Source organism: Triturus cristatus, chromosome 12, assembly GCF_964204655.1.
Source record: "Triturus cristatus chromosome 12, aTriCri1.1, whole genome shotgun sequence".
Lineage (NCBI taxonomy): Eukaryota > Metazoa > Chordata > Amphibia > Caudata > Salamandridae > Triturus > Triturus cristatus.
Genome location: NC_140595.1, coordinates 523,919,001 through 523,991,089, shown reverse-complemented (window position 1 = coordinate 523,991,089; position 72,089 = coordinate 523,919,001). Strand labels below are relative to the sequence as shown.

At 45.1% G+C, this 72,089-nt stretch overlaps 3 long non-coding RNA genes across 3 annotated transcripts; all 3 read left to right on the top strand.

The window, feature by feature from the left end:
• The first annotated feature begins 19,885 nt into the window (after positions 1–19,885).
• LOC146776186 (uncharacterized) lies at positions 19,886–30,508 on the top strand. The gene is made up of 7 exons (XR_014971978.1): positions 19,886–20,165; positions 22,697–23,024; positions 25,714–25,769; positions 26,231–26,298; positions 26,833–27,522; positions 28,416–28,504; positions 30,389–30,508. It is a non-coding gene; the product is annotated as an uncharacterized LOC146776186 (long non-coding RNA).
• A 16-nt stretch (positions 30,509–30,524) lies between these two features.
• LOC146776185 (uncharacterized) lies at positions 30,525–39,158 on the top strand. The gene is made up of 4 exons (XR_014971977.1): positions 30,525–30,595; positions 35,679–35,778; positions 35,912–35,990; positions 38,536–39,158. It is a non-coding gene; the product is annotated as an uncharacterized LOC146776185 (long non-coding RNA).
• Positions 39,159–41,461: 2,303 nt separating this feature from the next.
• LOC146776184 (uncharacterized) lies at positions 41,462–53,558 on the top strand. Its single transcript, XR_014971976.1, has 8 exons — positions 41,462–41,683; positions 42,319–42,407; positions 43,775–43,967; positions 44,812–44,942; positions 45,079–45,145; positions 45,737–45,880; positions 47,286–47,344; positions 52,819–53,558. It is a non-coding gene; the product is annotated as an uncharacterized LOC146776184 (long non-coding RNA).
• The last annotated feature ends 18,531 nt before the right edge of the window (positions 53,559–72,089 follow it).

The window sequence follows — 72,089 nt, the reverse complement described above, 5'->3', positions numbered from 1 at the left end:
GTGGAGGCCATTCCTAAAACAGTCAAAGGTGAAGTAAATGGCTAAACTCTGACTAACTAGTCATTAGAAGCCACTTTAGACAGCAGGGGGTTGTCTGGTCGCATTGAGATGGCACAATTTCCCCATAAATAGCTCCATGCCTTTGAAAGGTTAATGGAGCTGGGACGGAGCCAGTGATCAGCACAGTTTTAACTTCCTGCAGTGTCTTATTGGCTAATGTATCACACAATGCCCATGTGCTTCTAGCCCCACTCAATGTGTCCACATGCCTCCACCTGCCTATGTATAGCCTCAGCTTCTGACAAGGGGCATTAGTGGCCATTGCCTCATGCTGTATTTCTACTCAACGCAAGCCGCTCACACTGTCTAACCATGCAGCTGTGGCTGTGTCTAGGTCCTCAAATTGTCTGTCCATTTACCCTCCATCTGCAGCTCTTTACAATTTCTCCATGTATTTTTGGATCCCCCAACACTATCATTCAAGAGGATATGGCGTATTTACACGTGGAGCTCTCGATTCTTCTAGTCGCAAATACACACAGCATTTATTGTACTGGTTTTTCTTCTATGTTGTGTTACCTATCTTGATTTTGTCATTAAAAATGTAGGACTATTTGTCTCAGCATTGAAATGCACAAATAAGGGCTGAATGAACCACTACTCCCTCTGAAAAGAAAAACCCGCGCATTCTGGCTGTTGCTTGCTTAACCCAGAAGAAATGTGTTTAAACTCAGGATATCTTGCTGCCCGGTGTTGGGTGGCCATCGTCTTTCCCAGCCTTGCTAGTTTCTTTTGACTTCGGGCTATGCAGTGTTGGTGTGAAAATGAAAACTACAAGTCCCAGAAAGCAAAGGAAACAAAACCAGAAGTGGTAACCAAACATTGACAATGTGAGAACTCTTCTGATCCTGGCTTCCCCCCCTTTACCACCTTGTGCCATCCTGCATAAAACACTTTTGTTTTGCATCCTTTCCCACAATTATGCTTACACTGTTGGCACTTGTAAGTTTACAGACACTGTAAACGCAAATATTGTACAACAGAACATTTACATCAAGCCAAACCTTATACCCCACTCAGCGCCCTGGGAAGCGGCAGGGCCGGACTGGGAAGAAACCCAAAGCAGCCCTGGCAAATGTTGTCGTGCCAGCCCCTGTATGGTGTAGAGCGAGCGAGGCTGACCACTGGGAAAGAAGGGGAGGGGAGGGAGTGACAGAGCTGCTGGTAATGCTCGGTGCTTCAGGCGGGAGAAGCACAGGTGATGTTAATATTCACGAGGCGCAGGACTACGCACAGGTGTAACGCCGTCACGGCGAGGTCAAGGGGTGACGTACACCCCGGGGTTCCAGGTGCAGGGAGTTGGTGCTGAGACGGTATTTAAGCTCGGGAGATCGCCACGCGCTCCTCTTTAGCGGATCCTGGCAGGGGCTGAAGCGCTGCTCGTCGCTGTCAGTACGCCAGCGCCCAGGGCCCGTGCTCTCTCTTAAAGTGTTTAGAGAGATGGATTATTGGCGTAAATCCAGGGCCCGTGCTCTCTCTTAAGGTGTTTAGAGAGATGGATTATTGGCGTAAACCCAGGGCCCGTGCTCTCTCTTAAGGTGTTTAGAGAGATGGGGTTATTGGCGTAAATCCAGGGCCCGTGCTCTCTCTTAAGGCGTTTAGAGAGATGGATTATTGTCGTAAACCCAGGGCCCGTGCTCTCTCTTAAAGTGTTTAGAGAGATGGATTATTGGCGTAAACCCAGGGCCCGTGCTCTCTCTTAAGGTGTTTAGAGAGATGGGGTTAGAGGCGTAAATCCAGGGCCCGTGCTCTCTCTTAAGGTGTTTAGAGAGATGGATTATTGTCGTAAACCCAGGGCCCGTGCTCTCTCTTAAGGTGTTTAGAGAGATGGATTATTGGCGTAAATCCAGGGCCCGTGCTCTCTCTTAAGGTGTTTAGAGAGATGGGGTTATTGGCGTAAATCCAGGGCCCGTGCTCTCTCTTAAGGTGTTTAGAGAGATGGATTATTGTCGTAAACCCAGGGCCCGTGCTCTCTCTTAAGGTGTTTAGAGAGATGGATTATTGTCGTAAACCCAGGGCCCGTGCTCTCTCTTAAGGTGTTTAGAGAGATGGGGTTATTGGCGTAAATCCAGGGCCCGTGCTCTCTTAAGGTGTTTAGAGAGATGGATTATTGTCGTAAACCCAGGGCCCGTGCTCTCTCTTAAGGTGTTTAGAGAGATGGATTATTGGCGTAAACCCAGGACCCGTGCTCTCTCTTAAGGTGTTTAGAGAGATGGATTATTGGCGTAAACCCAGGACCCGTGCTCTCTCTTAAGGTGTTTAGAGAGATGGATTATTGGCGTAAGTGTGGACTTCTGCTATTATTTTTGCTTGTGAGGCGCACGTGTTGTCTTTAAATGCTATCGTTGGGTTGATTGTGGAAATGTCACTGTGAGATCCTTGCTCAAAGTAAACACCCGTGTTTGTCCGTCTCGTTGTCCGGCTTGTGCAGTACTTTACCCTGTCCACGCGCCCTCAATTATTCCGTGCAAGTGCTTCGCTTTTCTTGGGCTTTTTTTTTCCCGCTACAGGGACGCCACGTTTTAGGGCAGTGCGTACATGGTCACATTTCGTATATGCTAGTAAAAGGCTGCGTGTTTATATTTTCCCCACGCATTTCGAAGATGGTCTATAACGGAGGTTTCTGATGTGCAAGCGCCTTGCAGGCCATCAGAGAGCTGGGCTAGTTTGGGCGCAGGGTGCAGCACAACAGTTTCTGTTCTCGTGAGAGGTTACTCCATGCTTACAAATGGTTATTTTAGGGAGATAATGGGTTGGGAGGTGGTTCATAGCGTCCTGGACGCAATCCCCCTGGGGTGGGGTTTAGTTGTGCTGGGCAGTGGGGATTTCAGAATTTACCCGCTTTAAAGGAGCCGGTTAACCCAGTGAGCGCTCGGCTGGGAGCATCTGGACTTGAAAATAATTGTCTGCTTTTTAACTAAGTACGGAGTAGTTTCACGCAAAGACAACATTTTTATTTGATAACAGACCACCACAGGACGTGGGAAGGTTGATTTAGTTTAAAGCTCAACAAAGATGATTGTGTAAACCTTTTCCCATGCAGTATCAAATGACTTGTTTAAGGGACCCCTTTCATTTGGAGAAAGTAAAATCGGACGTAGTAGATGGTATACACGTGTCTTATAGCTCTTCTCTTCCCTTGCAGGGGCCCAGGGCGCATGCTCGTTGGCAACCGTTCAATTCGATTCAGCTTCTATATAATGAAAATGGCTCGTAGCCGTCCATGCACCCAGATCCTGGGCACTTCGAGTGTTGGTGCAGGTTGGAGCTGGTCGTGTCTATTGGTAAGTTGAGACTTCCGTGTCAATAGTCACATTCGTGCATTAAATGGGCAGGGACAGCCTTTGTTTTTCAGAGTTCCTTCGCTCCTCAGCAGGGTTCAGTACTTCTAGCATGAGTACCACTGCTTCTGAATCAGTTACTGTGAGCAGGTGTGCAGCACTTACATATTTGAAGCATTGCTTCCTGTAAAAATAATGGGCACTCAAACGTTTTCGCTTGGCAGGGCACAAGTACTAGAAAAAGTGGGTGGGGGGGCTCCCCTAGTTAATAAGTATGCAAGTAGCATCGCGGCGCGTGGAATCAGATCTTAAGCCCTCACATGTTTAGCAGGTGTATCATGAGTACATTTGAGCACATTTCGAGTATACTCGCAAACCCTCATTATTTAGATAGATGTTTTACCCTTTTGTACGCTACACATAAAACAATGTAACCTTTAGTCAGCATTAAGCTTTCTCTAGCCATAGTGCTTTAAAAGAAATAGGGATATTTAAACTATTACAACGCCTCCTCAGGGGTAGTAAGCACTATATAAATGCTATTTATTTTGTTCTAATACTGGGAAAGATCAACACATCTGAGGGTCTTGCAGTGAATGCATATCTCCAAACTGAGCCTGAACAAAGTGAAAAGCTGCCTCTCTAGTATGTGTGAAGTGCGAACAAGCTGTGAGCCTTTGTATCCCCTCTTCTGTATTTGCATCAGGTGTGAGGCTCCTGACTGCTGCCAGCCAGGAGACTCCAACAAAAGGAGGCCTGATGACCCCTGAGATTCGGCCTTTATGGGCATAAAGTGTTACAGCAAACAAATAGACGGAATGCTGACAATGCAAACATTATCCCCCAGTCAAAAGATCTGGGTTAAATCCATCATTGTTTTGCCCACTATGCCACCCCAGTTTAGCCCCAGCCATCTGCAAATCAGTCTTGACCCTGTGCCTCATGAACAGTCCAGCCCGAACTGCTTAGCCAGATCCTCCCATGAGGCACAGGGTCAAGACTGATTTGCATATGGCTGGGGCTAAACTGAGGTGGCATAGTGGGCTACCCTGGCTGAAGAAGGGTGATATACACTGAAACCGTTCCCAGGATGCTTGTTTCTGGTCCAGGGAGGGCCTGGCAGTAAGGTCTGGACTGTTCCCGTGGGGCACAGGGTCAAGACTGATTTGCATGTGGCTGGGACCAAACTGGGGTCGCGTAGTGGGCAAAAGGATGGTTTTAACCCAGATCTTTGACTGGGGGAGAAAGTTTGCATTGTCAGCATTCCGTCCATTTGTTGGCTGTAACACATTTGTTATGGGCCCAGCAGGAGTCAGAAATAAGAGATCCCATCCCCGCCTGCATGTTGTAGCTAGATCGAAAGCAGAAAACGTGCAGGCGCTGCTGAAAGTGTCCCGGTGTTTGGAAATTACACGGGGACGAATTCAGCATCTTTTTCAGTGAGGCTCAACTGCTTGGCAGGGTGAATGGCGTCCACCCTGTGAAAAAAAGTGGGGTGATGCCGTCCACCCGCGTGTCCCCCCGACTTGTTCCCTGTTGCCGGGGCCATAACGTTTTCTGATTTGACCGAAGGCTCCACTGATGCCAGTGGGGAGGCGGTCAGGAGAGGCAGTGCTAGTAAGGTTGGGTATACTGAAAGCGAAGCATTTCTGCTGACTTTCACAATGTGAAACCAGAAAACCTCGATTGAATCCCACCTTCCCCACTTTACCAAATTGTGTGATCCTACGCAATTGTTTCACTTTCCCTCCTTTTTCTATATCACATATAAAAAGGTATTGAAATACATTACTTCAGGATGGGCAATGTGAAAAATGTTCTCCCGTTTGATTTAACGGTTTAGTGTATAATAGGAACCCAGCTCAAAGAGTGCACTATCTGACTTAAACCTTAGTTCACTATCGATCTTGTTGTGAGATTGGGGAGGAATGAAAGTAAGTGCAGGTTCGAAAATTACCACCTTTAAAAAAAACTTCTCAAGGCTCTGATATGAGATGTACTAAGGTGAAATGGTTCTGTATGTTAATGAAATACACTTTACATTCTGAAAAGATGAAATCATATTTTTACATTTTTGCTGCAAGATGCATTTAAAACTGTTTCTAAAGTTAAACATTGCAGGATAAGCTAGTTGCATCTTTCTTTAACATTTATTAACCTTTACATAAAGGCTTGTCTGATTAACTTATTTGTCAATGTTAGTGCTGAGTCGAAGACAGCAGCCCAGGTGCTGCTTTTGATCATGGGGCTGCCTGCGGCCCCGGGCCGTACTTTGAGTATCACTGCTCCCCAAAAATATTTCAGTATTCCTTAGGTTGCAAGGCAATATTCTGTCTTGGGTAAATTAAAGTTTGTGCTCTGACATGGGTTATAACGGACTCAATCCAGGAATTCCCTTCAATGCAGGACCCTCATATCCATGCCTGACAAGGCTAAGATGATGAACCCTGCACCCGTCCAGGTGCTGCTCGGATCTCTGAAGTCTTCATATCTGGTGGCGCACACAGTGCACTGCATACCAGTGTTCCTCGTGCCACGGGGGTCCCACTGTCTACTTTCCATCTAAAGTGGAGGATGGCAGAATGCCTTCGGCGCCTTCTCCTCTGGCCATGGTAAGGCCCCCCCTTTAAATCACCGATGCCTCCCCTTCGCCTCAGCCTGCCGCTAGTGAGTATGGAGGGATTCAAAACTCTAGCCAGAATAGGGGGGCGCCGCTCCTTGGCCTGTGCTCCCGCGATGCCCTCTGTGGGATCCTTGGGTCTCTCGTCACACCCACTTGTCCTCGGTGATACGGAGGGTGATCCCCGCCTTACCCCATCTAGGTACGGGGGGGGCGGGCTGCGCAGGCCAGCTAGTCACCCTGACCCCTGGTGACATTAGCAGGAATATTAAATTATGCATCGATGGATTAACCAAGCGGCTCATGAGTTTGATATGACAAGATCTACATCAAAGAACGTTCATGAGTCATATCGCCGCTTGCTTGATTCTCGGCTCTGGCCAGTCCAGCCAGAGCAGTGTGGATATGGTCTGGGACTACCGAATTTCCCCCTGCGCATAACCACATTTCTAATCGACATGAGAAGGGTACTTCTTTTGGAGGCGGGGGTCGTACAACCCCCGGCCGTATTTATTAAAATATGAAAACAAAATTAAATTTTTTGAAATAAACAATATTTACACAATTATACGCAGAAACATAACACGACATTTGATTACAATTCATATGCACAGATATCAGATGGCTAACCTTAACATATCTCTAATGCATAGTTTTCCTATCCGAATCGAACATAAGGATCATAATCATACATTAACTACTTTCTGCGTATCCTATTTGGGCCTACGGCAAGGTCGCTAACTGGTGTCAAATCCTTATCAATTAGCCACGCCCTCCCGTAGGAGTTGCGCATGCGCAGAGGGCCCGCTTACCGAGAGGGTACCCCCCCCCGGTTACCCCCCCCCAGTTACACCATACGTTCCCTGAACTCCATTCAAATTTGGGGGGTCTTGCACTCTGTGCCATTTAGTGACGTCCATGCCAGTGCGGGGTGGCCAACCAGCCTAAAGAAAGCGTGACTCCCCCCTTTCCCTGCACCCATCCAGCCAACCGTATGTACTGCCCCTGGAGTTATAGGAGAGACCCCTTGTCCCTCCCCCTGGGCGATCATATCCGAGAATGGCGCCGCCCCCTAAGGACCTTAAATTTACTGCTCACCAGTCATGACCTTACGGCCACAGGCCAGCATAGTTGCCAGACTATCTGCCCCCCCCCCCCATCCTGTCACTCAGAAAGGTCATGCCCCCACCCTTAAATTCCCTAGCCAAGCTATGAAATTCTGTAACATCAGTTCATTACCTAACCTAGTCAAGTGGACCCCATCGTTTAAGCTCGGTTCTCCACTGACGCACCCATGTGCAATGTTCTGTAATTTAGGAGATCTGAACAGTTTCCCTATTTTATTGTTGACCCTCTTTACCGAGTGGTTCAACGCTCTCATAGAGTTCCCCCCCCCCTCCATTTAAATCTGGGTATCATTTGCGACCAAACTATGTTGCAGCCCTGGCACGCCTTGGCTAACCAGCCGACCTCCGAGATTGTCCTCAATCAAGACACTTCTGCCTAACGTCAACAAGTAGTTTTGGATTCAGACCTGCTTTGCTGATCGCCATTGCCAATACCTTTTTAAACTGGAACATGGTAAGTGGGGTACCGTCCGCGTGCAGTAACAATGTCCCGCCTAACGCTCTGCTCCTCTGTCTGAGGTACGTTTCTAGGTGCATTACTGGGCAACAAGGGTTGTTTTGTGCCCTATGAAGGACCACCCCCTCTCCCCGAGCATCCTGATCGGTTTTTGATTTTTTTGATGGTTAATAAGTGTCACCCTGTATCTTCATGTGCTCCAGTAGGAGCCCACCCTGCCCATCTAACTTGTTACGTGCCACCAATTCACCTACCCTGAATGCCCCATAGAAAGCCAATGCAAAGGCAGCTCTGAATAATGTCTCCCCCTTTGAACTGCAGATGACACCCAAGGCCGTCAGCAACGCACTCAGCCGCTTGAACCCTATCGGCTGCCTGGTGTCAGGAGCCGCTCCCTGGATGCGTCGCCACCCCTTCAATGCCTTCCGTACAATGAAACTGTTTGTGGGATCTTTTGTGTCTCTGATCTGTGCAAAGAAAGAAACTGCCGCTACATGTCGCCTGGCCGCCGCGGCGGAGCGTCCCTCCCTATGCAAGTTGTCTAAAAACAAGAGGAATGCACCCGACGTATGCAATCTATCCACCCAGTCTTGCCCCAAAAAAGTACAGTAAGACCAAAATGCCCCTTCATAAGCTTTCCTGGTCCTGGGTGCTAGGCTAGCAGCCACGAGGTTCTGTAGTTGGGGGCACCAATCTGCCAAAGTACTTCAGGAAAGTGTGCTGATGCTGCCTCTACGGATGGTAAATGTTCCCTGAAAACCTGCATCTCAGCTGCATTATTCCGCAGTCCCGGGACATGTTTAGCCTTAAACTGTATGTTCAGCTTCATACATAGCAGCACTATCTCTTTCAACAGGCGTAGAATCATTTTACACCTTGCCACCTGTTGATTGATGGATTCGACCACTGTCATGTTATCCGACCAGAAAATTACCGACTGATTATGCAGATGGTGGGGCCAAACCGTCAAAGCCACCCAAATGGGGAATAGTTCCAAAAAACCTATGTTGGCTGTTAAACCACTCGCGACCCACCAAGCCGGGTACTGTTGGGCCACCCACTTGTTCCCCAGTATGGCACCAAATCCCACACTGCCCGCTGCGTCAGTCCATAAACCCAACTCAACAGAAGTAGTGGGGGGACTGGGCCACACTACCCTGCCATTGAAACCCTCCAGAAATGCGATCCAAATCCGCATGTCCTGGCGAACCTCAGATGACAGTCTTGTGTGATGGTGTTTTTCGTGCAGGCCTGTCATGGCCTGCGAGATGGAACGTGAGAATGGTCGTGCCATAGGTATTAACCGTAGCGCAAAGTTCAACTGTCCTACTGCCTGCTGCAGCTGATGCAAGGTCACTTTATCCTTTGACAGACACTGTTGCAAAGCTGCATGAAATTTCATTATTTTTTGTTCAGGCAACCTAAAACACCCTTATACTGAATCCAATTCAATGCCTAAAAATTCAATTCTGGTTGCTGGCCCTACTGCCAAGGGGACCCCAAGTGCAAGCATGAGCGCACAAAATTCCTCCAATGCCCCTGCACATTGCCGGGAGCCCGCCGACCCCAGAAAAAGAAAGTCCTCAAGATAATGCATGACAAATTGGTGTCCCATCACCTGCCTAAAAACCCATTCCAAAAATGAACTACATTTTTCAAAGTAAGCACAAGGAATGGAACAACCCATGGGCATGCACCTATCCATGTAGAATTTCCCCTGAAATGAAAAACCTAGCAGGTGATGATCTAAAGGATGAACCGGCGGCAGCCGAAATGCAGATTCAACATCCGATTTAGCCAGCAAGGCCCCTGGTCCCAAAACCCTTAACATCTCCACCGCCTGATCAAATGAAGCATATTTCACGCTGCAAAGTTCCTCATTGATGGCGTCATTCAATGAATTTCCTCTAGGGGCTGACAGATTATGAATCAACCTGAATTCCCCTTCTTCCTTCTTTGGGACCACCCCTAGGGGGGAGCAGACAAAGTTTGGCACAGGAACGCAGTTAAATGGACCCGCTATTCTCCCTAACGGCAATTCCTTGTTAATTTTTTGCGCTGCCACCCCTGGGTTTGATCTTACTGACAACTGATTTTTGCGTTCTGATGACCCTGTGTAATTCCCCACTGGTATCCTGAAACCATACAAAAACCCCTCCTGCAACATCCTAGCTGTGGCATGGTCTGGATACCTATTTAACCATGGGGTCATAGCACATACGTCAATGGGTGAATGCGTTACCTTTTCTCCTTTTCCTTTATTCTTGCTTCTTCCTCCCTATATTTCCTGAAAAGGCATTCCCTTTTTTAAGGTATTTTGACTCTGGGTGAGAGGGGTGGTTACATATGGAGCATGCGTGCCTGAATTTACAAGTGCCTTGGCCTCTGGTACATGACTTTCTATTAAAATCCCAGCATACTCCTTTTCGCCCTGCCCCATTCCCTGTACCCGGGGCCGTTCCCCCCAGTTTGCGTTGGCCGAAAGGACTGAGATGGCTGAGAAGTATGACCCTTGCCCCAATTCTGGCCTGCATTGCCCGGCTGTCCTGGGCCAAACTGGTCAAACCATGAGATAGAATCGACCCGGTCCCATGTGAGTGACGGGTCAAATTCTTTCGCTTTCCTGAAATTCATATCGTATTCTTTCCAACCCACACCACCATATTTATCATGTGTCAACGTTACTCTGCTCTGATAACATGCCATTTCTGCTTGCAGGTTGGGAGAACGTTCAGCAATTATGGCCATAAACACTGAAAACGCCCTTATCCAGTTGGTCAATGTCTCTTCTACCCTGAATCTTGACATTTCTACCCGCCAATCACTGGTAAGCATCCAATCTTTTTGCCTCCTAGCATACTCCATTTCCCTGTTGTCAACCAGTAAAGAAAACAGGTTTACATACGCACCAGACCAAATCAATTCCTTCACGTCGCGTGCTACATGCCGTGCTAAATATTCCTTCCTGGAAGGTAATACCCCTGCGCCCAATAATGGCAAAGCCAGCTCCTTACCAATTGCCCCAAATCCCGCTGGCTCCGCCGTCTTGTCTTTGCCACTGTCTCTCTCCTGCAGCGCTGGTTGGGGTTGACCAGCCTTATCCACGCCCGTGCTTGGCTCCCCGCTCGAGGCCGCCATAATCCTTGCCACCATTCGTTGTGCCTCTGTCATTGGGTCCTCCCCTACCTCTTTGGCGCCGACGGACAGTGGTAACATCCCCCCTTACCTAACCAAGGAAGGACTGCAGCTATCTGAGAAGCTAATTCCAGCGGCATCTGCCCACCCCCTGCTGGCGCTAACACTGGGACCGGGGCAACGGGGTTCATGACCGGGACACTTGGGCATGGTGTGGGCAACACTGGTACGACACTTGGTACCACCGGTTCGGCTGTTGGAGGCACTGGTGCAGGTGCAGGAATTGGTGCAGGTACTGGCACAGGTGTCCCTGGAACATTGGGCGCTAAATCAGAAATTCCTTGAGGGGTCTCTGGCGCTACAGGAAGCCTGGAGGGACCGCCCCCATCAGGTGTCTCTAAAGGTTGCCCTGTTTTTGGGCCCTGGTTCTTCCCCTTGTTTCTAACCCGCTTGGGGAGTGCTTCCAATTCACCCCTGGGCCCTGGAGGCACTATTGTCCGCTTGGGCCTGCCTGACGGCCCGCCCTGATCCTCCACTTGCTGCTTAAGCTCTGCTAAGCTGTGCCCCATTTGTTCCACTTTACCCCATCTCCTATCCATTGTTGCCATCCTGCGCATCATGGCCTCCAGCATATGCTCCATGCGGGAACGCTTGGCTCCCAGTTTACCTGACATGCCTAAATATTAGATACCCCACACACCGATCACAAAATGTCTTGCGAATACAATATTACTTGCTCCTTTACTGGGCCCCAACGGGCCCTTACCTGACGTTGGGAGTACACAAGCTGGCCACAAGCACCATGCAACAGGGACCGCACCACACCAGCTAACCTGGGCGGTAAGGCGAGCGAACTTAGCCCCGCGGCCCACAGAAGCAGTGAAGTGCAGGCCTGCCTGTGCACCCTCGCAGCGACACCGTCGATCACACCCCTTCTTCTAGCGTGATGCACACTTAGCAAGTTAGCATAGCATTGTTTAGATATTAAACTGCACAGAATCACTGAATAGTGAAATTTTTAACCGTAGCGTTGCTTTCAGAAGAGTCTCAGACCTTAACCCCCATCCACAATGCCTCGCTATTATTTTTATATGTAAAAGAGATCACACTGAACCATCATCAATACTTGAACCTGTAATCTTGTCAATAAGAGTCTCTCAAATTAAACCTAATGTTACAATGACTCTTTTATGTACACAAATCTTCCCAAGAAAATGATCTCCTGAACAGTATCCAGGACCATTGCACTGGTAAGCTTGAAAATCAGGGCCTCAGACCTTTACCATTAAGCTACAATGTGTCCCTGTTGGCTCCCTATTGACCCAGAATCAATGCAAACTGAAATGGTAACCTTGGAATTAGTCCCCAGACCCTCAGCGTTAAGAGTGCACCACTGCCTGACTCAGTACCTGCCCCGGGCCTCTCCTCCTAAACGAGACCACTGAGCGGGACTCGAACCTGAGACGAACACAGGCCCCTAAGATGCGACGCGATCAATTACCTTATCAGCGCGTGCCCTGAACCAAAACCCCCGTGGCTCCCTGGCAGCCGATCTGCTCAATTGTTCCTCCACGCCGCTCGCCTCATATACGGTCCTCTGTACGCCGTCACTGCCAGGAAAAACGCCTCCCCAGCCGTCCTGCCCTGTCTTCGTCCGACTCTGGTGTGTCCACGACACAGCCCACGAATCTTCCTCTTCTTGGAACCGCCGACCACGTGAAGACACGAAAACCTGAAAAATAAACTAACAAAAGTTAACAGCGTCCCAGAGGCTGCGTGCCGGATGCCTGAGAGCGCGGGACAGAGTCCGAGTCCCGCGCTCCCCGGCCTTTTATTCTCCGTACTGGGGGCAGGCCAGTTCTAACTGGCCTGCCCCCCCTTGACCCGGAAGCGCCTTAATCGCTTCCGGGCCAAGGGTTCGCTGCCACCAGCCAATCCCCGCCGCGCCCACTGTCATATTGACGCGCGGGGGGGAAGGGGGACGGTGCCCTGCCATATCTGCCCCGATACCGGCCCCGCTTTTCTCTCACTGGGGTCATGGGTCCTAAGCGCAGGAGGTTTGCACCCTCGGATTTCTGATCGTCCTTGTCTTTGTCCCACCGATGGCTCGGATGGCAGCGGATGGGGGAGGAAACTGTGGGCACATGGCAGTGCATTCTGAGGGCGCCCCCACCCTGCTGCTGGAGGTGGGCAGAGGTGCAGGGGGTGGTACTCACTGGAACACACTGTGGTGGTATTATATGCCGAGCTCCTGTGGTCTCTGCAATCAATCACTGAATTTGTAAAGTGCACTACTCACCCGTGAGGGTCTCAAGGTGCTTGGGGGGGGGGGGGGGAGGGCCTCCGGTAACTGCTCGAAGAGCCAGGTCTTGAGGAGCTTCCGGAAGGTGAGCAGGTCCTGGGTCTGCCGCAGGTGGGTGGGGAGGGTGTTCCAGGTCTTGGCAGCAAGGAAGGAGAAGGATCTGCCTCCTGAGGTGCTACGCTGGATTCGTGGGACGTCGGCGAGGCTGGCGGAGCAGAGCTGGCGGGCGGGGGTGTAGAAGTTGAGTCTGTTCAGGTAGGCTGGTCCGGTGTTGTGGAGTGCTTTGTGAGCGTGGGTGAGGAGCTTGAAGGTGATCCTCTTGATGCGGAGCCAGTGAAGGTCTCTGAGGTGGGGGGTGATGTGGCTGCGTCGGGGGAGGTTGAGGATCAGGCAGGCCGAGGCGTTCTGGATGCGTTGTAGTCGCTGTAGGTGTTTGGTCGGGATTCCTGCGTAGAGTGCGTTGCCGTAGTCCAGCCTGCTGCTGATGAGGGCTTGGGTCACCGTTCTTCTGGTTTCGATTGGGATCCACTTCTAGATCCTGCGAAGCATGCGGAGGGTGTTGTAGCAGGAGGAGGAGACGGCGCTGACCTGTTTGGACATGGAGAGGGAGGAGTCGATTAATCCCAAGTTGCGTGCGTGGTCCGCTGGCGTCGGTGCTGTTCCTAGTGTTGTCGGCCACCAGGAGTCGTCCCAGGCAGATGGGGTAGGGCCGAGGATGAGGACTTCTGTCTTGTCCGAGTTCAGCTTCAGGCGGCTGCTCCTCATCCACTCGGCAACTGCCTTCATACCCTCGTGGAGGTTGGCTTTGGCGGTATGCGGGTCCTTGGTAAGGGAGAGGATGAGCTGGGTGTCGTCGGTGTAGATGTTCAGGTCGTGTTGGCAGGCCACTTGTGCGAGGGGGGCCATGTAGATGTTGAACAGCGTCTGGCTGAGGGATGAGCCCTGGGGTACGCCACAGATGAGGTTGGTAGCTTTGGATCAGTAGGGTGGGAGGCGGACACTCTGGGTTCTGTCGGAGAGGAAGGAAGTAGTCCAGGGCTTTCTCCCAGATACCGGCTTCTTCGAGACGTGTTAGTGTGTGGTGGCAGACCGTGTCGAAGGCGGCCGACAGGTCCAGGAGGATGAGGGCTGAGGTTTCGCCATTGTCTAGTTGGCATCGGATGTCGTCTGTGGCGGCAATGAAGGCTGTATTGGTGCTGTGGTTCTGTATGAAACCGGATTGCGACGGGTCTAGGATGTTGTTGTCCTCGGTGGTGGGTCAGCTGTATGTTGCCGATTTTCTCAATGATCTTCGCTGGGAAGGGGAGCAGGGAGTTGGGGCGGAAGTTCTTGAGGTCCTTGGGGTCCGCCTTGGGCTTTTTGAGGAGGGTGTTAATTTCGGCGTGCTTCCAGCTTTCCGGGAATGTCGCTGAGTCGAAGGAGATGTTGATGACCTTTTGTAGTTGGGGTGCGATGGTGGCGTCTGCTTTGTTGAACACGTGGTGTGGGCAGGGGTCTGCTGGCGATCCCGAGTGGATGGAGTTCATGATCTTTCGTGTCTAGTAGTCGTTGATGGTCCAGGAGGGTCAGCTGGTTGGTGTAAGTGGTGTTCGGGGTGGGGTCTGTCGTGGTCGGGGCTGGTGGTGCGTTGAAACTGTCGTGGATGTCGATCTTGCGGTGGAAGAAGGTGGCCAGTGAGTCGCACAGTCCTTGTGAGGGCGGGATGTCGTTGGTGTTGGCGCTGGGGTTGGAAAGTTCCTTGACTATGCTGAAGAGCTCTTTGCAATTGTGTGCGTTGTTGTTCAGGTGAGCTTTGAAGGAGGATCTCTTGGTGGTTCTGATGAGTTGGTGGTGTCTGCAAATGGCGTCCTTGAGGGCAGCGTAGTTGTCTGACGTGCTGTCTTGGAGCCATTTTTTCTCTATCATCCGGCATGTGTTTGGAGGTCTGGAGTTCTTTGGTGAACCAGGCGGCTTTCTTGCTGGAGTGGTTGATGGAGGGCTTCATTAGCGGGGCGAGGGTGTTGGCGCAGTCTTTGAGCCACTGTCTGAGGTTTCGGGCGGCAGTGTCTGATCGGTGGGGTCGGTTGGTGGGTCCAGGACAAGGGCGGATGTCAGTTGGTTCTCGGTGATTTTTCCCCAGCTGCGGCGAGGTAGCGGAGTGTGGTGGTGCGTGGTTGCTTTCTTGAATGTGGATGCAGTGGTGGTCGGTCCAGTGGAGTTCAGTGGTGTGGTTGAAGGTGACGTGGGTGCTTGTGGAGAAGATGGGGTTGAGCGTGTGGCCGGTGGTGTGGGTGGGTTCGGTGACGAGTTGTCGGAGGCCGAGGTTGGGGAGGTTGTCGATCAGGGTGGCGGAGTTGGTGTCGTTGTTGTTTTTGAGGTGGTAGTTCAGGTTCCTGAGGAGGATGTAGTCCGTGGAGGCGTGGGTGCTGGTGAAGTCGGTGATGGAGTCGCTGAACAGGGCTCGGGGTCCGGGAGGTCTGTAGATGAGTGTTCCTCTGAGAGTGGTGTTGGGGTCAGTGTGGATCCGGAAGTGAAGGTGTTCGGCGGAGTTGAGAGAGTCGTCTGCGAGGGTGTAGACCTGGAGTGTGGACTTGTGGACGATGGCTATTCCTCCTCCGATTCCGTTGGCGCGATCCCTGCGGGTGATCTTGTAGCCGTCTGGGATGGCAATGGCGATGTCTGGTGCTGAGGATTCGTTCCACCAGGTCTCGGTCAGGAATGCTACACCTGGGGCCGTTGTGTCGAGTAGGTCCCAGAGCTTGATGGCGTGTTTGCGTGCGGAGCGGGTGTTGAGGAATATGCAGTGGATGTGGTTGGGTCCGGTCCTTGGAGGTTTGGTGGTTCTGTCACAAGAGAAGCTGCAGGTGCGGCAGGAGAAGGGTCTGTGGGTGCGTTTCGGGGTGGCTTGGAAGCAGCGGCGGTCCTGGCCGGTGTTGAGAGCGAGGAGGGCGTTGGCGTTGTATCGGATTCTGGCATTGCGGGGGTGCAGGGTCCAGTGGTTCTGGCGCTGGGCGCGGGCCAGGCGCGGACGGGTGCAGACGGGCTTGCCTTTGGTGCGCCTTCGGCGTGTCCGCTGCGCTTCCGGGCGGCGTCCTCCATAAAAGGCGAAGTGGGAGGGAGGAGCAGCTGGGAGGCGGGAGCGGGGTGGCCAATGGGCGTTGGGGGATGGGACGGGACACAAAAGGCAAAGGGGGCGGGGCCGCAGGGGTGGAGCGGCAGGAAACGGGGAGTGGGGGGGAACAGAGGGCAAGGGGCGCTTAAGGGCCCAGAACCGACTACAATATAAAATAGAGTACAGAATTAAGAACAAAACGGTCACCAGACCACAATCACAGGAGCACACCAACAGCGAACTCGCGGCAGCAGTGGGGCAGGAGTCACGGGCGCACAGGAGGAGCCGTATGGCGTGGGGAGCGACCTGACCTGCAAGCAGGGTCAAGGGTCACCTCCAGGCTTAACACCTGGGAGCTGCACTCTATACAGAAGACTGTTCTCTGCATGGATTGCTAAAGTAATGTTCTTGCTCCTTACAATAGTCAGTGTGGAGAGGGTGTGGCCTCATGACCAGAGCTACCGACTTTGGAGCTAGGGGACCAGGTTCGAACCTCTGTGTTGGCTCACCATCCTGTGATTCTGGGCAAATCACTTAATCTCCCTGTGCCTACCCAAAAAAAATGAATCTCCTAGTGTAATGTAACTACAGCTCATAAAAAGCACTCCAATACCTTCGGGTCGAGTTCACTCTATATAAATCTGCAAAAAAATCTTCAGTCTTTCAGAAGTCACTTAGCTACCTGGGCAGTATCTTGATTGCTCTTTCAGAGCCTGTTCTGCCAGCCATTGCTTTGAACTTTACTTGGGATCTCCAGGTTTGGCTGAGCTACTCGAGTCTCTCACCAGCAGCAATACAGTAACTCTGCCTCTGACATCTGCGCCCCTGCTCCTGTCGCAAGACTGTTTCATGAGTGCAGAATGAGGTAGCCAGAGCTCCTGGACCACACCAACCAGGGTGGCCACCTCAGCTGCCGCACGATTGAAGCATCTACACTGTACTATCTTGTTTCACAAAGGTTGGCACAGATGAAGCGGAATACCGAGAGGGGTGCTGCTCGAGTCCAGCTGCTAATTTACACCCTCTATCTTGGTTTTGGTCATAGACCACGCTTAATGTTCCACTGCGTCTTCTATTTTGTGAAGTAGTCCCTGCAGTCTCTTCAGGGCTTGGATTTATTTTTTTTATATAGTTTGCGATCTGCCTCCGCGTGTAGTCTTGAATCCTACCAGTAAGACTTGGTTTGTAGTATTGGTTAGAGGTAAAGTGGGAGTTCTTGTGCAGGGATTGTCACAAGAGGAACACTGATTCCACCTGGTGCTTTATTAAAAGAATAAGAACCGGGGTCCAAAATTCTGCTCGGAAGCACAGCCTAAAACCAAGGGTGTGTAGTCTGGATCCTACCTCAGACCACCTCAACAATCGGACCCTCCCTGCCCCTTTATCTCACACAGGATCTTCTGTAATTTAACACAGGGTTTCTTTCTCTTCCTCCTTTCTGAAATGTTTTCTCTTGTTTTCTCTTGCCATGGGTCAGTCTGGTAAAAGTGCCAAGCTCCAAACAGGAGTGCCCGGGGACCCGTCCTGCAAACACTAGCTCAAATTAAACCAAATTCCACCATACTTCACATGATTGCGGCCACTGTTCCCCTGCCCCTCTTGAAGGGCATTGCATCTAAGGGAAGATGCTCCCATTTATTAATGGTGTGTCCCTATACTACATAAGCATCTAGGGCCGGCCTTGGGTATGGGTGGCCATTGGATGGGTGGCCTTGGCCCACGAGCACAGCAGGGAGCTGCCTGACTTGGTGTCTTGCAAACATCAGCTCGTCCATCCCACTTGGTGTCAATTGGGTCCTGTTACTGCCTTTGTAATCAGCACTCAATGTACATCAGCATAATTGTTAGCACCTCATCAACCCCCTGCCCTCAATCTTCCCCACACCTCCTGCCCTCAGACAGCAGCGCCCCCTCACTCACCCCCACACAATTCTTTCTGCCCAGTATGCTGCCCTGGTCAATCCTATTTAGGGCCAGCCCCCAGCCCTGTAAGCACAATCTTTTGTGGAACAGATGAGTTGTTCTCCATGCAGTTACCCATAGCTATTTATCACTAAAGCACTATTTGTAGGCTGTCCCAGTCTAAATTGCTAAACACCAGCTTCCACCAATCAATACTTCTCTGTTCACTAGGTGGGTAACTGACCATCTGTAAATACTGAAACTACATATGCACCTCTCAGACCTCTGGATTCCAGGAGGAATTGAACTCTCCAATACTTCTGTGCTCCTCCTACATTCCCTTTTTGGTGGTTCAGCTGATTATATTGGATGTTATATGTGCCCCAGATTATCTTAATTGTACCCACCATTTACTTTGTATGTTTTGATCATGTAGTTTGTGTCCAACATTAGAACATACTCCATACTCATTGCCACAATCGGATTCCTCCACATTTCCAGTGGCAGCTCAGTGCATGATCCCAGTGAACAATTACTGGCAATGAGTTCCACATAGTGAGAGCCATTACTGAAAAGCTCCTTCCAACCCCACCGATCTACCTGGTTATCGACGGATGTTCTGTCCGAGACCAGGCATTGACAGGGCAGCCAAAGACCGTCCTTCAGGTGAGGAGAGCTTCTACAGAACTGCTGGTAACTGAGCAGTAAGAGTAGCCTTTCAGTGACTCCTCATGGCTGCATCCCACTGCATCCAAGAGGTCACTAGATAAATGAAATTAAATTCATGTCCAATTCTCTGAAATGGATTGACATGATAAACATGCATTTCAAATTGAAAACGGTTCAATGCTAAAATTGATTAACAGCATAAATACATTTAATTTACAAAGGAAAAGTGCATGCTTTTATTTAACTTGTGTTGTCGGTGGGATGGTTAATGCTGTCGGTTGTAAACTGCTTTTAATAGCACAAAACGTTGAAATAGGTGACTCGTGTTAAATCCTACTGGTGACTACTCTAAATGACCAACCGAAGTCTAATACACCGGCAATGCTCCTTCTTGAGTAGAACATTTGCAAATAATTTAACCCTGCTTCTTGATCTCGTGTGGCTCTGTTAGAGGGTGACATGGCAAAAATCCTTTGCATGGCTTGATTTCAGGCTAACTCCAACAATCCCAATGTTTCTTTTAAGTAGCCTTCTCCACAGCGGCAGGAAAACACTGCACTTCATGCTTCACTTTAAAAGACGTGTTTTTCTTTGAACAACCCAAGCAGTATCTAGGTTCATTGACTTGAACTCATCAGGTGTTGTCTTAAAGCAGTCACTTGTGTTCATCTTGAGCCCTCTGCTCTGGGGGTTGTGCATGAGTATCCTTGCGCACGTGTTAAAGAATCTTTCTTGTAGTATATTATGACTAGTGATAATGTGTTTATAGGGTTCTGATGAATGTAGTGAAGCCACTTGGGCTGTGTTGGGCACCTGTCGGTTAAATCTGCTCATGCCAAGGGTCCTGAGAGTTTACAATAAAGCCCAGTGAGCATTAACCTTGTTTGTACCGTTAACATAACAAACCTCAGGGAGCGAACGTCTATCCTTGCATCATTCTGCAAAGTACCAAAATGCAGTCCCTTGTTGAGAATTATGCAACCTGCACAGATCAACATCTGAGCAAATGTTAAATGCCAAAAAGCCAAAAAAGGCCTCGCAAATCCGAGGCAATGTATGTTGATGTATTTTGGCAATCCTCTTTAGTCACCCCAGAAGTGTCAACATTGTGTTCATTCCTCAGAAATAAAACTGTTTAATCCTTAGGTTTCAGAATCTTAAAGCTTTGTTTGATCGTACTTTTAGTTTTGGATTATTGATTTATTTTCTTAATTTTGTGCTTCAATGCAGGTTTTCACAAGGAGTAGCTGAAATTGACGGATTGGCTGTGGATTCCTTAGACTTTTTTTCCCATGCGGGGAAAATGTGGACACTGTTGGGATTTCTTCCCATCCAACAGCTCCCCAGCTCTGACCTCAACTGTAGTTATTTACTTGTTGAGATGGTGTCCTTGATTTCCTTTTTCACACCTGTTCTGCTGGAGCAGTTTTTCTAAATTCCTACTACTCTGGGATTCATTGGTGGATGTTTTGATTGGACATTTCCTGGATCCTAAATGGCTGGATTGTTTTAATCACAACAGTAAGTACTCTAAATTGTTCTGCAGATTTAAACATAAAATATGACGCAACTTACACTAAATCTCCAACTGGTTAACTTAGCATCAGATTTTGTTTACTGATTTTGCTTGACTCAATTTCTAGTAACTTTGCTTTTATAGTGTAAATTGTGAGGATATTTCTTCTTCTATTGCTTGTGGAAACCAAGTTTAACATCTTTATACTCGGAACCGTTGCTCGTCGAAGGTGATACCTTTGGTGTATGCTTGCCTCAGTGCTGTTTCGACCTCCTGCAAACAAGTGCAACAGGTTCCTGCCGTGGTTCAAGTCTATTTTTGTAAATACAAGTAACTGTCAAACTTGAGCAATTTAATGCCAGTGGTAGAAAATGCATATATGCAATTGCTTCAGTTATCTAGTCACAGGGGTATATTTCAGTATTGGATTTTAAGACGTGGTCTTTTGAAAAACACACTGCTTGCCCTAGCAGTAAAGAGGAGCCATTCAGTTACTCCTTTTTGCATCCTGCTGCATCCAAAGTATGGAGTAAAGTGGTCACTGCATAAATGAGACTCTAAATAAATGACTAATACTTCAATTAAATTAATCTACTTTGATAACTGGATTACAATGACAGTTAAATGCTAAAATGGCTTTACACATTAAAATATTTGCTTGTGCATTGCACAAAGGTTTGGACACTCAAAACTGTTTAAAAGGACTGTATCTATGGTTGGCACACAGCAGGCTTAATGTTTACGTGATGTGTACACCCAAACTCACATGTTTTTTTAGGCAGTCTTCCTCAATACTAAGCACTTCGTTTTGCTTTTCTTTTTACAACTTGCATCTTTTTATTGCTTGCTATCTTAAAGCAGTCTTGCACTATATTCCTAAAACCCTGCATGGGGAAAATGAACATCATTTCAGTTGATTCCTTTCAGCTTGATTCCTCCTTTCTTCAGTGACCTTTACCTTACCCTGCATGCCTTGAATTTGAGTATAGTCTCTCATGCCTGTCTTAATCTTTAATTGTATTTCTGCAAAAGGGTGTGATCTCCTTTCATAGATCCCATCCAGTCCTGCTTTAAAACCTATCCCTGCAATCTAGCATTAGCTAATAGGCAACCCATCTCACCAACCATTCACCTGAAACCACAGAACTCCCACTAATCGCACCGAACTGGTATCCATATAATCAATCCTACAGTAACTGGAGTAAATACATGAAATATTTCTGGAGAGCATGACGAATCGCAACCACTACATGAACCCCAAAGGTTGTGCTCAGGAGTGGCGTGCTACACTCCTGAAAGCATTGGTCTCCTCAGGGGTATTAAGTGCTATATCAACACAATCCCTTCACAAAGTGAAAGTGTATTTACTTGATAGTAGTTTGCCATCCATAGATTGAAACATCCGATCTAATTTAAGTCCTCAAATTTAAAACCCCTCAAGCATAAAGTTCTTTACAGTGCATGTCTGCTTCTCCTGAACGCACATTTACAAGCAGTCTAGCAAATACTTTAAATCTAGAAACATAATATCTGGCAGATGTCACGTCTTACTATTTTAATCAAATCAAGCTTTATTCAATTAAAAGAAGAATCTTAAAAGCACATTAAAATAGAACATAAAGGGATAAAAACTCATGTTACTAGTAGATAAAGAGCCACAGGATTATAAGATTAATTTTACAGTACAAGTTCTTACATGAGAATTGTCTTTCTGCAATTAAAAAACACTAAAAAAAAACAATGACAGATAAGGTTATAAGTTATCCCCCCCCCAAAAAGATTGCATAGCTAAAAAAGCAGGCCGCCATTGTTTAAGACCTAGTGTTCTAAGCACCGGAAGTATCCACCTTTTCCTCTGGACTGTGTAAAATTTGCAATCTTAGTCTACATAAAGCCCCCGTTAACACATTGTATAATCAAAATACAAACGCAGTGGATGTTAAATGTTGGAAGTCGGATAGGTCTGATGCTAAAAGCCGCAGTTCACAGAAGTTTTAATTGTACAACTGTTGCTTAAGCTATATAGACAATGCAGCAAACTGCCTATTTGCATATGCAGATGAAAGTTAAGATGCCCTCTTTCCTATAGCAGATGCAAATCCTTAATGACGAGTAAACCGACACTTGCAAATTAAACATGCCTCTAGCTACTCTGGCCCTCATTAAGTATATTCTTCTTGAGCTCATTAGGCGCTGTCCTAATTTGGGAAACCAAAACATCGCATCATTTACTATTCTACAAAGTAAAGACATTTTCATTGAAAACCTGCTCGGCCACCTTGCATAGCAGCATTCAAGCAAAAGTTTAAATGCCACAAACCTCCCACAGACTATCAAAACAAAGGCCTCACAGAAAGCACAAGGCAACACGTGTTGCTGTAATCTGACCCATTTACTCCCCTCAAATGGATCACTAGTACTGTATTCTGAATAGAACACGTTTGAAGCTTTTAGGTTCCTAATTTTTAGAGCTTAATTTCTGATGTTTTCGTTTAGCTTAATCAATTTATGGGCTTTATCTTGTGTTTCAATGCAGATTTCCATATGGAGTGGCTGTTTGGATTTTGAGAGCAATTGCTTTGGACTTGGTGGATTCCCTGGATTGGTTTTTCGACGGAGGAAATGCGGATAGTGTCTTTTTATCCTGTCAAACAGTTCCCTGCGCACTCTGACTTTTAATGTTGATTGCTGCTTTTCGTACTGATTTCTCAATTTCATGGGCTTTTCGTGCTGCTTTATTCCATTGGAGCGTTTTTTGTATTACGCTTTTTCGGCTTTTTATGGTTTACTTCTCTGGGATTACTTGGATGTTTGGATTGGACCGTTCCTGGATCGACAATGGATTGCTCATTTTCATCACAAATGTGAGTAGCTTAAATTGAAACGAAGTTCTTAATTTGCACACTGTCTGAAACTGCTTAACTTGTGGAGTCAGATTGTGTTGTCTAAACTGGTGTTGCCTGACTCGTTCTGCTAAATTTGCTTTTGTAGATCATTCTAGAAATGTGTAAATTGTGGTAGCTTTTTTTTTTTTTTGCTTGCTTTAAATCTTCATTCGCAAAATTGTTGTGCATCCAAGGTGAGAACATTGCCTCCAGCCCCGTTTGGGAGCCCTACAAATGCGGGTTAGAGCCATGGTGGAAGTCTTTTTTGTACAAAAATAGTCAAAGTAATGTTTTTTTAGACCACAGGTCTTTAAACATAAACATAGCATTTTACATACACTAATCTAATTTCATCAAGTTACCACTAAAACAAGTATCCATATATATGAAGAATAGGAAGATCGATTTTCCCATCAGCTTCATGGCATTTTATAGATCACCAACATAATAGAACTATCAAATGAGATCAACACTTTCGAGTCGCAGAAATGCCATAACTTCCATTGTCCAGTGATTAGAGTACACTTCAATATTGGCTGTTGTGAGAAATTGAACTAGATGGGGGAGTAAACACACCTTTAATTTATAGATTTGTATAGCGCACACTACCAGAGGGCGTCTGGGCATCTAGGGTGAACCAAGAGCTGCTAAATCAGCCTGTGCTTAATCCTCTGGTGGTTTAGCACGAAGCAGTCTGGCTTAACTTTGAGTACTGCATTAATTTACACAGCTTCTCCCTTTAATAAAGGCAAAACACAAGAACCCTTCCCCAATCAATTTAGAAAGTATTTTTAATAAACAATGACAAATAACCCAATTAGAAGAGGTATGATTTTTTTATTTGAATAAAAAAATGGCACAAAAAAAGCGCAAACCAGTTATTTATTCACTCTAGAGTGAGTCAGTCAAGTTCAACTCCAGTAGGGTGCAAGTTGGGTACAGGGACCAGGTTCGTCACTTTTGGAAAGTTCACCTTTGGACTTCAACTTCTCTGAAGTAGTGGGTTAGTAGTTGAAGGGGCAAGCTGGATCCAAAGCAGGTCTAGACATCAGCTGCTGAAAAGCCTGGTCCTCGAGCAGTAGTTGACTAAGATGGGAGAACCAAGCACAGTCTGTCCTCAGGATGAACTCTGATTGCTGCTAGGTGCCTGGATGGTGCTCTGTTAAGACTGGGAAACCTTCTGTGAGTTAGATCTCCTTCAGTGGGGCACACCAGCAATCTGAGGGCAACCATTGATTCAATGTAGACTGCTGCTTTGACAGATGTTCTGGTCTTTACCAGTACTCCTAGGAGAAAGTTGGCAAGAAGTTTTTCCCACTTGCAGTTTAGGAACAGGAGTACAACCAACACCAGGCAAAACCAAAGGGGATGATGGATGGAGTATTGAACATTGCAAGCACTCACCCCAGTCAACTGATCTGGATTTAATCCATCATTCTTTAGCTCCCTCCGCCCCCCCAGTTCAGACATGGCCATGTGCAAATCAGTCTGACCCTGTGCCTCATGGGAACAGTCCAGCCCGAACTGCCAAGCCATGTCTTCCCTGGACCAGAAACGAGCATCCTGGGACCAGTTTCTGGCTAATCAGCTGTCATCAGCCAGGCTAGCTCGAATCCAGTGGCAAAGTGAGCAAGGGACCCACGTCTGGGTATACCCTGCCAACTTAGGGTGAACAAAGCAAAACCAAAGGGATTGATGGACAGAGTGTTGAACATTGTAAGCACTCACCCCAGTCTTCTGATCGGAGTTTAATCCATCATTCTTTAGCTATTCTTTGCTCACTTTGCCACTGGATTCAAGCTAGCCTGGCTGACGGCTGATTAGCCAGAAACCGGTCCCAGGATGCTTGTTTCAGGTCCAGGGAAGACATGGCTTGGCAGTTCAGGCTGGACTGTTCCCATGAGGCACAGGGTCAGACTGATTTGCGTATGGCCATGTCTGAACTGGGGTGGCGGAGTGAGCTAAAGAATGATGATGGATTAAACCCAGATCAGTTGACTGGAGGTGAGTGCTTGCAATAACTCCGTCCATCATCCCCTTTGGTTTTGCTGTACTCCAACACCAGCCAAAGGTCCCAGGACCTAAGGGTGCGAGGGGTTAAGGACTCCAGGGCAGGTCCAGTTCATGTTAAGCAGTTGCAGGGAAAGGGCCTTTGGCAGCGTGTCTCTGTAGCTCAGGTCAACCTTCTGGGGTCCTATTCTCAAGGCAAGAAGGTCCAGTCTTGTTGAGGTTCTCAGTTGGGGGTCGGGGTGGGTAGGGAGTCAGTGAGGCATGAATTTGACACTCCATACTTTATATAAAATTGAAAATGATGAGTGGCCATGGTCTCAGCCATACAATAGCTTAATTTCCACTTGTGTGGATTGGTAGATCTAAAAAATGTACTGTAGAAAAGAATGTCCATTGAAATCAAAGTATAGCTCAGTATATCTGATCCTAATTACTCTTGGTAACATGTATAACTGATGGAGAAAGGGTTCTGGCAGTGGAAATATTGCCATCGATCATCTCCAACTAGGCCTGGGATAAACCTCCCAGGGCATCTTAGCCTCACTACGCATCCGATGGATGTTCTTGCAGGCTGTAGCCCTAGCGGAGGAAGAGAAATAGAAGCATTTCATTGACCTATTAACCGTGCATGACTTAAAGTAATGTCTGTCCTCCTTAGGTTGGAGCTGCACAGGGCCTCTTGGAAGAGAGGCAGCTTGTGTGAAGACGACAAAGGTAGGAGGGTCCTGGCCTTTCTAATGTACTGAGGTACTGCTTTGCAAAGTAGTGGTGTTTTAGTCAGATGTAGAATAGGCAGAATGTATACTGTTCAAGGCCACGTGATAACATGCTTGCTTTGTTGTATTGGGCTATTTCTTTCAAGGTCTGCATCGGCATGGCCGATTTGTGATTACATGGTGGTTTTGCCATGTAGGGCTTTTGCTTTTCAGGTTGGCAATGTAGGGCTTTTGCTTTTCAGGTTGGCAATGTAGGGCTTTTGCTTTTCAGGTTGGCAATGTAGGGCTTTTGCTTTGCAGGTTGGCATCAACTTAGCTACTATACATTGGTCAACTGATGAAATGTGATTTTGTGGTTTGTTATGGAGTATTTAGGACTTTTGTGGTTTGCTGTTCTGTTTATTGGTGGCCAGTTAGCACAGACAGGATGCTTGTTTTTTCTACCCCTTCTCTATTTAGGGTAGGAGCAGTTGGTGTTTCCTTCCCAGAGAAAATGGCGAACTACAGAGGGAACTGAAATACTTACGGTAAGGACTGCATGCTGTGGTACTTTCCTTGTCGTGCTAATGTAGGCATTTCCTGCCTACCAAGAATAAGTTTTAAACATTAAAATGTCATGGTTAAATGATAGCTATTTAATGCCGGTTTGCCCTGGTCCACGCCCTGCATGGAGCAGGATATTCTTGGCTACATAACTAATCTCAAAATAGCCTAACCTGGTTTCTTGAATAATTTTGCCCTTCAGCTGATGGGGTAGACTAGGCAATATCATGGAATATGCAGCGTTCGACATGTAAATGGGAGCGTGCTTCGTCAATGTTTAGTTCTATACAGCTATGGGTTCTTGCAAGTTAAGTAATTTGCAGCATCCTTGTGGTAATCCCAGTGTGGCTCGTTGCAGTATCTCCCATAGAAATAAAAGATGAATGTCACATATATATATATATATATATATATATATATATATATATATATATATATCTGATAACAAAACAGAATTGTGATTAATTTCCTTAACTGATTGTAATTGATCTTTGTTTTCTCGGCTTTCTCTCCCTCAGGTAAAATGGAATGACTTCAGTGAAGTTTGAGCCGCTCAGGCTCAACCTACAAGATCTGTCACACATCCTGTTTATCTACCCGTGAAAAGCACAGTACCAAGCCTTCAACTGACTTTTGGGGTCTAAGGTGACTTTGACGAGCCCATTCATTAATTTCTTCTCCATTGGCCAAGACTCTTGCTTGTGATTTTGGCCGATCACAAACCTTGCGTCTACCTAGTCTTCCCCTTGGCATGCTGCTAGACAGCACCAAAGCTAGTATTTGTTGCGCCTGGACAAGTATCTTCAACGACCGTGGTACACAGATAAGTTTTGTGATCACCTCCAGAGGTGCTGAGCCTAGCACCGAGGCACAACTTCACTTAAAGGCAGGCCTGGAGGATCACTCCAATTTGCCAGTTGCAGAACCTGACGGGCGCCAAAATCTTACATTGTGAGACTAAGATCTGCATTATTTAACCTTACGGAGTGCTAGTTACTCAAGTATTCCCTCCAAGGCAAGCAGATATCCCAAGTTTCATGGACATGAGCAAGTTACATGCAGGATGCTTTGCCATTTGGCGGCATGGGACAGTGCAGCAACCACTCGAACACATGCAGGCGCAAATGATAAGACTTTGGAGGTGATCTTCGGGGTCCAACAGATGGATTCACTCCACTAGAGCTCACCGCTGCTGTAAACATGAAATGGTAAGTGTCTTGGGCTCAAACAATGAATTGCAGGAATGGAACCCCAGGCTGTACAGATTGGGCCGGTGGCTTGATCAAACCAACTGGCTGGAAATATCTACTCATTCCGTTATCTTGGTATTTTTACCTGCACAAGTGAACTGCCTACTCCGTCCTAGCACACACCATACAGGGGGGTCACTCCAGCACAAATACATTAGTGTCCTGATCAGGTTTTTCATTTGGCCATTCTACTTTCTGGTGGTGGCAAATGTGTTGGGGGCCTTTTAACACCAGCTAAGGAGATGTAACGGTTATGCTTCTATGGCTAATCCCACAATTTATACTGATCAGCAACCAGCTGTGCAGGTAGCTGTACACCAAGTACTAAAGGAGTCCTGCAGTGCTAAATAGGAATGGCAATTAAACACAAGTTAAAACGATTGCTTTCTCAATGTATTCAGCGTCTTTGTGATTTTTGGGCCGTGAAATCTTCCCAGCCATGGACAGGGTGCTCGGTTAAAGTGTCTTTTTCTCTGCGATGAAAAACAATTTTTTTCTTGTAGCAATGTCTATATTGGACTCTAAGTGGAGGATTTTAACTGGTTGTGCGCCAAATTAAGGGGGAGAATAACACTACAAAAATTGAGTTTGTTGGTGTATTGTGGTATATTTATGGTGTAATATTTACTTTTGACCAGAATCGCATTACTCAAATGATTGTGCTATTATGCTTCATTTGTGTAGAACTGATAGATTTGCCACACTAGATTTTTGCTGTTTACAATAATGTTGAAAGGCTGGTCGTATATTCTATGGTACCCTACTGAAGACCTGTGAATTTTGTTTGAACTATTGGCCTTAAATTGGGAGTGCAATCTGTCCTTTAATGTCTGTGCTTTCTTTTCCTGCAGATTTAATGATTCAAAGATGGTTCCTCTTGCCATGAACCAGCTAATGTTAAGCTCTCCCAGCTCCTTCAACTGCTGCACCTCAGCCTAAGGTGAGCAAATGGATCCTTATTTTTAGACTGAGCCGGTCCCAATCAATGTCATGGCTTCTGTCAGCACAAAGCATTCAGTAGCTTGCTCTGTGGTCATTACAAATTTAACTCGTCTGGCCAATCACAATGCGTGAATCTGCAGGGAATTCATCTCCGACCATGGTTGGGTAACAGACGAGCCCGTGTCAAGTGTTTTGTGCCCTTTGTCTTCACTCCATGTCATTAAGCAATCTGCACGGAGCCTTTTCCTAACCACTGTAGCATGAGCCTGGAACACTGCGTTAAGTTACCGAAGAGGTCCACGTAAACCGCTTTAGTTGTCTTTATCCTTTATGCTTCAGACATCAAACAGCTCAGCCAGTAGCGAGCCAGGCACATACACTTTGTATATCGTCCTCGGTTTATCAATGCCTTACTGGAGGTCTGTTCCCATGCCTGTTCCTCATTACCTGGCCAATTTGCCACCCTTAAGGATTGGTGCACAGTATTCACATCTTGTGCAATGCCTAATGGACCAAAGGGATGTTCTTCCTTTGCTTTGCAAGCACACGCCACCACAGCCACGCCTGTTCTCAGGAAGCGCAGATTGCTGCAAGAGCTGCTTCCCAGCAGTGTGCCCTCAGGCTTGCACGATGGTGTGGAGCCAGCTGCAGTCTCGTGGGACCTGCTGCAGGAGGCGATAGCCGGTGTAAACTATTGTAATAAGGGAAGGCTTCCCTGGGGGACAAGTTGGCATTTAATGCTGCCTTGTGAAGGTACAGACTTCTGATTCACTATGGCATTTTATGTACCACTAACCTGGCATCTGAACACAAATTCATACCAGATGGCACTAAAGACGTTGGTCTTTGTATTTTCAAAGCAAACAGGGTTAACATTTCCTCTTAAATGTGTTTTAAGATGACCCTCACACACTGCACGTATGAGCTCCTGACACTGGCAAATGGCTCCCTGGAGTGGACAAATGTGCTTCTCTAATTCATTGGTACTCTGGGCCATGCCCCTAGGTATGGGATGGGTGTTTGAATATTTGATGTGCTTGTTTCTCTACATTGATCACAATTGGGACAGCAGCTCAAACTAGTAACTGCATGCGCCATCAGGGGTGTTTATAGGGAGGTTGTGAACCAGTATCGCCTTTCTACTGTAACTGCTTGATCTCATTCAATGTGGCATTCTGAAAAAACTCCAAAGGCCTTTTTGAAACCTTGCCATTACAAACGGATTGGAAGCCTGCCAGTTTTTAAGGTGTGCAAACCAAGTGAAAGGAATTTATCTAGTATGTATTAACTAGGATGATATTCTACGCAAGGTTGCAGCTCACATAGTCAAGAGGACCTAGCAGGAGACTAATTTAAGAACGGGAAACTGCGCGAATTTATGCCAGTGTAAGAATTTGCATAGGCCTCCTTGTGACCACCAAGTAAACGGGAAACTTAACCAGAGTAAACCTTGTTACAGCACATACAGCATATGAGCCGCTGCAGACTTGAGTAATTCACCATCCAATCCATGCCCGATTGGGGTTGGTGGGGACCATCTGTAGTCTAAAACTAGTCCAGCAGGTAGCCTGGGAGAAGACCTAGACCCAGAAGGCTGCTGCTACTCCTTGGATCAGAAGTCTCCGGGGTGGCTCCATGGCTCTCCAGTGTATCCTGGAAAGTAGAGAAACCATAGTTCAAAAGCATGAATGAGTCAGTTGGTATTGGAGGGTTGGACTGTGCAACTGTTTCTGGTAGGCCAGCTCTATGCCCCTAGCATTAAATTTAGAGTCGATTATAACCTAGTTTCTGCATGGGGGCAATGGCAGGGATTCTAAACAGCAGCGTTACATTTTTAAATTTATTAAACCCTAATTTTGTACCTTGTTCTCTGCTTTCTTAGATATGCTGGGTGCACCTGCTGTAAGTTCTGTTCATTACGAACAGCTACTTTCACTGCATCTGGCCATACCTTGAGATGCAAGTCATAACTGCACCGTCTCTGCAGTACATTTTGCTGTCCTCCTGCTACCTTGGATGGTGGTTTCAGGTCTGCAGACTTTCTGAATGAAAGTAGGACTTCTCCAAATGAAAGATGCATGGATTGTAGGTAAGTTTGTTACATATGCTTCTCATATGATGTGAAATGCAGAAGTGATACCATTGTCGAACTGCAAATTTATCACTATTGATTTCATAATGTTCTCTTCCAGAGGAGTTGTGGTTACAAGGTTGAGTTGATTTGGTTCTAGGAGTGACAATTTAAACAATGCACAAGCCTTTCAAGCTTTAATTTCGAACTGTTTCATACCTACACTGAACTTTAAAAAAATGTTCAATACCTAGTGCCTGTTTATAGGCTGATTGAAAATGGACTAGTCCTCCTTTCTTGGTTACCTACTGAAATCCTGAAGCAGTTCTAATGACATTTGCAAAGCTAGACTTCAGTGCAGTAATCTAATTCAGTGCTTTTTTTACAAGCACCTCCAAGTTTAAGAAGATATGTCTCCTATTTATAGACCATTAAACCTTTTGCCAAAGCGCTTAAATGTACATTTGAGTTTAGGCTCTTAATCAGAACCCGTTACTGTCAGCAAGGAACTGGACATAAATTCAATTTAGTCTGCTGTCAAGCCTATTAAATTGCAGTCTTATCAGTTCCCACTTGTCCCTCCTAACAGCTGCCTATGATCATTTTCCGTAGGTTAGTGCAGATCACTTGCCAACCCTGGCATGGTTCCTGCTTGACATTTAGCCATGGTGTGCTGACAAACTGTTGCTTTAAGCAATAGGGTTTTGCCAGTACCTGCTAATAGCTTGTGCCAGACCTACGCCGGTCACGCCTCAACTATTGGTACGTGACTACTCCTGGTGAACTTGATTAGAATTGTTTTAGCATGCCACCTAAATCCTTTTACCAAACAAGGAGCAATAGTTTAAAGATGCCAGTTTGTACCAATCATGTTACAATGTGCTAGAAGCAAATTCATACCTGAAAATTGAGGCAGCCTAAGGATACCAGTTGGTGCAAAAAAGGACTCTGGTGCCATGACAACCCAAACCACGTTTGTGTACTATAGTGTCTAGCTTTGACATTCTAGATTTCTGCAAGTACTAATTCGGGAATAAATTGACACTGCATGTATGGATGGTTAGCTGTGGACTGAATTTGGTGTAGCCAGATGGCAGCACAGGATGACTTGGCGGTCGTAAGGAGCAAAACTAGTGCTCAATTTGAGCTGGTGGTTTCTGGTGCTCAGCACCTATTTGTCAACACTGGCGCTTGATAGTCTGTCAAAAGGTGGCACTGTATCAGATGACCAAAAGTAAATAATTCAATCTACACTAAAGTCTACCTGCTGCCCAAACCATTATAGCTTTGGGGGCCTGGAATGGTCTGAATTGTCGTATTTGTAGGAGCCTGAAGGCTAGTAGTTGTGGTGTCCCTATCACTGGCAGCAAGGCAGGGGCAAGCTGCAGTCTTCTCCTGACGAGAGCCCTAGCAATAATTTACAAATTAAGCACTGGGCAAAGCTTTTTCCTGTAAAGAATGGAGAATAGACTAGAATTAAAATGTTGTTGGACTTGGCCCTTTTTGCAGGGTCATCCCTGAACTTTTTGCCTTCCTGTAATGTTTCTGACCTGTTTTCATTGGTTTTAGGACTCTGGACACTTTACTACTGCTTATTAGTGCTAAAGTGCATATGCTCTGTATAAAGTGTTATGGTAATTGGTAGTCCATAATTGGCAGGTTTGTCTTACTAGTAAAGTCCCTAGTAAAGTGCACTATGTGTGCCAGGGCTGAAAATACTAATACTGCTAGTGGGCCTGCAGCACTAATTATGCCACCCACATAAGTAGCCCTGAAAAGAGTTCTCAGGCCAGCCACTTCAGTGCCTATGCACAATTTGTTAAACTGCCTTGTCCTGACAAGTGCACCCACTTGCCAGGCATTACCCTTCCCTTTTTATGCACAGTAGACACCCCTATGGTAGTCCTAGGGTGCCCCCTGGGCAGGGTAGTGTATGTGAAAGGTAGGACATGTACTAAGGTGTACCATGTCCTGACAGTGAAACTGGCCAATTCGTTTTTCACTGTTGCAAGGCCCATTGGACTGAATGGAGGAGGTTGTGTAATGTTTCCAGGCTATCTTCCCATAGGTTTAAATGGAGAAGTGAAGTTTAGTGTGCCTGAACTCACTATTTAATATCTTTTTGTGAAGGTGTGTTTTTTGAATTGTTTAGAAACCACGCTTTTAGAAGTGGCTGTTTTTTTATTCTAACAATTGTCTCTGCCTGGTTGTGGATTGACTGGATTTGAATGTGATAGGATCTGGGAAATGTCTTGACCCAGGGGAGGAGTTGGTTGAGACAGCCACGGTTGACTTGCATCTGGAGTGTGTGTGGGGGGAGGGGGGGGAGAGGAGTAGCCCCTGGAGGTGAAGAGGCCTGGGCTGCTGCCATAAAACAATGGCTCCATCTCCTGAGTCATTGAGGATCCAGACCCCCACTACCAGAGGAAGATGGTGTCACTGGCAGGGAGACACCCAGAACTAGTTTGGACAGGGGTCAGTGTCCCCTGAACAGACTTCAGACATTTAGGGGTATAACTATGAGAGCTGAAGCCCCTAGACTTTAGACTGATCAAGACTGAAAAGGATTGAAACTATTTTGCGGTCAAGAGGAACCTCTGCCAAGGAAGAAGTTGAAGAGACTAAAGTGAAGGACTAACCCTTGCTCTGTGTTCTGGGGCTTGTCGGCAGTTTGCTGATTTAACCTTAACGGTGTCCTCCCCGCTTGAAAGGACTTTGCTGTGTCCTGAAGTAACGTGTCTCCAAGGGCCTGAGGAGAGCTGGCTCCCTGTTGTCGAATCTCAGGAACATAAACGTTTCAAAGTGTCTCGGCGACTGCGTGTGCTTTTTGCAGCCTGAGACTTTCGTAAGAACTGCCCTGTGATCGTGTGCGCCCGGAGTCCAAGTGAGTCTCAGCGACTGTGTGCATGTGCCCTGACTGTCCCGGAGCAGTCTTGTTCTCTGCTTTGATCGACAGCATGACCAGAAGTGCTGCGATCGTCATTTCCATCGGCCCGGACCGGCATCCCCAGAGGAGCTGTGAGAATTCGCCGCCAGCCTGAGCCGGCCTTTGCCAAGGGGACCTCGAGCCATCACTGGGGGTCTGAGTTCCACTGCCCAAGATCAACAAAGTCGCTCCTGAGGCCCAAGCCGCGAGGAGTGATATCACACCCCCCAGGTAATGCTCAGCGTACGTGTTGCTGCCTGGGGCGGGGTGTGGGCTACGAGAGGCGCTCTCGGCCTCAACTATCTTTGCAGCATGAGCCTCCGCTCAAGTCCAGATCGCTGCCCATACTTGCAGAGGAGTGGCAGTACCGGGGCCTGAGTATGGGGCTGCACTTGGTTTTCCATCATAACAGGGTTGGGGCATATTTTGGCAGTAGCTGACCGCGAGTCAGTAAGAATGGCATAGAGACCATCCCGAGCACCACGATCGGTGCCGAAGTGCATTATTTTTGCATTACGAACTGCCTGATTCTTGCATTTGGACTGCATAGCCTTGCATTTGGACTGCATAGCATTTGGACTGCATTGGATCATCAAATTGCTCATCAATACTGCAAGAACCTAAAGGTGCTTGCTGGCCTCATAACCGGCAAGGTGAAATATTACAAATACGCATGTTAGATTTTTATCGTGTGGTCTCATTGTATATTTTTTGTATATAAACAATCTTTTTATGAAACTCATGTGGAGTCAATTTGTGGTGTTCACTGGGTTACTGAGAGCATGGTTGCAAATACTTTACACATTTTCCTTAGAGATAGGCCTGGCTGCTCGTGCCAAGCTACAGAGGGGGTGAGCAGGGGCTATCTGGGAAGGTGTCCTTCCTTTCCCTGACTTAGAAGCAAGGGTCCCTATTTGGACTAAGGTACCTACCTCAGCCAACTAGAGACCCTCAGTTCTAACAGTTGTCCAGTTCAAATGAGAATGTAAAAAAACAAGGTGTAGATTGACTATCAAATGGCTAATAGAAATCTGCATTACTAAGACTACTTGTGGGAGGAACGGAGTTGCATGATTTGTGCAACTGTTTTCAATTAGACGAGTGTCCTATAAATCCAGCCGCACCAACCAGATTACGCCCTGTGTGGCAGTTTCCTTCCTCCTTGGTATGCTGTAAGGTAGGCTGTCTTCACCAGCCCGATAGTGACACCCTTTCTGTTCTTGGTGTAGCCCTAAATGTTAGTCTTTGTATAGTATTTGAAATCTGATCTTGGTTTATCTTTCCAGTAGCTAAATGTAGAGTACGGTTGGCAGATTTTCTGAAGGTTATAGAACTAGCTTTACCAGTTTGATAATGGGCAGTGTTTCCACTAATTACCAATTGCCCAGATCAGTCAGCATGTGTGGTTGAAGTATGTGTCTTTGAAATGCCTAGTATTAAAATACATTTATATGAAGTGTATATTGAGGACATTCTTATCTTGAAGTAGTAACTGGTTCTTTCAGAACCATTTTAGGAGTACTGCCCAGCCTTGGAAACTGCACTAACTACTTTAGGATGTTAGTTATTTGAACTTTATACTGTCATTGAAGGATTCATTGTTGAAATGTGTACCAGCTGCATTTTTATTGTTGCAAGTTTCCAAAAGATAAACAATCATTACTTAATGAACTTTAGCTTCTTACATCTGCACAGCAATGATGGTGATTTCGAAGCAAAATACTTAATTGAGAAGGTCTGTAACCTAGAAATAGGTCTACACTATGAGCACAGTTGGTTGCGCTTCAATAGTAGATGCTTGGGTTCAGATTACTCGGGTAAACTCTAATTCAAACCTCAGGTCAACCATGCTTGCACTTTAAATCAAATCTTCACAACCCTATTTCCTGGCGGAGGGTAAGGTATCTGCAGTGATATGTAAACTTAAGATGGCCTCAGGGATGAAACCGTATTACAATAACCCAAATATGAAATCCCACAACTAGAGCTGTAGTTTACAGGTAACTTTCTGCACAGGTTATAAAAAGACATTTCTACCCTGGAGTGTAAAGTAAGACAAGTGTGCCGTCTGGTGCTGATGTATCGGGGAACTATCAGTGCTTGTGTATTCTCAAGTCGATTATAACATTTAATAGAGTATATTCATGAGCTAAAGTGGTATCTTTTATTTCTCAGGATGTTTGGACACTTCAGGATATCTTGGGATTCCTGTTAATTTCATTTGAAGGCTTACTCTGCACTTGCTAAATTGGAAGGTTGTATGAAGACTGCAGAGGTAGGACCCTGGCCTTTTGTCTAATGTACAGAAGGCTTTTATTTTCCAAAATGGCTTTATGTACTGGAGTACGTTGTATTGATATGCTAGATGTTGAGCAGGCAGGGTCTTTCTACCCTTTTTCTCCTTTTAGGACAAGAACACTGGACCCCTCCCCCAGATGTCATGTAACATGGAAGTGAATGTCCGATGAAAGACAAGGTATAATTAAGGTAAGGCCTTCCTCTTGCAGTACCTACTTTATGGATTGAAGAGCAGCTTTAAAAAAGTGTATCCTTAATCATTAAAATGACCCCTCTTTACAACGATGGATCAGCCCCAATATGAAAACTGCACTTGGTTTCTGTGGTATAGTAGCTCAATTGATTGGGCTAGTCTGTGCAGCTTCCAGCAGTTGTTTGATATTTGTTCTTTCTGGTCCAGCACAGCTAAACTTAAAATTAGACCACTGATCAAAAAAATTCAATACACCTGATTTACAGTGCTGCAAAGCACACATCTAAGATCCCATTTTGAAATAATTGTGCCATTTTGTAACATAATAGGATGGTGAAACTGGTCCCATCCACAAATCCGTTGGTGCCGTCTTGTCTGAAGTATCAAAGCAATCCTGTGCACACATATGGTCATAAAGTCAATGTTGACAAAAGTAAGCACAAAGATGAAGACAAGTCGTTCAGATATGAACACGTAGTTCTTTAATCTTCAAAGCAGCAAGACCAGCCGACACGTGTTTCGTCGGGGAAAAATTATATAATCCCACGACTCTTCAGGGCTGCCAAAAGTCGCAAGAATGCAGTTGATGCACACAGCCGGTGATAATTCCAACCCGGCTGAGTGTCAAACAAGTAGAGACGATAAATCAGTCAAGACATACGGATATGTACAGATACCGTAATTGTAAAAACAGTTCAATGCCATAGTAAACGCCGCCAGTAACAAGAAAGCCCAAATCGCGAATAAAAGATCTGTAGCTGGTGTGTATGTATCCAGAACGTTAGTAAGGCCAAACAGTCACGACACGAGTAAGTGTCCGCAAACTGCACAGTTGTGGCAGCAAAAGAACACGTCCTGGCGGCACCCGTCCGGTAGGCGAATCACTAAGGTGAGTGTTACCCGGAAGTACTATAAATCGGAAGTGTCTGAAGTATGTTCACTGCTGCTAGAGGTTCAGTTGAGCATGGGTTTCACTGAACAGTTTAATTCATGGTGGCTCCAAGTCACTTGTGAAACTATTCGAACCCCTATTCCATCCCAGGTCCACATTTAAGTTTCCAAGACAAGTGGTGTAATTGTCGATCAAATAAATGATTGTGAACTTGGCGGGATGCACCTATTGTGCATGGTCTGCAGCTTACATAGGTTTTCAGAACCTTGTGTAGTTTGCCCTCAGGCTTGAGGCTAAGATCATTTGGCTAAAACATTTCAGGGTAGCCCTCTGCCCCTCAATCACAAACTAGAACCACGTGCCGCTAATAAACAGATTCCAGGAGCAAAGGGTAGACCCTGGTTCTGAGAACATTACTGTTGCAGCATTTTACGACTACCAGGTGCTCCTACTTTCCCTATTGGAGGTGGAATCATTATTCCAGAGCTAACCCCTTTCTGCAGTGATCCTGAGCTTTCCATTCTCAATGGTTATCTGCTCATTCAAATACCATCTTCCTTGTCTGTTCCCTGACACTCATCCTTTCTATACCATCGCCTCTCCTTCCTAGAAGGCGAAGCGTAGCCTTACCCCATCAGACTTGGTGTTCTGGAGTGGTAGCTTGCCTGTAGGTCCAAAACATCTAATCTACTAACGGGTACAATCTTTTATACATGGGTACCCTGTTAATGGTTACAGATGAATGCATAGGGGGAAAATCTATGAAAACAATTGAAAATGTTTGGGGGAAGCCTGCACTTTGAGACTGAGCCTGTAGCCCTAGTCCTCTACTGGCATCCATTCAAACTTAAACCGTAATGAGCCTCACCACTTTGAAACCATTGTGACTGCTCTCTGAGGAATCACACAGGGCAATGAAATTACTGGACTCAATTTGTATCAAGTCACTTATTACTGGTGACCTGGCACTTAATGTGAAGTACACTTTAGCACTTCACCCTTGGCTTCAAGGTCCGTTCAAGGAGGTGGTGCGGGTTACACTCTGGCCTCAGTAATCTGTCCAGCCACTATTGGTTTATAACGTATACTTTATTGCTATTTTTCACTGCACCTAATCAACAGGGCATTAATCTGTTATGGTTAACTATAGTTATTTTGGAGGGGGGAGTTGCTAGTGATGTAAACTGACCATTTCTTCAAGCAAATTTATTGGAGTTTGTGGCAGGAAAGCTCTGGTGACCTATGTCTGTTTCAGAAGTCCCTGTCACTAATACTATGGGTCTCTGCTTCAAGGGCACAATTGGACAGTGCATTTTCCCTCCTCGTTGTGCAGTATTGTCTAATTTATATTAAGCACTTAATGTCTTCATTTGGAAGACCCTTGTCAGACTAGGATATTGCCATGAAAGTTTTGTTACCCTCAATGCCAACAAATTGCTTTAATAGTAAATGCATGATTTTGCCAATGTGCTTTGCAATATAGTAATGCATAACTGCTGATGGGTAAACTAATTTATAATGCTGATTTGTTCGCTGTAGTATAATCCTGTGGCAATGCTAGAAGGTTGTCACAGTATCAATTACAGGATGTTTTACCACCATGTTAAGATTACAAGAAGTCTTAATGGTAATCTGCTTTTTTCCCTCAGATAAAATGGAATGACTTCAATGAGACCTCTTTGATCCCAGCTTTGGGCAAGTACTGAACGGATCCTGTTCTAAAACATCTGACAGTGGAGAGCACAGAACAGGTCACGTTACTCTTGGGACAAAGACTAACCAGATTTCTCAATTTGGAACACTTATTTGTCCAAAACAATCTGAACAGAATATCCTGGTCTTCAATTTTGGCATGACTTGCATCGATCTTTGGCGTCTTCCGCACCTTTGCCAACAGTGAGAAACCCAAATTTGGTCTCGCCTCTTTTGGACACGTCTTCACAATCGCCGTGGCCCATGGTGAACTGAATATTCTGATCCCCAACCCAAGTGGTGAGCCTCCTATTCAGCAGTTGCCATCTTTGGCGATGGTTGGCCAAGCAAAGATTGTCTTCCTTATACACAGATCCCTTTTCTCAGACCGGATAGCCCAAGACCAGGTGATAAGCCATAGATTACAAGCAAGTTGGCAAGTCTTCTGCCTGATTAATGTGTAAGAGTCCTAAGGGTAGACTGCATCAACCACCATGAATATGGAGCAAGTGCAGATTAGTTTGGCAGCTGCTTTGGGAGACCTCACCAATGGAGCAACCTGTATATTGCTCGGATGACATGCTGCACCCAGGAAATGGTAGGTGTTGGGTGTGACAATTCCTTTATGGGTTGGCAAGCCTGGCTATGATTGTTTGGGGAGCTTGCTGGTGGTGGGGGGGGGGGGGGGGTGGGAGGGCGGAGGTGGAGGGAGAAGAGATATCCACATTGTTCTCTGCCATGGCATTCTTTCCAGTGTTAACACTAAAGGCCTGACCACTGCATCAGACTATTTAGGGAGGAAGCTATGCTCAGAATAGTAGAGCTGCCAGATAGCATACCTGATCTCCGTAGTAACCATTGAATGTAGTTTTGTGGGGGTGGCATGTGTACCAGGGAATCATATCCAATTATCCGCAGTCCTGCTTCTTACAATTGGACAGTACCAGGTCTGCTGGCTTTAATCCTAATGATGCTGATCAGCAAACTCTGGATGGCGCATCGCGCTTCAAGATGTTTCTAGTAGCTGTGCTACTCCTAGTACGAATGCTAATGAAGCAACACTGAAGCACTCTTGCTTGTTGCTGCACGTAGCGTGGTAATTGTTGAGCTGGTACACTCCCTACCTTGATTTGATCTGCAAGTGTTAGGCAGGCAAGGAGGGGGTTAACAAACCCTGATCTTGTGCTTGCGGTCTTTGATAATTCTAAAATCTACATCTCCCTGCACAACACAGGATGGGTTGATTTTTAGAAAGACTTAAGTTAACATTCTTTATGATTTGAAAGTAGAGCTACTCTTGGATTTTTTTTCCCAATCCTGAGCTGGGTACTTTCTAAAATTGCAAGTTTGTAGCTGTCCATTGGCATCTGTCCAGGGGTCAGTACCCTCCATTCATAGAAGTGAAATAGACTTCACCTGTAGAGACTGGATGAGAGGCTGTCCCTGATCTTGCATCCCCCTATTATGCAATCCTATACCGCAACTGCCCCATACTACAAGCAGCCCTCCTTCAGTAAAACACACTTTTGGACTGACCTTCCTAAAATTTAAAAATGGGGCTACTCCTGTTGAATGGTTAAAGTCCTGCATTTTGCAGAGGCTGGAGGTTTTGCCCTATGCATAGTAGCCACTTGTTTCCGCCTTTGGATTTCACATCTCCCTTCGTTCTGAAAACAAACTATTGTCCTTTCTAGACATGTTCTGTTCATAGTTCAACACATTTGACAAGTCAAATATTGGGCCTAATATTTTGCAGTGGACCAGCGTACCATGTCTGCTCTTGTCTCATGCTACTCTATTTTATCCTCTTGCTCATTTGGTCTTCACATTGAACTGTTTTCAAAAGGTCTACAGTCCCTGCCAACTTCTTGGCAGCCCTTGTCTGCCTTGATTGTTACCATTTGATCTGGCATTGCTTATGAGTGGAGCACCACTGCTCAGGTCTTGACAGCCTAATATTAAATCTGCTGGAGACTGGTTTAAGTGCTGGAGCTCAATGCCTGAAATATTTTCTCCTCCTCAAAGCGCTTTAGGATTACTGACCGGCACCAATTGACATAACATTAGGCTAAATCACATTCTGCAATGCTTTGTTTCAGTGCTCAGTTGTACATGTGAACGGAGCTATAGGTGCATCAGTAGGAGGGGATGTGGCGTAACGGGCAGAGCTACCGACTTTGGAATTGGGGACCCCGGTTTGAGTCTGCATCGACTCAACATCCTGTGAGCCTGGGCAAATCACTTAATCTCCCCATGTGTAATGCAACTGCTGCTCATGTAATGCTCCATTACCTTCAGATAGTGTTTGCGCAAAATACAACTGCAAATTGCAAATAAAGTTTAATTGCTGCAGTATTTCAATTTTTCATTGTTTAGATTTTGGATACTAGTTCTTGAAATTCACTTTGAGAAACTCCATTTTGCACACCTAATCAATCTCAAGCATTTCATAAAATTTGTGATTTCTCTTTCCTATGGAGATAGAGTTGTGCTATTAGACTAAATTATGATGCACCTTGTGTTAGGTCTTGCTATACTAGCACTGGACCAATCGGACATTTCCGATTTGGGACACTGACTTGGCTGCATTACACTAAGTGGTACATGGGATGGCTCTAGCAGCTTGTATACCATGGGGACACCTTTTCTACATTCATTATACATGATCTCTCCTAGTATAGAACCTTTTTAGCTGCCCAATCCAAGAACACTTGGTTATAAGTCTATGGGACATGAGGTGTGCATATTGCCAAAATGAGTTGATTAAACAATGCTTCACAAGAGTAGATGTGCGAGTTGTGCACAACCATGTATACTAATGCCTGATTTACTGCTTCATTGAATTCCTGCAGGTACTCGATGGTTTGATCCAGTGCCACCTGGCTCAAAGGTCGGCGACAGTCCAGAAACTGGGTGCTTTTGCTCAGTAGCAGGTTACAATGCATCAGCACTGGATAGCCAAGCCCCCCTAACTACGCGACTAATGTATCCAGGTAGACTACACTCCTTTCTATCTCATGAGAAGCCATGTACACACCCGAGATCCATGGCTATCCCAAGGACATGTCTACAACATTGCAGCCAAGTCAATTGGAGTGTACCAAGGTATGCTGTTAGATTTAAACTGCTCTCCAGAGCTGAATCAATGTAGTTTAGAATTCTTACTAGCAATGTTAATTTCTATTAGTTATTTTCCTTGGCTAGAGTTGACTAATCGGGACTATTCTAATGCAGATTTTCTATAATGTGCAACAGTTTAAAATCCCTGCTAATGTTTATCTAGTCCTATGAGGTCTGAAAGTGTAGACCGCATTACTTCGTGCACATAGATTCTCCTCAACACTTTCAAATGTTTAGCCCATAGGGAATGGTGTAGTACTAGTTCATTTTCTCTGCAGACGCTTCACTGTATCCTTAACTTCGACAGTTAAATCCCAACTGGTCTTGCCTGTAAACGAGTGTTGAGGATTAACATTGCTGTTTATTATTTTGGATGCAGCTTTCACTGTCTATGGGTAGTTTGGTGTATTTAAGGTAGAAGTTTTACTTTGGGTAATGATGCATATTACTAAATTTGATTATGCAATATTTGTGTACAAATGTGGGTTTACAACAGAATTGATAGTGCATACTGCACATTTACTATAACCCTGTGACTTGTACAACTATGTAATGATAAGCTATTAGCCTTCAACCATGATTACACTTCCCATTAATGTCTCTGAATTATTTTCTTTCAGGAAAAAAATTGAAGAATTCAGACAGCTGCCCTTACCATGAACACAGCTTGTTTCAAGCTCTCCTCAGATGTACCACGCTTTGGCCTACGGTGAGCAAAATAAAGATCTCCAACCTTTGTAAGATGAAGTGGGAATAGCCTATTTGTCTTGGCTCGGCTCATGCTAAGCTTGGCAAAGTACATTTGGCAGCTTCCTCTGGCCATTATAACAATCTTAACCCGTTGGGCCCAAGGCAATGCCTGCATCTGCGGTGTCTTGCTAATTTCATCCATAGTATGATGACACAAAACCTTTGCGTGCTGCTTTGTTGTACCCAGACAGATTTTTGGTCCTCTTTATACCTTGCAATATGTTATGCAGACTTCCCAGGTTGTTGAAAAGATGTTGCCTCCAGGGTGCATATTTCAGATTTTGCAGAGCTAAATTGGCATGCAACCCAAGTTCCAGCAGGGACACTACTCTAATATAAAGCAGGGTCTCATATGCCTTTGTAAACTACTGTACTGATCCTTAATCTTGGGTTTAAGATCGCACACAATTTATAAGCTCATCACGCTGGCAAACTTTCTTTGACCTAACAAATGTGCCAACTAGTCTGATTAAAACATCTGGGTTGTGCTCCACGTAGTGGGATAGATGTAACATTGGCATTCTGATCGGTTGCTCACAATTTATGATCAGAGATGGGGCAGTATTTCTGGCTGGTTGGGCTACACAAGGAGTTGACCTGTTTTTGAGCTTTCTGACCACCAGGATTGCCAGTGGCTAGCAAAGTATGCTTTCTTGCTTCACAGGGCATCATGTAAACTCTGAAGTCCTTAAAGTAGCTGCACTGGTGACTCCTTTGGGGTTTCTTTTCTAGCCTATGCATTTGGGTTATCGCTAGTGTTTTGCCTTCTATCATACAGGTAAATCGGAGTTGCTGCTCAGGAATAGGGCGAGTGTTAAAAGCAGTTGATTCTTCCAGTGAGTCGCTGGCACTTTCCAGTCGCATGACTGGCAGCCAGCTTTGCATTCAGCTGTCACAAAAGCAACCTTGTAGAATTGTGGAGGACATTTTACCCGTTGGGCAGCTTCACCCTAATAAGTTAGATGGAACTCTAAAGGTTTGGAATGCGCGTTCATGTAGCTGTCAGACCTCGAATTCTCAACATCCTACACGAACTATGTCTATAAACACTTGAGATTGGAGTGATGTCCAACACCAGCCATGAATAAGGCAGTCAAGAAAAAGCAGGTCAAGTGGTATTGAAGGGTTTGTTTTACTGCCTTAATATTTGGTAGACCTGCCCTTCTAAGAACCCTCCCTCTCCTGCAAATCAGCTATTTTAGCCTACATTCAACTTAATGACTGATCAATGGTCTTTTTTTTGTTTAGATATTTTGTTGAACTGCTTCTGTTAAAATTTAACTCTATTCAACCCTCATTTCTTGACTTGTTCCTTGGATTTTGTAGAAAGGTGGAATGCCTTGCCATGTCACTTGTTCAAAATGAAGAGGCCTTGGCTGTATGTGACCATGCCTTCAGATGCGATACACACCCGCACATGGTCTTGAAGCATTTTGCGGTGGTTTCTGCTGCCACAGATGCTACTGAAATATTTCTGAATGATGCAAGGACTTGTGCAGAAACACTGCACTGATACTAGGTAAGTCTGCGGTATCAGCATTTTATGGGGTGCAAGTGGTACTGTTGGACTGAAAATTGAGCACTGCTTTGGATATGCTCTTCAAAAGTGATTGCATCCGGGGAAGGGGGGGGTGGAGTAATAGCTTAATCTTTCAATGGAGGTGGGCAAGTTTGACACATGTCCTGTCCCTTGGAGGCGGATTTTGAATTTTGTTCCCAGTGAACTATACACATTTAAGCCTCTCCGTGTGAGGTATCAACTGAAAGTACTTGGTTAAGAAATAAATGACTTAAAATAATTTTAACCACTGGAATGCCAAAATAGTGGACGTCAGTTAAGTCCTACAATGCCGTCTTTTGGGACTTCCCTAATTATGTAGCCAAGAAGGCATACCTCTAGCTGTACATTCTTGTTCAAAGTGCTTTAAATATAAATCTCTTGTGTAGGCTCCTATTCCCAAGAAATGTTATCACAAAGTAACTGATCTGTAAGCAGATTCAAATGGTTTAGTTCCTAGTGTGCAGCCTAGGATGAACGTTTGCATCGAGACTGTACCCTTTAACCCTTGCTCTGTGAGGAAACATCACTTGTCTGTCCCCACTTGAAACTGACCAGTGTATCTAGAGCTGGTTTATGAACTTTTTTTTCCCACATGATTTGACTACAGATCAAATGCTAATTCTGCTGTATTTTACTTTCCAGTCATTATTTACTGCCACACTCTGGCTTTGCGTAGCAGGCATTTAGCATGTTGGGGGTATAGACCTCAAAGGAAAACAAATATTCATTGATTGATTATTTGAAGGTTCATTCGATGTCATTTAATATTCGATGTACATGAAATGTGTCTTGGCTCCCTCAGGAAAACATTGAACTCTTCAGGATGCCTGCTCCAATGGATAGTTTCATTTCAAGCTCTGCTCCTATGAATAACTGCACTTGAAGATCCCCCAACAGCAGTTTTGTTTTGGAGGTGGTATGAAGACTGCAAAGGTAGGATTGTGGCTTTTCGTCTAATGCACGGAAGCCTTTTTTCAATTTCCAATGTCTTTATGCATCAAAGATGTATTGGCATTTGCAATGTTTGCTGTGTAGGATGTCTTTTTTTCTACCGTTTACTCCTGTTTAGGGCAAGAGTGATGGAGTTTCCTCCCAAAGATGACAAGACATGGAAGTCTCTTGAGTGACCTGTATAGGTGAGGCCTTTATCTTGCTGTTAATGTTTTTGCACATGTTAATGGATTGAACAGCTGCATACATTCTATTCTTGATTAAAATGACACCAGTTTTACACAAATCGACTAGCTTCAACCAAAATTCTTAAAGTGGCTATTGGGTATAATTTATTGGTCCCCTTCCACTGGTTGCATGGTACCAGTTCTTCCTGGGTCAACTATGCAACAAAGTAATTCTGCTGGTCTGAGCAATACCGTCCATACAATTAATTGCCATTCTAATCCACAAGACTTCTCTCTGCATTACTCAGCATAACTGGAAGGTGACACTGGGTTACTGCGCATACCATTGATCACTTATGACAACTGTCCTAATCCAGATTAATGGGCAACTTGGTCTCATCCTGAGTTAGCCAGTTTGTTTCTGAAACCAAAGAATCCAGTCAAGTTTTACTTATTAATGTAGTCCCTTGTAATACTGATCTTATCAGTCCTTAACAGTTTCCATTGACCTCCAGTAATGTCGAAAAAACATGGTCCATGAGCTGCCTCATTGCCTATTCTGCGCCATTAATCAGACACCTTATTTGTACCATCCATTCTTTTTTACAGACCACGCAACCAATGTAAGACCACACGTACTGCAGATGGGACTATTTCTTCAGCCCATATGAGTAATTTGATCGTGCGATGGACCATCGATGCTGCTGAAACTGGAGACTGGGTGTACATTGGACTTGTTGCAGTAAGGAGATGGTAGGTGGCTCAAACCAGCCAATGTAGTATGGGAAATCAACCTAGCCTGTGGGGAGAGAGATTTGCTTTCATGCAATCTATGCGGCACTCCTATAAAGTAACTTTGCATTGCCAGTACAGGCTACAACTTAATGATAGAACTAGTCCAAAAACTGTTTACCTTTTGCATACATAGCCTTAGCCAATATTACTATGCATCTGGTGAATAAGTGACTTGGTGATCAAGTAATCTGGGATGTGCTTCAGCTACTGGATAGGCGGCATTCAGGATTTGCTGCGAGGAAGCAAGATGGGAGCCCTGCCCCAATCGGAGCTACTCCCCTTGTGGGGCACGTACCTTTATTTGAAGTGTCCAACTTACAGAATACCTTAGAGCTTGTTCTGTAAACATATGCTTGATCTGACAATTTAGCCTGCACTTTGAAAATCCTGGATACCATTTGAAACTACCCCTATTGGGGAGAAGGAATCTTTAGTGTTGGTCCTTCATTTGACAATGGTTTTGTGGTAGTTGGCCTTTAACCATACATTAAATCAAGACATTAGTACTGTCCTATGCCACAGGTATATCCTACCTTCTCTATCTGAATCATAAATGAAGAGCAATTGTGATACAACTTGCAATTAGCTCATCAGGCACTTGCAATTAGCTCATCAGGCACTTTGTAATGTGCGGAAGTGAAGAACCTGAAGGCAACCGTATCTATAAGGAAGATAGTGCCCATGTAGCATTTATTGCTAAATGAGAAGCATTTGCGGTATACTAACACGGGTCCTTAGCATTCAAGTTTAGGAACCTGGTCCAGAAAGGACATATTACTTGTAAGTAGAAGGGGTGTGAAGTTTGACCTAGCAAAAAATGCAAACATACAAGATACTGAAAAGCAATAAAAATTAAAGGAAGCGTTAGTACGGTTAATACTAGATGGTGGCCTTGAACTGAAATGCACAATACAGCTCAGTAGAACAGAGCTCATAAAATCCACATAAGCAAATGGTGGGATCATCGAGGCTTATATTTTGATCTTAAGTAGCATCTTGGGTATACTGTAGTTTTTCCAAACTTTAACTTCATGATGTTTCTTGAACCTTTGATGCATTTTAGCAATATGTTTTCTGTTGGACAAATGTGAGTGCCTTTGCTAAAATCCCTGAATTTTACTGCAACCATGTAAACCCAATCAAGGAGTAACTGCTGTTTAACACTGTATGGTCTCTGGGCAATTTTCTTTAGATCTTTTAAGAGTTCAAGGACCTCTACTTGAGGAAATATGTATGGACTGTGAAAGTGTTTGGGTTCAGTAAATTTCATGTTGTAGTGTAATGACTAAGATGTTGGTTAAAGCTGTACTGAATTGGAACCACAACTTAACTATGCATTGATTTAATGACTTTAATCTTCTAGCCTAATATTGAAGAACAGCCGTTTCAAGGAAACGCAGGACTGACAGAACAGTATCTAAGGTAGGGGTTACAGTGCAACTTGGCTCCCACAGCATGTTACGTCTTTGGAAGTATGAGAACTGTTGTGTAGTCTGGTTTTCGTGATGTAGTAAGCAATGCTACTGCTCAAGATAAAGTAAAGTTATCTTAGTCTTCATGCCAGTACTATATTGTGGGCCTGGAGCTGCTGCCACTATAATTTATGATGACATTTACAAATGTCACTGGAGGTTCTCATGTTTTTTGGGAAGGTGTGTAGAAAAGCCTTCACTCCTAGCAACAGTTTTCTACAGTAGCTTGGATGCTGTAACTCAACACACGGCTCACTTTTGCAGAACTTTAGTTTAGAGTTGGTTGATCCTGTTTGTTTCTAGAAGCAGGCTTTCCTAGAAAGCAAAGGTTAACTCTGTTGTTCATAGAGGGAGTGCTGGTGGTTAGTCCCATACAGTATGAACCAGATTCCTCCCTTTAGTAGTTATAATTCTTTGGGAACTGTCTTGACTTCGCTTAGTGGACTTTCACTATATGGACGTGTTAGTCACCCTTTGATTGTATAAACAGTTTGTGGAACCCCCACATTACTAAATGGTGGTCTCTTGATTGCTATGCAATTGGTCAGATTTGCATCTTTGCTAGGCCAAACCTAGCCGAGCCCACAATTGTAAACTTCCAGCGATTGTACATTCCTGCTTCTCTGCCAACTGCTTGAACTTGAGCAATTAGCTTACTTTCTAGGTTTTTTGTCATTTGGTTATATTTAATCACTTTCCATTTCCTGTTTATAGATTGTATGAAACTGCCTTCATGACCAGTAGATCCTCCTGTTCACTAAAGTTCTGACTACTGTACTGGTCCTTAAATCTTAGTGCAGAGACTTGGCACTCTGGCTGTTTCACCAGGTGTCCTTGTGGGGAAATAAATTTACAAACAGTGACTATATAGACTGTATTCAACACTTGAGCTTGGTGGCGAACATGGCTATGTGCAAGAATGAGAATTGGTATACTGATTAAACAGACCAAGGTATGCAATGCTTTGTTTCCACTGCATGCTCTAGTGGACTGCTATGACTGCTTTGGGGGTAGATGGGGTTGTATGACAATACAACGCAGCCAATTATCACATTCCTTTACCTTGCAAGTTTTTATCACACGTTTTTTACCACACATGGAAAGTTTATTAAAGGTAAGTATAATTAAGGTAGGTGAGGTGTCTAGTCACCCAACACCAGCGACACTATGAATTTGCTCACTCCAAATGTCTGCTTTTGTATCTGTTTTTAAGCATAGGATTAGCACATTGCCATATATAATTCTTCTTTCTTGGGTAAGTTATATTTTGGGAGACCGCAAAACCCCCATTAATTACCCTTGCCTTCCAATACCTTCCCCACCACGAACCCTAAAAATACCCTTACCACCCAATACCCCTATCTAACCCTAAAACCATAGGTGTGTATAGCTAGAATCACTCATTATGGTCACTCTACCCACTCAGCTGCTAAATTTGTCACAAGTGCCACTGATCTATAGCATTGATTATCCTTTACTCTCTACCTATAATGAATTTTTACTCCCTGACTATGCTATGTCACCCCTTAAGAACCCGCTCATTGCACTTTGGAACCTGTTCTCATGTCTTGTAAACTTCTCATACCCTCTGGTGTAGCTAGTGCTATATAAAACTGACAAGTGTGTATGTAATATGCATTTCTTTCCCTGAGTGGTAAATGCATAGTAAGGCACTGCATGCTAATAAATATCTGCATTGTAAAGGTTTTCTGTAGATTATGGCGTTTGTCGCAGAACTGGAGTGCACGGAGCAGTGGGACATTAGTACAATTAGCTAGGATTGCAATTAAACGTTGTTGCGAGACTTATCTATTATACTTTAAATTGTTTGCGTTCCAGGATATTGAGACTTGACATAAATATTTTTTTCCTTAATTCATTTTTATTTTTCAATTGCAGTGAAAAAACCCAAATACTTTATACTTTACAACGAGGAAAAAATGGACAGTGTAGCAACCCCCCCCCCCCCCCCCCCCGCAGGTAGAGTATATATAGAAGGCTGCGCAGGTAGAGAGTATATATAGAAGGCTGTTTTTAAGAAAACAAAATAGTTGTAAAATAAAATCTTAAAACAAATATCCCATTGTACGATACATTAGGATCAATAGTTCATTTGGGCAGTTTTTATTCCACAACGGCAAGAACCTTAAGTGGATAAGAATTAGTTTTCACACCTTTAAGAATAATCAAATTGACCAGTACAACAGTACCATAATAAAAAATAGGGCATCTCTACAGGATAAATATTTATCGAGTTTCCCAGAGAAAAAAAATATATATACCAAAGCAACCAAACTAGACTAAAAGTTGTCTTATACATAAATGTAGGGAGAAATGGCTTGTTCTTTAATCTATCCCACATTTATCCTTGGTGAGTTAGCCAGTGAGAAAGGGTACCCCAGATTACTAGTCACTTTTTTGATCCGAGTCCCTTTTTAGCATATATTGCCTTCTCTAATGAGTGAATTGAGTAAAAACGGGCTAGCCAATGTCTAAAGACTGGGGGGCTCAGGATCCAACCAAGTAGAAGCAATGCATAGCCCAAGAACGGCCATGGCAACAAATAATAGTTCCCCTCCCTTCTTACGGTCAATCGATTCAGTTATACCCAACATTATCGTGGAGGGAGCAAGCACCAGATTATGAGAGCACCTGTCCCAGATAAGGTTGGATTCTATTTATTAATGGTTCTAATTTAACACATGTGGCAAACATATGGATTGAATCCGCTTTAAACTCAGTGCAGCAAGGACAATATGTATCTTTACCGGAGCCCCATTTTGCAATCTTGCTAGGAGTGAAGTATTAAAAAAACAAGTCTTATAGAACTGCGCCTGAAGATTAGAGGATAGCAAATCGCTTTGTGCGAATTCGACTGCAAGTAAGAAAGCATTATTGGTGATGTCTAATTTCTGTTGCCACTTAGTGTATATTAGCAGATCCGGCATCAAGGTGTTAAACATGTTATAAATAACTCCAATATGTGGTATTGAATCTCCACAGAACTTCTCTATCGGATTACACTTGGTGAAGCCTGGCGGGCCCCCAGTCTTTCGTCAAAAAAAAAAGATTTAACAGCGAAGTTCTTAAAAGATTCCCTCTTGTCTGGTTTATAAAGGGATTGACTATCGTCAAACGCCAAGATCTCGTCAGCTGAACAGATGTCTCCTAGTTTCTTTACTCCTTTATCAATCCAGTTTTGGAGATAGGATGAACTAAAAAATATATGGGAGGTTAGAGTTATTTTTAATAGGGGTGTATAGAAGTTTAGTCTGCCAATACCAAGAAACTTGCGTATGGCTCAAAAAACCTTAAAAACCTCAAGAAGGAACTACATTTCACCCTTTTATAGTAGCCCAGTTCTAACTGCCGCCACAGGCAGCCCCAAGCGTTGGGTCCAAGCAGGAGTTCAAAAGGTGAGGGCAAACCAACAACTGTCAGAGGGGAAATCTTGTAGTAATATGGGGCATGTTTGCAGGAGTAGCCCAATAGTTTTAAATTGGGGGGGCCCACCCCCCTCTATCCCGAGGTAAAGACAAGAATTTGAATGCCCTTCTAGGTTGGGAGAATGCCCATATAAATTGGGAGAATAACATTTCAAACCTTGCGAGTGTAGGCTTATTAAACTCTAAGGGTATAGCCCTAAATAGATATAATAATTTTGGGGGAAAAATAATTTTTAGCAAATTGCAACGCCCAACGATGGAAAGATGTAAATTGTTGAGGCAATTCAGGGCTTTCCTTGACACAGCAATAAGAGGGTCTGTATTATGACTTACTATGAGATCAGTATCGACTAAGATGTTAATACCCAGATATTTGGCTTTGACCACTACCCTTTCATCATTCCAGATAACTTTGCTGTTGGTTATAATTTGAGTTTTTCCTTTATTTAGCTTATCGGATAGGGAGCCGAATAGATGAGCCTCCGCTTCGATTACTGGGATGGCATTCTTTGGATCCGGTGTAACCAGGGCCAAATCATCGGCATAGGCCATGATTTTAGATTCTAGGCCGAATCTGCTCACAGGCGGTATAGCCTGGTTGGCTTCTAGTTTCTTAATAAGCAGATCAATATAGATGGGGAAGAGCAATGGGTAGCCGGGACAACCTTGATAGGTTCACCGCGTTATTTTAATCCGTTCAGTCAGTCCCCCATTGATGGATACCCTAGCCATGGGGGTAATATATAATGCCTTAATAGCTTGAATGGCATTGATCCCAAAGGTCATTCTCTTCATGACACCCCACAAGTAATTCCAGGAGACCTGATCAAATGCTTTTTCGGCATCTAGAAAGATTGCTGCAATTGGGTCTCCCGAAACCTGTAAGGCGTCAGAGTAATGAGTCTGCGAATATGTTCTGTTGTGCCCTTAGCAGGGATAAAGCCATGCTGCCACCTTAATACTAGACCTTCGATACTGGCCAAGAGCTGCGAGACAAGAATTTTAGAGTAAGCTTTTGAGTCACCATTAATTAGGGTGATTGGCCGGTATGAGCCCATCTCCGTTGGCGATTTCTTTTTTGGGGAACACTATAATCTTGGCTGTAGACCAAGCTTGAGGGGGAAAGACACCCTGAAAGATTTGAGTCACTACATCGTTAAGAATAACTTTAACTTGTGGGAGAAAAATCTTATAGTAGCCATCAATATTTTAAATGAAGAATCAAAAGTTAAATTGAAGAGTTTATGAAGACTGCAAAGGTAGCACATTGGCTTTTAGTCTAATATGTGGCTTTTTTGAAATTTCAATTTTGAGGGCTTTTCTTTTGCCAAAGATATATTAATCCAGTGGGCACAATGCAAATAAATTCATGTCAACATCCAAATAAAGGGTGTGACTTGCTTGCCCACCACAAAGTTGTGGTTCCCTGTTAGTGCATACAGGTTTCCTTTCTTCAATCACTATGTAGAACAAGTGGCTGTGGAGTTAGCCAACATAAGGGGAGGTACAGGTGAGCTTACAAGGTAATTATAACGTCCAGCTTAGGATTTTTGAGGACTGGAAAATATTAATTATGCTCAAAAGTTGCATTACCTCTGAACTTAATGTTGTGAAATTCCTGAAATTGAATTGGCATTACACAAGCCTATGATTTTGCACATGCATCCAGTTACTGCTAAATCGTGCCAAGGGATCTTTGTTCAGCCCGGTCTCCTGCTGGTATTGACTTTTTACCTGAAGTGCCTGCTCGTGCAAGATAGGAGAACTACGTTTTGCCTTACAAGCATATTGTCAATATTTAATAGAATGTTGTAAAATATAGGATCATGTCCTGATTTAATCATGTATTAGACAGCCACATTTTGTACTGCCCACCAATGGTCATCTGGGTTTCGTGCTGTTTCACTAATAAAGTCATAATTTTCATCCAACTAACCTTTGTCTTTCTGTTGCTAACCTGCTCTCTGTTCTGTTACAGGAACCACCAACAGCTGCCTGGGACCACATGCACTGATCTTTGAGAGTTGCAACTGTCCTTATGGAAGCACAAAGGAGATCCAAGCAGATGGATACCAGCCCACATGGGATCTATTGACTGACTGGAATGGGACAATGCTTGGGTATATAACTAGGCTCAAAGGATACGTCCATGGACTGGGGGTGCTGTCTCGGTATCTGACGGGGCAAAGGGTGACTTGGAATCTACGAACTGCAGGGAGTGAGGCTGCCTGGACACCACACTGGATCAATTATGCATGGTAACCTATACACTGGAGGGAGTAGCTGGAGGGGTGAGTACCCACATCACCAAATTCTATAGACTGCTAGGTGAAGTCTGCATGGTCATCTATTCAGAGGCTGAGGCTGCCATGCATCAATGGGCATGTATTGAGTATAGGCCAGGCAGTCTGGGACCCTCCTTTGGAAGGGCGATGGAGGTCAGGCTACGAGATCGCCTTTGGACTCTACAGACATGGGGTGGGAGAGACTGCCTACTATCCATGAGTATTTTGTGCAGGAGCAGGCTTCCTAAACATGTATTGACGAGGGGAAGAGGCTTCCTGGGAATCTGATTTGTGGGTGTGGAATGGTGAAAAAGCTGTCCAGATATCTATAGACAGACTGCAGTTGATATTTGGAGAAAGCTTCTGGACTATGCGTTCTGTCAAGGGACCACCCTGGGCGTGGGGTTGAGGCTCTTTGGCCACCTACTGCCTTGGGTGGAGCATGAGGGAGAAGTGGCTGCCTGGTCCTCAGTTGAGTTGGGGGTGCGTGGTGGGTGAAGCATGGTATCTATCAACTGCAGGGAAGGGCATCTGGGTGGGCTTCGAGTATTCGGAATAGGAGAGTATGCTGTCTGAACAGGTTACCATGGGGGGTGGACAGAGCAGGGTTGGGACTTTGCACATATGAAGGAGAGAAGTAGGCTGCCAAGCAGGGCCGGCCTGGCCGTAGTGGGCTCCGGGTATTGTGCTCACTGGGTGCTTTGAAGGGCCTAGTGTAATGACGAGCTCTAGGAAAGGTTGCTGGCCCTGTGGAAGGTGCATTATGCAGACTCTGGTGCAGAACTTGGTGTCCGGTGTAACCATTGGAGCTGTACCCAATGTTCCTTTGACTAGAGTACACTTTCATTTTAAGGGCCTAATGTAACAAAGAGCATTAAGGAATTAGCAATATGCTCCAAATACAGGATCATCATGACACTAACCACTGTTGTCCTACAGAAGTCTTGACCATACAATAAGATGAGGCCAAGGGGCTAATTTACCCACTGGATCACCAATGAAACAGGGTGGGGCAGAATAAGGCCAGATGCTTCATTGCCCCATTAGATTTGCTGAAGGCCTGGATGGACTGTAATGAATTGGGCTTTGAAAGGTCCATTGTAAAAAAATTAAAGGGTTCTAGGAGTTTCCTTATGCTGTCTGTAATAGGTTGATGGGCCCAGTGTAACCACTGCTTTGCAACAGAGGAAACTGTTAGATGGTCCTTGCAGGGGCCAAGTGTAACCACCTACAGAACTGCCTTGAATGTCTGATGCATTATTGTAAATGAGGGCCAAGTGTAATCTCTGGAGGCCTAGGGCTGACTGACCTTTCATGCCTTCATTTTTTGGTATAACCACTGGAGCCTTACACTAGGTCCTCTAACCTTCCATACAAGATGGTGGCTTAAAGCACTTGCATCACTGGTGGAGCTCAGTGGAATTTGCCTGGGGCATGTTGTAAAACTAAGTGATTGAAATGTCGAATCTTTTCTAGAATAGTATGAGGCACTCAGTTAAATGGGTAGGTTTGAAGAGCCCCTTGTAACCACTGATCTATAAAAGGGGAGCAGGGGCTGACTAGCACGATCTGGAATATGTATTAGGTGGAGTCTATGGTGATCTGGAGTTGCCCAGTGTAACCACTGGAGCAGTACTGTTTTTGTTTATAATATGGCCAGCACTAAGGGTCAATGTAACAATCGGTTCTATAAAAAGTGGTCTTATGCTTCTAATATGGGATCATAAAAAGGATATTGTATCTACTGTTGTCCTATAGGGGCTTGGATTCCAAAAAGGTCAGACTTCAGAGGCCAGTGTAATTTAATTCTGTGCAACTGAAGGGGTTTGGAGCAGGCTGCAACAAGCTGCTTGAAGGATCCAGTGTAACCACTGTAGGGCTGACCAGCGCCATAAAGACTGTAAGGTGGCTTGTTAGGACTGTGTAAACCCTGCTGCACAACAGAGGGGGCTTTTAGCTTATTTTACAGACTCATGCTTACACTAGGACAGGGGGCCTCTGTCTTCTCTGGTCTTTCTCTGTTCAACTTTTATTCAATAAACAGATTTGAAAATAAAAACAAAACAGGTTGCACAAAGGAACCAAATGTAAGCAAGTCAATGGAAAGGTGTATCATACGAACATACAGATGGCTTGAAGGACCCAAAGGAACCACTGAAGCGCTCTTTGAGATGGGGTTTTCAAGGGCCTAGTGTAGCTACTGGAGCTATATGGAATTTGCCTGGAGCTGCTTTGTAAGATGGTGTGATTGTAAAGACCAATGTGTTCTCTAAAGGACACTGGCTCAATGAAATGGGCAGGTTTGAAGGGCCCAGTGTATCTGTTGGAGCTGTAGTGAAGGATGAGGCCGACTAGAACCCTTTGGAAGGTGCATGATGCCACCTGGTGTAGAACGTGCGGTTCAGTGTAACCACTGGAGTAGTACCCAGTGTTCTTGGACTATAAAACCATTTTACTTGAAGGGCCCAGTTCAACACTGAGCCCCATGGAAATAGCCTTATGCTTCCAATAATAGTTATGACAAGGCAGTCTAGCCACTGTTTCCCTACAGAAGAGACTTGACATGGGAAGGTTGATTATACGGGCTGTATCAAGGGAGCTTGAACGGACCACACAGGCCATTTGAGTGGTAGTCTTGTGCTGACTGGTTGGTTTGAAGGGTCCAGTGTAACCACTGCGGGTCCAGGGCTGACTGCAATAAATATGAAGCTGAAGGATCTGTATAACACTGCAGCCATATAGAATGTGAAAGCTACCTACAACACCTAGTATGAATGGCCCAATGTAACCACTAGAGACTTCTTACTGGAAGCACAAAGAAACCACTGAAGCCCTAATCTCACTGCAATACATGGGGAAGCTTGAAGGATCAGTTTATTCATTGGAACCTTATGGAAGGGACCTTAAGATATCCAGTAAGGTGATACTTTAATGTCTTGGTGTAACCACTGACACTCAATGGAATTTTCATGGGACTGTAAGACTTTGTGATTGAAAGGTCAAGTGTATTCTCTCATGTTCTGGGGGTCACTGGAACGGGTGAGTTTGGAGGGCCTGGTGTAGCCACCAGAGCTCTAGAGAGACCTGGGGCTGATTAGTAATCTTAGTTTGCTAGCCATCCATGTTTTTTGATTAAAAAATCAAAGGGAGGTAAATCTCTTTAATAGTCCAAAATCTGGAATCCACTCCGTCCCACTCAGATTGGCCAACAGTGAAATGTATTTCAGGAAACCTCAAGTACAGGGTATATCTAATGAACCTCTGGGTAAATTTTAGGCTCTAAGCTCCCTGTTCTGGTGCTCTGTCCCTTTCTGAAATCTTTCAGTAGGATTCCCCAATGAGGTCCATATTCTATTGAGTGCTCAGACTGACTGCCATGCGTTATCATGGACAGTTGTGTATTGGATCTGCAACTCAAAGGTTAGGCAAATGGCAGAGGCTCCCTTCAGTAACTAAACATATGCATTAAATTCCCACAAACCTTAAACTTAACATTTTAAAGACTTAAACTGAAGCCATCCTCTATGCTAAATCTTCATTCCAAATCAAAACCTCCAGTTAGAAGTTTTGTGGTTCTTTGAGAACTGTCACAATACTCAATGGCATAATAAAAATACTTTAACGGTTTAAAATACTCCCATTTTAGCATGTTAATATCTCCAAAAATGTCACGTAACTAGGCACAAACTGCTCTTTAAAAATGCCAGTTATGGACCATTGGTTCCATAAACTACACTAATCTTTCTTAAAATGATCAAACTTGTGTAAACCCTTTGCTGTACTATATACAATGGTGAACTAACTTTTGCCAAATGTGTATGTGGGTTCCTGGCACCTGAAGCTGCTATTTGAGGTACCAATATTTGGTGTTACCAATGACTACAGCACCCTGGTGCGCTGCAGTGGTGCACAAGGAACCATGCAGCAAGTGGTTAATACTCAATCAAAATATCCATAAAAAGCTTGAGCAATATGTTCTGCTTCTGTTGGGAGCCACTCCATGTCAATCTCTGAGAAAGCAGTCCACCTCTGCACTTAAGGATGAAATGTACCCTTACCGAAGGATCCTTTGTATGGATTTTGGATTATAGCTTTTGAGCACCAGATCAGGGAGCTTCGAAACTAGAGCTGCACCCAGATGGAGTGGCTACTGCCACTATTCCCAGAAAGCAGCGAGGGGTACCTCTGCTCATTCTGTAGTTAGGCTCTTCATCTTGGGTAGAAGTTAAATTTAATGTCAAAGGAAGTACCTTTTTAAAATGCAGAAGTTTCATTGTCATAGAGCTATAATTTGGTCATTCTAAAGTCTTACATTTTCCTTGATGCAGACTTGAAGGGCCTAGTGTTACCACTGGAGCTCTACAGAAATTGTTTGGGCCTACCTTGTATTGGGTGTTCTGGCTAAATGTGGTCTCTAAAAGACAGTGGCTCACTGTGCATTATGGTAGAAGGGTGCAGTGTAGCCAATGGCGTACTAGAATAAAGGCCAGAGCGTCTAGAACAGAGGAAGGTGCATAATGCATGTTTTGGGGAGTTTGAGGTGCCCAGTGAAACCACTGGAACCATGTTCCTTTTGTTGACATCAAGGGAAAGTTTGCTTGAATGACCCCCTGGAACAGAGCCCTGTGCTTTTAATACAGGGTTAAGATGGGCCAGTTATAACCACTGATGCCCTACAGAAGGGTCTTGGGCTTAAAAGATGGGGATGTCAAGAGCCAATTTTATCCACTGGTGAGTTAAAGGAGGGGGCTGGAGCAGATGCTTTATTGTCCCAGTGAAACAGCTGAGGGTTTGGACCGACCTCAATAAATGGAGCCTAGATTGCCTAAAGTAACCCTTGAAACAGTACAAGAGTCTCCTTATGCCAACTATGTTTAAAGGGCCCAGTGTTGCCACTGCTGCCCAACAGAAGGGGCTTTTCTTGCAAAAAGATTCATCTTGCAGGGGCCAAGTCAAACCACGGAAGGCCTACATAATGGGCTTGAAGCTCTCTGGATGCAGGCTTTAAAGAGTTGAAGTGGTTGGGGTGGTGTAGTCACTGTAGCCCTTAAGGACAGGTGCCTACGCTTGATTAACAGTGCCCAAAAGGACAAGTGCAACTACTGTAGCCCAATGGAAAGGTATTATACAGACTATATAAAGGGTGCTTGAAGGGTCTAAATGTACTTTCTGGAGCCCTACCGCAGAGGCTTGATGCTCATTTGGTGCCTTGAAGGGCCCAGTGTAATGAGGGATCTTGAAGGATGTTTAACCCCTGGAGCTGAACAGAAGTCTGAAGCTACTTCAAACACTTGATATGATTGCTTCAGTGTAACCAATTGAGGCCTCAGGGGCATCAGACACTCATGTAAAGGTCCTGTGTAACTGCAGGAGCTTATAGAAGTCACCTACAGAAAGGATTTAATAAGTATGATGTGAGCATTAAGGGCCAGTGTAACCACTGTACAGAGCAGAGGCTAATGTTTCCCTAACATGGGCCGCAAAGGGTCCAGGGTTAACACTAGAAGCCTGGGGATGGCGGAGTGTGTTGGGAGGGCCTAATGTAACCACTTGACCTATCGAAAGAATGTGCTTCCAACTATACGGAACTTGAAGGGGTCTAGGACGTGACTAAAGTCTTCACTTAAGTGTAACTACTGAAGGACTGGTGCTAACAGTAAGTGGGAGCTTGAAAGGTTTGGGTACCACTGGAGGCCTATTGAAGGAAATCTGCTTCAAAGATGATGGAGACTTCTACTGAATTTGCCTTGGGTGTTTGAGTGGCCCAATATCTGAAGACCAGGTGCGTACTGTAGTGAAACTGAAGGTGTAGCCAAGGTTACTTGTATTGGGTCCTTCATGTAAAAGTTCTCAGCATAGTAAGCAGAGCCTGTGAAAGGTATTATGTAGTTTGACAGGCAGCAAAATGGCCCCAGTGTATCCACAAGAGCCCAATGAAAAATGGCGTTATGCTGCCAACATTACAGGGAATCAAAGTGGCCAGTGTAACCACTGTAGGTCATATGAAGGAGCCTTGCTTCCCAATAAAATGGGACCTAGTGTAACTAAAGTAAAACAGAAGGAGGCTGGAAAGGACCCAGTGCAACCACTGAAGACCATGATGTGGCTGTATTCAATAAGCTTGAAGGGCCCAATGTAATTACTGGAACCCTTCAGAAAGCATCTAAAGCTGCCTTGAACACTGGTCATGAACTGCCTAATGTTAGAGGGAAATAAAAGATGTGATTAGACTAAAATGAGGATTTTAATTGGCCTTGTGTAAACACTGGATCTCTACAGAACGGGGCTATACTGACTCGTCCAATGTAACCACTGAGGGCTTAAATGGACTGTATTAAATGGGGGCTCGAATAGTTAAGTAACCTGGAACAGTAAACCATCTTTATACACACCCTTCTATTTGAAGGGCCCAGTGTAACTACTGGAGCTCTCTGAAATGTGAATTGAGGGCCAACGGGTGGTGGAAGAGTCCAGTGTAGCCACTGAACTGTGCAGAAAGAGACTAACACTACCCCTAACATGGAGCAAAGAGGGCCCAGTGTTAAAACCAGTGGCCTGCAGAAGGTGCTTTAAGCCGACTAACAAAGGTAGATATGTTGCACAGTGGACCTGCTTGTACCTTGTAGGAGATACTGGACTGGCAAATTGGGAAGCTTAAAGGGTTCAGTGTCACTAGTGCTCTAGAGGCTGGGGCAAATTAGCAACCTGTGGAAGGTATATTAAGTGGACTCTAACGTGGGGATCTTGAGCTGCCCAATGTAACCCCTGGAGTAGTGCTAGTTTCCTTTTGACTGACATTTTAAATGCAGGGCCCTGTGTAACTGCAAGAGGCCTATCGTAAATGGCTTTACACTTCCAGTAGTCGTCATTGTCAAGTGACTACCTCCACTGTTGCTCTATAAAACGAGCTTGTTTTTCAAAAACATTGGTACTTTCAGGGCCCATTTTATCCACTCAAGCACCAGAGAATGGGGCTGGTGCACAGTAAGACTAGATGTTTGAAGGTCCCAATGTAGAGGGCCTGGACTGATAAACAGCTTGACTGGCCCAGAATAAGCACTGGAATAGTACAAACGTTTTCATCTAACTGCCAAACTGTAGTGCTAACTGCTGGAGCACTACAGAATGTGAAAGCTACATACAACACTTGCCCAGAATAACCACTAGAGGCCTATGAAATGGAGATCTAGAAGACTAAGGTACTTCAAAGGACCCGGGCAACTGCTGGAGCTTGAACATGCTTTGTACTTCCAGTTGGGAGCTTTTAAGGGCCAAGTATAATACCTCAAGGGCCACTTTTGGAGATTAATACAGTAGAATGTGATTAATGGCCAGTGTAACCACTGGAGGCCGGGGGGGGGGGGGGGTACATTATCAAAATTGTAAGTTGGGCAGAGTGAAGGGCCCAGTGTAAGAACTTTAGCTCAATAGGAAGATATTCTACTAAAGAGTATTAAAGGCAAAAAGTAACCACTGGCAGCCTAGGGCTGACTGGAATGCATGGAAGTTTGAAGGGCCTAGTGTAACCACTAGAAGCCTGATCAGTCCGTAAAGACTAAGGTGGTCTGTTAGAAGGGCCAAGTGTAAACCCTGTTGCCCAGCTGATGGAGCGTTAGGCTCACTCCATAGCTGGGCTTTTATGCTGACCAAAGGCGGACTAATGAATGCTAAGCTTGAAGGATCTGTGCTGCCCGACCTAATGGTAAATCAACCTAGAACACTTGGTATGAATGCCCCAGTGTAACCACTAAATACCTGAGAATGGGGACTCAGACGAGCTGCTTCAAAGGCCTAGCGTAAACGCTGAAGCTTATGAAAGGGGGTTTGTGCTTCCAGTAAGACTGGAGTGTTTAAGGGCCAAGTGTATTTACAGGAGGCCCACAGAAGTGATTTAATACAGTAGGAGGGGACTCATGGGGCCAGTGTAACCACTGGAAGCCTGTGAGGTTCATAAAGAAGATTGTAAGAAAGGTAGCGTGAAGGGCTCAGTGTAACCTCCAGAGCTCTGATGGAGAGGCCGGAGGATAATTAGCTGTGCACGGTACATTAGGTGGACTCTAGTGTGGGGATCCTAAGTTGTCCAATGGAACCACTGGAAGTGCTCAAGGTGCATTTTGACCATCATAGAAAGTATATTTGGCCCAGTGTAACCACTCGAGCCCTTTGAAAGATGCGTCAAGTGGACTGATAAGTTGCTGAAGGGCCCAGTGTAACTACTGGTGTCCTATGGGAGGCAGTTTAGGGGACATTTAAATGTATGATGGGTCTAGTGTAACCACTAGAGGCCCAAGAACAATTAATGAACATGAAGATGGGCTTTTGGAAGGGCCAGTGAAAACACTGCTTCTTAGCAGATGGCGTGTTTAGATCTTGGTAACAAGTGGTCTTTTACAGGCAGGTTTAACTACTGTAGCCCTTTGCTACTATTGTCTACACTGGGACACTAACTTAATGGGGCTAAGTGTAACCAATAGTCCCATAGAAAGGTTTATTATATGGACTGTATCTAAAGGGCTTGAAGAAGCCAAACTGACTGCTTGAGCCCGATAGAAGGCTCCTTATGCTGGCTGGGGAGATTGAAGGACCCTGTGTAACCACTGCAGGCCCTAACAGGCTGTAAAAAACGGGGGACTTAAGGATCTGTGTAACTGGAGCCCTACAGAGTGCTTAATCTACCTATGACACTTGGTATGAATGGCCTAGTGTAATCACTAGACTCCTGTGACAGGTACATCATACAGAAGACTACGTGACTTTAAAGACCCAGTGTAACCGCTGGATCCTGAGGAAGTTCCTTTGTGCTTCCAGTTGGGAGGTTTTAAGGGCCAAGTGTATTCACTGGAGGCCCATAGGAGTTTATTGCAGTAAGATGTGGATGTTAAGGGCCAGTATAACCACCTGAGCCATGCTGAAGGGGTTTAGTGCCTGCAGTACAATAGGTTTTGCATGGGCCAAATGAACTACAGACACCCTACAGAACAAGCATCAATCTCTGATGCAGGCTTTTAAGGGCAAAGTGTAATCACTGGCGGCATCGGGATGATTATAAAAAGTGGAGCTTGAAGGGTTAGTCGAACCACTGGAACCTTATGGAAGGGCTTTAAGCTTCCACTAAGATAGGGACTCAAAGGGCTAGTGTAACTGCTGGAGCTCAGTGGAATTTACTTTTCAATCACCTAGTCTTACATTCTCCAGGCAAAGTTTCCTCTAAATGCATGGTGGTCAATTAGGTAGGTTTTAAGGGCCCAGTGTAACCACTGGTGCGCAGTAAGAGCCCACAATGACTAGTACCATGTGATAGTTGCTTTATCTGGACTATAGAGGTTCTTGAGTTGCCCAATGTAACCACTGGAGCAGTACTAAAGATTATTTTGTTGACTGGTAGTTATGAAGGTCCCAGTTTAATAAGTCTTATGGAAAATTACATTACGCTGCCAATACAAGGTCATGGAGGGGGAGACATTGCATCCACTGTTGCACTACAAAAGGAACTTGGTATACCAAAAACACGTCTTTAGGGTCCAGTTTATCTATTCAGCCCGCCACAGAAAGGGGATGCAGAAGACTTAGATCAGATGCTTGAACGGCCCAGTGTAACTGCTGAGCTACTGGATGTACTGTAATAAAACCTGTCCTTGAATGGCCTAGAATAATCATTGCAACAGTACAAATGTTTCCTTATGCTGACTGTAAAATACTTTGAAGGGCCCTGTGTATCCACCTAGACCCACTGAAAGCTTCATTAAGTAGGCTGACTTGTTCCTGAAGGGCCAAATGTAATTACTGGACCCAAGAGGGCAGTGCTTTCCCGGACATGAGCCTGTAAAAGGTGCTGTACGAAGGCCAAACATGGTGACTTAAAGTGTAACTGCTGAAACCATGCAGAAGAACTGGGCTGACTATAGTAACTGGTATCTAAATGGCCCATGGTAAGTACTGGTGCTCTATGGGAGGCAGCTGTTGTCTACTAACAAGGGGCATGAAGGGCTCACTGTAACCATTAGAGGACTGAGTAGTCCATGAAGGCAAAGATGGGCTCTGACAAACAGATGGGGCTTTAAGCTCCTTATTTTAAACCTTTGCTTACGCTGAATGATTGTGCCTAAAGGGAAAATTGTAAGCATGCGAGCTCCATGTAAAAGGTTATAAGGACTGTAAGAGGCCTCAAATAGTCCAGAGGGCCTGGTTCAGGTCTGCAGATAAGCTTTTATGCTGATGGTGCTTTGAAGGGCCCAGTGTAACCACTGCAGGTCCAGTGCCGGCTAATACAAAGCTTTAGGAATGTGTAAAAAACATTAACACTACCTATAACACTTGGCATGAATGCCCTAGTTTGATCACTAAATGCCTGAGAATGGTGTATCATACCGAATCAGACAAGTGGTCCACTTTAATTGCTGGAGCCTATAGCAGGGTGGTGGTGGGGGTGGGGTTGTGCTTCAAGGAAAGCGATGGTTTAAGGGCCAAGTGTAATCACGTGAGGCCCACAGGAGGGTTTGAGAACAGCCCATGAATTGCCAGTGTAACCACTGCAGGCCATGGTCTAAGAGTAAGGGCCCAATGTAATTACTGGAGCCCTACAGAAGGCTGAAACTACCTAAAACATTGGGACTATATGGCCTAAAGTAACCATTAGCCTGTTAAAGGTACTGTATGTAGACTAAGAAGTACCTTGATGGTTCCAGAGTAATCAGTGGAGCCCTTACAGAAGTGAGTTAATGCGGATTAAAAAACAACAAAAAACAGGTTGCATAAAGGAGCAAAGAGTATGCAAGGCTATGGAAAGGCTTATGATGCTTACGTGGAAAGGCTTGAAGGGCCCAATGGAACCACTGAAGGATAATGGATCACTGTTATAAATGGGGGGGCTTGACTGGCCAATGTAATCACTGGAGCCTCAGGTTTTGTTGATAGGGACTTAAAGGGCCTAGTGTAAGCACTGGAGCTCTATGGAATTTGCCTGGAGCTGCTTGGTAAGATGGTGCGATTATAAGGACAAGTGTGTTCTCTAAAGGACCGACTCCATGAAATGGGCAGGTTTGAAGGGCCTGGTGTATCGAGCTGTAGTGAAGGATGCTGGGGCTGACAACCCTGTGGAATGTGCATGATACCGCCTGGTGTAGAACTTGAGGTGGCCACTAACCACTGGAGCAGTGCCCAGTGTTTCTTTGACTATAATAAACTATTTTACGTGAAGGCCCCGGTTTAACAATGAGGGTCCCATGAAAATAGCCTTATTAATATGGGGTCATAATGGGGGCCAGTGTAACCATTGTTGTCCTATAGAAATGGCTTTATGCTTCCAATAATATGGGGTTCTGATGAGGCAGTGTAATCACTGTTTCCATACGGAAGAGGCTTGACATGGCAAGGTGGATTTTACAGACTGTATGAAAGGCACTTGAATGGACCATGTGGATTACTGGAGTCGTGCAGTCTTATGCTGACTGGGTGGTCTTAAGGGTCCAGTGTAACCACTGCAGGCCCAGCCTGACTGCAATAAATATAATGCTTGAAGGATTTATAGAACACTGGAGGTATACAGAATGTGAAAGCTACCTACAGTATTTAGTAGGACTGGCCCAGTGTTACTAGAGACCTGTGAAAGGGACATTGAGTAGACTAAGGTACTTTAAAGGCCCGGTGTAACTGCTGGAGCTTGACGTTGCTTTGTACTTTGAGTAGGGACATTGTAAGGGCCTAGTGTAGTCACTAGAGGCCGGAGACGGGTACCTCATGCAGACTGAGTGACTATAAAGGCCCAGTGTAACTGCTGGAGCTTATGTAAGTTGCTTTGTGCTTCCAGTTGGATGTTTTAAGAGCCAAGCGTACTCTGGCGGCCTACAGATGGGGTTTAACACAATAAAATGTGGGTATTAAGGGACAGTGTAACCACTGTACCCAGCGAAGATTAATACTTCCCTAGCATGGGTCACAAACGGAATGACTAAATTGTTTTTGAAGGGCCTAGTGTAAATGCTGAAGGCCTGTGCATGATACATAAGAATGGGGCAAAGATGACTAACCAGGGGTAAGAAGGAACCAGTCTAGCCATTAGACTGTAAAGGGTGCAATATTTAACTATAAAGGCCAAGTGTAAATGCTGAAGGCCTGGTGCAGACTATAAAGCATGATCAGTGTAACCACTGGAGTCTCATGAAAGAGGACGTCTGCTTCAAAGATGGGAACTGTAAGAGCTTAGTGTAACCTCTGGAGCTAAATAGATTTTGCTCTGGGGTACTTGACTGGCTGTGTGTTCCCTGAAGACTTGATGTGCACTTTAGCAAACCCAGCAGTAAGCAAGGTTACTTGTGCAGACTAGACCTTTTGGTTGATGGGCCCATACAACTAGTAGAGCATGATAAAGGAGTATTTTGTAGATTGACAGGCGGCATGAGGGACCCATTTGAACCACAGGTGCCCAATGAACAATTGCCTTATGCTTCCAGGAATACATGGGGTTAAAGTGGCCAGTGTAACCACTGTAGACCACATTTCCTATTCCAGTAAGATGGTACCCAGTGTAACAATTGGAGCAATACAGGAGGCTAAAATTCGGACTAAGACTGGGTTCTTTAAGGTTCCAGCATAAGGAGATCTCGAAAGCCCAGTGTAACCATTGAAGGCCATGGTCTGACTATTCAATGAGCTTGAATGAGCCAGTGTAATTACTGGAGCCCTATGGAAGGAGGCTAAAGCTGCCACGAACACTGGGCAAGAACGGCCTAATGTAATCATTGGATGCTTGTGAAAGGTGCTTTAGACCTGGATTAGGGTTTTGATGGGCCAGTGTAGTCCATGGATCCCAAACAGAAAGGGGCTAATGTGGACTGTAAAACAGGTTGCTTAAAAGGGTCAAGTCTAAGTTGGACCCTATTGGAAAGGTGCATTATGCTGAACAGGTGGCTTAAAGGACCCAATGGACATGCTGAAGGCTTGTGGATGACTAATAAACTGGGGTCTTGAATGGTTCATGTAATCACTGGAGCCTTCCTCAAAGAGCTGTTAGTTTTGCTTGAGATGGGAACTTCAATGACCTTGTGGAAGCACTGGACCTCTGCAATTTGCCTGGTACTGCTTTGTAGGACTGGGTGACCATATAGCCACATGTGTTCTCTAAAGGACTGTGGCTAACTCTGAAATAGGCTGAGTTGAAGGGCCTAGTGTGGTCACTTTAAGGGCAGTGGAGCAGCCTATAGCCATGTGGGTAGGTGTTATGCAGATTCTGGTGTGGTCATTAGATGCCCAGTGTAACCACTGGAGCAGTACCCAATGTTCCTTTTAACTGTAAAGACTGTTTTACTTGAAAGGCACAGAGTACGAGAGCCCTTTGGAAAATGGCCTTATGCGCTCAATAATACAGGGGTATGATGGGGCCAGTGTAACCATGCCTGCCCTACATAAGTCAAAGGCTTACAATAAGATGGAGATGTCAAGAGCCCAGTTTATCCACAGAAGCACCAGAGCAGGCTGGAGCAAACTAAGACTAGATGCTCAATTGCTGCAATGTAACTGCTGGTCTAGATGGACTGTAATAAATGGGGTGGTCAAAAATAACCCCTGAAAGCACACATTTCTTTATGCAAACTATAATACATTTTGAAGGGTCCAGTTTATCTACTGGAGCCCTTTGAAGATAGATTGAGGACTGACAGGTGATGGACAAGGTCAGTGTTACGACTAAACTGAGCAGAAAGATGCTGCCCTTAACATAGGGCAAAAGGGGCCCAGTGTTAAAATTGGAGGCCTGCGAAGGGTGCTTTAAGCAGACTTGAAAAAGCATGTATTGCTCAGTGACACTGCTGAAACCACGTAGACGGGAACTGGGACTGACCACTTGGGAAGCTTAAAGGGCTCAGTGTAACCACTGGTACCCTAGACTAGGCAGCCAATGTCTGTAACAAGGGCATAAGGTTCCTAGAATAACCACTAGTGGCTAAGAAAGGTGCATTAAGATAATCTAGAATTTCCCCTAGGCCATTTAAGGCCAAACAAGATGGGGTTTGCCCTTTAATTGGGTTTAAAGGAACCAATGTAATCAAAAAATGTGTGGAAGGCACTTTACACCTGCCCTTAAAAGCATGCATCCTAAATAAAGCATAATCACTTGAGCCCTTTTAAAAGGGCCTATGATTCTAAGATTGTGTAAATGGCTTGGCTTTACCACTTGAATCCTATGTAGAGGTGTTAATAACTGAATTAAGGAGGATTGAAGCCACTGTGGCTGCTGAAACCCTAAGGATGGGGCATATTTGACTGAGGCAGCTTGAAGGGCCCAGTATAACCACTGAAGGCCTGGGGGCTGATCTAATAAATGGGTATCTTAAAGGATCTGTGTGTGACCACTGGAGCCCTACAGGTTAAAGCTACTTATAACACTTGGTATGAATGGCCCAGTGTAACCACTAGAGGCCAGAGATGGGTGCATTATGCTGTCTGGCTTGAAGGGCCTAGTATAAGGTCTGACAAACCTCTTTAAAGACAGAGTGTAAGCACTGGACTGCTACAGGAGGAGTCAATGTAAAAAGGGGTAGCATTGTAACCACTTGAAGCCTGTGCAAAGCGCTTTATGCAGGCTAAGGCTGGTGATTGGGAGCCTAGTGTAAGCACTGGAGCTTAACAGAAGGGGTGTGTTGCTTCCAGTACGGGGTTCTTCAAGGGCTATATGTAACCACTGGGACTCCCTGGAAGGGATGTAATGTAAACTTTTGTGGGAATCAAATTGACCAGTTTAATGACTGAAGCTGTAGGTAATGTTATAGGGGCTGACTCTAAGAAATGGGGTGGGCGAAGCTTGAAGAGCCAAGTGTGACCACTGGAACCCTACTTAAGGATAACAAAGAATCCAGTAAAATTGGGGCTTGAGGGCCCAATGTAGCCTATAGAGCCCTGTGGATGGTGTATTATGCAGACTGTAAAACGTTTAGCATGTAGGGGCCCAGTAATGCTGTTAAAGACCTGGAATGACTACAATGCACCCTTCAAGCTCAGATTCATTACAGCCACTGGAGCCCCATATAAGGGGGCATCATAAGCTTCTAATATGAGGGTGGGGGGCTTGAAACGCATGGTGTGAACACTAGGGCTCTCCAGAAGGGGCCTTGGCTTGATTTGAAGGCAGGTTTCAAAAAAAAAATTCCATCCATTAGAGCCCTTCAAAAAATAGCCTTGTGCTTGAAGGGGGCAGTGCAACCAGTGGAGGATTGCAAAAGGGGCTGGGGTTGACGGTAAATCTAGGTGCTTGAATGACTTGGTGCAGCCAGTGCATTTTCTGTGGCTGACCAAGACAGGCGTGAAGATCCCAATCTAACCACTGCAAGTCTGGGACTGTGTTTAAAGTGTTCCTAGTAACCACTAGATTTCTACAGAAGGAGCCCTATGTTGACTGGCAGACGCATGGGTTGAATGGTCAAGTGGAATGACTGGATTAGGGGTTTTAGAGACCCAGTGTAATTTGCTGGAGCCCTATTGAAGTAGTTTGGTGTAGAATAGGTGGTTGAAGGTATTAGGCAATCACAAACTCTAAGGTATTGTACACTAGAGAATTGGAAAGATGGCCATGTATAAACTCATGGCATCTGGGGAATAAGGCATCCTGCAAGTTAAAGCCAGAGGATAGCCAGGCCAGTATCTGTCCTTCATGGGGTACTGGAGTACCTGCTGATGAGTAAAGATTAGACCGGGGGGGGGGGGGGTTAGAGAGTCAGTGTAACCACCAAAGCTCAAAGGGTGGGCAGTCTAAAACGGGGGCCTCTTATACAATGTGTCTATGTAATAGACATCAATTTGAATAGACACATGGTTCAAGATGCAGTGGGCCCAGACTGACATGAAGAGCCCAGTATAAACATTTTCCCTGGGAAGTGGCTTACTAGGTGGACCAGACAGGCTTGGCAATGTTGAAGTAACCACCAGCTCTTGTTCTCTTGAATGGTGACCATGCAGAACAAAGTACATCTAGTAGTGCCCTAAATAAGTGTATTCTAAAAGTAAGGTGGCACTGTTGGAGCACTATCTAATGTAACCACTGGAGCCTTGATAAGGTGGCTGATAAAGTGGGCTGTGACCTAAGACTAAGATTTCCAATGGGAGATGGTTGAGACAACAGTAGCCAGTATATACTATGCAGAGTAACCACTTGCCTTCTAGATTCTCTAGGTGAGAGTATAAGGACCTAATTTGTCCAATGTAACCACTGACCTAAACTGAGTAAGTTTAGAAGAGATTACACATTGACTGAACACTAAACTTCAGGTACACCAACTGACTGAACACTAAACTTCAGGTACACCAACAATCAGTGCTTATTTTGTCTCAACCTATCAGCAGACTTGTGATGTACACTGTAGCTTGGAAGAATGGTGTAAAACTGACAAGACCCTGCAGTTTCTGGGACTGCAGCAAGAATCTTTGGACAACGCGGTTTGGCAACTGAAAGCACCATTGTTAGCCGTGAGGACACTGCAGGTAATGAGCCTGGATATTGAGCTCCATGGCTGCAACTGATAGTAGTTTGTTTTTAAACAAACCCATGGGAACCAAAACAAGCTCCAGGGGCTGCAGCAAACATCACACGACATGGAGTGCCATAGCCCTACCACACATCTAGGGACATTGAAGCAACCGCAAATCCAACATGAATGATCAGGGCAAATGCTTTCTGTGGACTCTTCTATCTTACAATGCAAGAAGACTCTGGGAAATGGACATTGGGTCCTGATGGGGAGTTGAGGGAGAAATCAGGATCTTTAATTGTGTCCTAGTGACAGGAGGGCGATTCCTGGATGAAGGGAGTTTGTGAGGAGTTCATAAGTCAAGGTTTCTTCTGAGATGCAGCCTGTTTGGATGTACTGATTCTCTTCTGGATGGTTCATGATGTCTCTTCCCTCCAATTTACCTGAAGGATGTTCTTTTCCTTTAGGAAAGAACTAGTTGCAAACTGAATACATTGGCTATAAAGTCAATGATTGACTTAAGACAGGAGGTCTCCATTCTACATGTGTTCACAGCACCTGTAATGAAGCAGGTTCAATAGCCGTGGACACCTGGCTATGGGTTCGCAGTGCATGCTTTAACTTGGAAACGCTGTATCTGTTTTTACATTTGCACTCTACAGTCAAACCAACATGTGGAACAAAGCGATGGCTGTAGCTCTGAAATGTAGAATCCACCCTGAATAAATGTTTAAACAATGTATTAATGGTGGAATTGGGTAGACTGCAAGGGGCAATGTGGAGGCAGTCATTAGTTGTCATATTTAACATGAATGGTAAAATGAGTTGAGAATACACTCTGAATAAATGTTACTGAATAATTTGTTTCTAATTTGATGGCTCATCTGCTTATAGGGACAGTTGTGTGAGGACAGTTCATCACTTCATAAATTGTTTGTCACTGTGGGGTGTGGCTGTAAGGGGGATGAAGTTTATTTGCTTTAAATCGAAAAATGTAACACTTGGTCCTCATTTGCTGCATGATCCCCCCCCCCGTTGCCTTTATTGCTGGTGGTTAATCTGTGCAGCCTTCTGATTCCTCACCCATCGTTGCCCACATGTATTGCACTTTAGAGTCCGGGAGTGTATTCAAATTGTGAAAATACCCTCTCCCTAACTGTGGACTATGCTTAACCTTCACTAAAGCCAAATCCACCTGTGTATCCCTACCATGTTCTCTGGCCCCGCATACCACGTATACCTTCCATACTGTGCTTCGCCCATGCACTCTTCATTGACAGCGATACTCCCCTTCCAGCTCCATAACTCCAGTTAGTACATTCAACCTCTTTGGACATTACTGATTTCTTACTAGCGGTGCGAGGGGGTGGTGCCATTCCGAACTCCTTCACGGCAGTGCATGCTTACTGCAGCACATCCTGCAGGAAGCTCTACTAGTGCATGGGGAATAGCACTTCAGTTGACTGCCCTTGAAAGGCACGTATGCACTAGTGCAGCTAAACTGCACAATATCCTTCCCAAATGTACTGGAACAGTATCTCTGACCAATGTTTTCAATGAGCTGTTTTAATATAAATCTATGCAATTCATGGACCTATTGAGCCTGTGAATTACTTTTTAAACTTCTAACAAAGCAGGATGAACAGCCATAGAAGCCAGGATTGCCTTTACTATTTTTTTGACTATTAATGCTCAGTCTTGTGAAATGTGTTAAAAGATGTACACATGCAAACTTAATATGTACATTTTTACATAAAGTGGATTGAGGTAATGATGTAGAGTCTTTAATGTACTACTCTATCAAGGTTCCTTTTTAAAACACTGATATTAAAGCTTTTTGCCAACATGCGTTCTTACCATAGTGTGCATTTGTCTTTGAAGAGCACATTTAATAATGTTTATTTTGGGGGGGGGGGGGGGGAGAGGTGCAAAAGTGGTTAATACGAAAGTCTTGTTGACCCGCAATCTCAGTAAAGATAACTTTGTGTAAATTCCGATCTTATTGCTGTGGTGTTTGAACTAATTTGCATTGACGAGGCGTCAGTCTTGAACTGGTTCAATACTGTAAAATGGAGAAGCGTCACTGCCTGTGGAGGCCATATGTGCTTGCATAAATCTGCCACCTGTCTGTGGCTCATTTCTATTTTGGCAGCAGCACATGTCAGATGGAAATGTACATAGCAAAGGGACCAAAGTGCCATGCTAGCTAGACGGCACTTTATTATGGGACCAAAGCATTGACCTTCTTTGTACTCCATTGGCCGCATGATTTCCAAATATATTCGCATGTATGATCTTAAGGGACCCTTTACCAAATAAATACTTACCAATTGGTGGTAAACGTTTATCTTTGCTACTTTTTCCCCACCTTGCATCACTTGAATGGCATTACGTTTTCTGAACTTCTTAAATCCCCATTCTAGCATACTGTTAAATCCTTTCTGCAAACGTTATAACAGAAGAACTTTTAGATCTCTTGGCACTTCTGTGGTATGTTCCTTATTCTTCAG